This window comes from Streptopelia decaocto (genome assembly GCF_964273445.1).
Source record: "Streptopelia decaocto genome assembly, chromosome: 3".
Classification (NCBI taxonomy): domain Eukaryota; kingdom Metazoa; phylum Chordata; class Aves; order Columbiformes; family Columbidae; genus Streptopelia; species Streptopelia decaocto.
In genome coordinates this window covers 53,608,809-53,680,897 of record NC_138656.1, presented here as the reverse complement: position 1 = coordinate 53,680,897, position 72,089 = coordinate 53,608,809, and the positions used below count along the sequence as shown (strand labels likewise).

At 42.3% G+C, this 72,089-nt stretch overlaps 1 protein-coding gene across 1 annotated transcript; it reads right to left on the bottom strand.

The window, feature by feature from the left end:
* Positions 1 to 18,296: 18,296 nt before the first annotated feature.
* PPP1R14C (protein phosphatase 1 regulatory inhibitor subunit 14C) lies at positions 18,297 to 69,878 on the bottom strand. The gene is made up of 4 exons (XM_082047886.1): positions 69,318 to 69,878; positions 30,207 to 30,290; positions 28,837 to 28,869; positions 18,297 to 19,611 (listed from the first exon to the last, which is right to left on the bottom strand). The coding sequence occupies exons 1-4, from the start codon at positions 69,621 to 69,623 to the stop codon at positions 19,537 to 19,539; spliced, it is 498 nt and encodes a 165-aa protein (XP_081904012.1). The 5' UTR covers positions 69,624 to 69,878; the 3' UTR covers positions 18,297 to 19,536.
* Positions 69,879 to 72,089: the final 2,211 nt, after the last annotated feature.

The window sequence follows — 72,089 nt, the reverse complement described above, 5'->3', positions numbered from 1 at the left end:
ATGTATAAATCTACTGAACTGCAGAGACCCCCCCCCAGGAGCTCCTTTGGTGATTTTCCTCTGCTGCAAGAACCACAATTTTTCTCCTGTACTGGTCCCTGACTTTAAACCCACATAAGGATTTTCCCTCCTGTGGGATGGCCAAGAGTGATATCCTGGGAGGCAGCAAGTGAACATCACCTACTCTGTGCTAAGCTTCATGTCTTCAGCTTGGTCAGCTGGGCTCAGCTTCTCTCACACGTTACATTCAAAACCACATCTCTCAATTCCTGTCATGACATCGGTAACATTTCTGCCCTGCAGACAGGAGATACACAGATACTCTGCCTGTTTGCCTGCACCCATTCCTCACATACTGACTGCCTGCTAAATTAAAAGGAGGTTAAACAAATACACCAGTGCAGTTTCAGCAAGATGCTGTTCTCCTGGTTTCAGGACAAAGAAGAGCCTGGTGTGAAAGACTGCTGCAGAGATCTTTTCTGCTTACACCTGACAGCCTGACACCAAGCACCACACAGGTGATCAAAACCTGAAAAAAAAGACATTGTTTCTGCCAGTTGTTTTCATCTACTATACAGTCTTTGTGATGTGACCACATCTTTTTTCCACAGGACTCTTCCCTTGTTCACTGCACAGAATGGTTAGGTTTCACCTAGCAGTTATTCAATATTTTGGTTTTCCCTTTATTTTTCTGCATGAAGCATAATTTAATCCCTGCTCTGGAGAAAGAAATAGTCACTTCCTCCTGTGTTTTTCAAGGCTGTCATCCCTATCAGATCTCTGAGCATGTCAGAGACATTCAAATGTCAAATGGGGAAAAATATGTGCAAACCCTGCCAGACTATAAACATGCAGCTGACTGCTGCCACTCGAAAGAGAAGCACAAGTGAGACCCAAACCTGGTTTGCTTCTTTTATCATCTGCGGCATGAGGAAAGATGGGACATTTGCCCAAGGCTTTTCCACATGCCTCCTGACAGCAGAGTTGTTGTTATGGGCTTAGGAGTAAAGGCTGCCTTGGTGGACAATGCTTTGGGTCCTCTACCCGTGACCTAAAATCTGACCTCTTTTGCCTCTCAAAGCTAAAATAAAGACACTAAAACTTCTCAAATAAATGTCACCGGTCCTTTTTTCAGCATAGTCACAGCAGCATTTTCCACTGCATCAAGGAGATGGTGGTTGGGAGATGGTCCATCCCCCACTCACAGCAGGGCTATCAGCAAAGCTGCATCAAGTCAGTCACAGCTTCGTCTAGCTCAGGCCCAAAAAGCTCCAAGGCCCCTCTGGGTAGGTTTTCCTGTGCAGCACTACACTCCTTTTTCCTCAGGTCCAACCTAAACATCCATGGCACGCTTTGTGGGCACTGATCCTTGGTATACTGCCTGGCACTACTGAGTGGAATTTAGTCCTTTATCTTTGTGACTATTTTTCAAGTACTTGAGTACCTCGGCCTTTTCTGTGTCAACCATTGTTAGGCTGCCTCCCCCACCTGTGAGCAGATCCATATTTACCCTAAATTTCTTCTAGCAGTGAGCGTACCTGCAGGATTCCTCCTTTTTACCCTTAAAGTCTGTCTCAAGTCTTTGCTCCAGCTGAGCTTTTGTCTTCTTGATTTTGTCCTTAGGCACACAAGTGATGCTTTTATACTCCTCTTCTATTGTCTGTCCTCACTTCCATCTCCTGCATGCTCCCAGTCTCATCCCAGTTGTCTTGAAATGCTGTTTTTCAAAGACGTTCAGCCTGAGGCAGGCACCTGGTATGGAAAGTTACAGCCCAGTCATAGCTTCCTAGACTTATAAGCAACTGAAATGAGGATCTTTTAATGAGCAGGATCAGGAAATCTTAATAATTAGTAACTCTGCCCTTCACACCTATAATTATTTATTGTCACATGTTACAGCCAGCATTCACTATACTCTGGCCAGAGCCATGTAATCCTTTTAAGCAATCCTGAGGCGTATTTGTATTACCTGAATAAATATAGTATTGAATTATACTAGTAAATGAACACACACTTGCTCTTTTTAATATTATTGTATTATTTACCACTATTTCTGCAGCGCCAGCCATTTTTACTTTATTTCCACGATTTTAATCTGCTTCCCCAGCCATACCTCATTTTATGCTCTCTGGCCCATGCTGAGTTTTCTATGTGGATTTTTATTATATCTAATATCACTTGCCTGTACTCTGTTCCACTTTTTCTCACTTGACCTCAAGCTGTTCCTTGCCTCTCAGGCTCCTGCTCCCTTTATTTCCCCTCCTCTACCTCACACACCAGCTGCTCCCCTGCATTTCTCTCTCACACACAATCAGTTCCTATCATCTTCCCATACACAGCTCTTCTGGCTTGACACAAGCTCACGTCCATCATACCCATTTTATCCCAGCACAATTCAGCATCACACATTATCTTCCCTCCTGTCACGGAGACCAGGCTCAAGCACAGGATTTCCCTCAGGCACATTCACCCCCTCGCCCTCTGCACTAAGCTCACCCCTCGTCTCCACAGCCAGCAGCTGTCCTGGACACCCTGTGCTTGGCAGTCCAGCCCCACATGCAGCCATGTCCTCAGTCCACCTGCAGAGCCAGCAGCCTGGGAGAGCCATTCCTGGCCTTTGACATCAGCAGACAGATGGGAGATTCTCTAAGCACAGCTGCTCTTGCATCCAGGTTCAGACAGGTGTTGGGTTTGGTTTTGGATTTGGGTTTTTATGGTTCGTTTGGTTGGTTGTTTTTTTGTGTGTTTTGTTTTCCTTCTTCTTGACAGCAACCCGTGATTAGTGTTTTACCTGGTACAAAGGCCATCAGCCTTTCCCAGAGAACTGAGGTCAGTAAGCCATACCCCCTTCTTCCACTCCGCTGCTGTAAAGCAGAGTGAACATCTGCCCCTCACTGGTTCTGGATGCCACCAGCAACAATGGGAGGGACACCTGGCCAAGCTCCTGTGGCAGCAGCCAGGGAAAACAATAAATTCAGCAAACTCAGAAGTAAAGCCCCTGCCCCATACTTTTCTGTGTGATCCTGGCCAAGTTGTTCAGCTGCTTTGCAATCCCTGATGAGAATAGCACATTCTTGAACCTACTTAATCTCCTCCACCAACCTGAGAAACCCTGAAAATATATAAAGCACTATGAATATTGATAAGATAAACAGGACTTTGGAATAAGGAATCAAGATATCTGCCAAGGGAATGTTTTCTATTTTCTTTGACTGGGGGAAGTGCGATCACTATCCATTCACTTTGGCAACATCCACCCACACATAAGGGAAAATAGAAGGAAGCTGGCAGAGAGGGAGCTCCAGCTCAGGTCTACAAGGACATACCACAGGGAGATTTGCCCACAGCAGATGCATCTTTAGAAAGGGAAGTGTCTGGTTCCCATGGTGGCTGAGCAAAAAGGTAAATCCAGGAGCTGCAGAGCAGCTGAGTCTACAGGATCGTTGTTCTAACAGCAACAACCATTGAACTGATCAGTCAGCCCCCCGTGGAAATCCAGATCAGCCAGATGGTCTCCCATCATCATGCAGACTTCTTGGTACGAGGCAAATGGCCCTTGTGTGCTTGTCTTCTGAAGTGTCGCCTAGTTTGTTTTTAACTGTTTAAAAATTAAGTGCATCCTCAACCCTTTAGCTACTCTTGTTTGTTTGCTTTATTCTGTTAGTAAGTGCTAAATAATTAAGAACGGTCTTATAAGGTACCATCTAACAGCAGGTTCAGTTGTTGCTGTGCTGCACGTTAATAATTTAAGCCCCCTCTGGAATAAAAACAAAGCCTGGAATAGTGCATTGGTATAATCTTTGTATTACACCTCTGTGTGCAGGCACACAGGAGACTACAGCAAGGGGCTGCTGAGACTGCAGTGAGATGGCTCAATATTCAAGAACCTCCCCTTCCACTCCTACCTCTCACAACTTCTGCCTCTCCGAACCTGATAACGAGCTGCCTCCTTCCCCATTCAACGCTCTCCCTTCCTTCTTTGCTCCACGCACATGTGGAGGCTGCTTGTCACTCCAGGAACACAGCAGCAGACAGGTAGCCGTGCTGCCTCTGTGTAAGAGATGCTTTATCCCGGTGCCACAGGCTTACCGGCATTGGACATGCAGGCATCTCCCTGCACATTGAAGCAGTAAGAAACAGTCAACGCAGGGGACAAGCAGTAGATTGACCTTCCCCACTCCCTCAGAAAACTCCCTTTTTTTTACAGGGGAATTCCCATGACTGTTTTGGCTTTTATTGCAAATAACTGTCTCATTTGCTCTTCCAGCAGCTCTCCTTCCACAGGCATCCTTACAGTTGTCAATATGTATCACCAGATCCCTTGCAAGGCAGCCACATTTCCCAGGCAGCTCTGCCAGCAGTGCAAAAGTTTCACCGAGCGCCCAAGCAGCAGATCGTGGCTCCCTGCAAGCCTCCATCAGAGAGCGGGGCAGACATGCAAAAAGGAGCTTTGGGACTGTAATTATTTACCCTGTCAACTTGCCTGTGCATGTTCAGTGGTGTTTGCACACACAAGCTGACTAGGAAAGCATCAAGCCGTCGGGCCAAAAAAAAAAAAAAAAGGTCACAGAAGCCATTTGTATTCCTAAGACTAATGTCACAAAGGCAGGTGGAGGGTGCTGGGTCTCTGCAAGTACAACTCTGAGTATTTGAACCAGACAATAAAAGCTTTGTCATATTCAGGTTTCTGGCTACAAGACAGATACATGTATACATTTTTATGCACAAGAGCATAAGTCTATAATGTAAGTAAAAAAGGGAGGAAAAAAAAAGGCAAACCAAAATCCAGAAAATTAATACAGACGCTTAAGTGGAAACACCAACTTTACCTCAAGTAACCTGACATCAGGAGGCACTGCTGGGTAACAACGCTTCAAACAACACAGGCAGAACTTTAAAAATAGTAACATGGGAATTATTAGCACACCAGCTTGCTATTCCCCTTCAGCTCTGTAACCTGAGAGGGCTCTGCTTCTGTTGAGCAAAATGCAAGGCACGTACCATAGGTAGCATTAGCCTTGTAAGTACAGTGCTTCCCACACTGTTAAAAATAACCTTTCTAGTGTCTATACACTGGACTTTGGAGTTGTTTTTGTCTTCTGCTTTAAAATATCAATAGTTTTGAGGCAAGCTAAGAAAATTTACTTCACCAAGGTGAAACTTCATGGGTGAGTTACGCATTCTATCAATTGTGTTCAGTAAAAGACAGCCAAGTGGCCAATGTCATCATGATGCTTTCCTGCCTCTGCTGCATTTATCCTGACAATACCCCTGTGACACAACCAGCTCTGGACCATTACTGCAAGGGGGCTGATACCCAGAAGCAACTTTCTCAAAGCCACAGAGGAGGCTGCTAGCAGAACAGTGAGCTTAAATCCCAGTTTGCAGAGATAAGGAGATCCCTTATTGACTGATTTTTTTTCTGCATTGCAGCCAAGCTCATTTGTATTGCAACTGCCTCCCTTCCAAACAGATGAAATCCCCAGAAAAACACTCAAATACATCACAGAAATAATAGCTCAGGAAATCCCTGTAATTTCTCACAGGGTGATGCTATGCAGCCTCTTGGCTGTGAGCGCCAGCCCTCAGCTCAAGTCGAGACCTGTGAACCTTCCTCACAGCACCAAGCTGATAAAGCTGAACAGAGCCCTGGGGAGAAGGAGGGGGTTCAGAGGCAGGTCAAGATGCCAAAGCAGGCGGGGTCGGTGTGTGGGCAAGGGAGAGCAAAGACAGCCTCCAGTGCCTGGGGGCCACGGAGATGGGCATCATAGTGTGCCCCAACAGGGCAAGCACAGCAGGAGAAATGTAGGGTTTGCTCTATACTGGGTCATTTGGCTTTTCTACTGAGCTGGATCCAGCCTCGGGCCACAATAGGCTGGCAACATCTGAAAGGAGATGTGCCAAGGCAGCATTACGTAGCCAGAGTGGACAGTTTAAAAAAAGAGCAATACATGAAACTAAAGATGGACTAAACACCCAAGAAACCCCACACATGCTACTTCCTTCTCAGAGCAGCTGTAGTGTTTTAATAGCACATTTGAGTCATCCAGCTCTTTTCATGCTGCCCACTGGGCTGGAAACCTTGCTGTCAGGCACTCAAGGTTTCTTCTTCCCTCCTGGCTGGGTCAGAAAGAGGCCCCCAAGGTTTTCTTCCATCTCCCAGGCAGGCAAAACCAGGCTACAAACTCAAGAATTAATGGCTGCATACACAAAACCCTTTAAACACCACTCACGGTCCAATGTTTCTTATTTCATTTTACTCCAGTAAAGCCAGCTCACAAAGCAACTCATCTCTTGCACTTGCCAGCAAACGTCATTTGAAGCTGACCTTCACTTGGCCTGCAGCATGCCTGGACCCTGTAACAACCCAAGCTTCCTCCGAGCCTCATCCTGAACTCAGAAATGCACCATTTGGCTTGAGGATTTCAAGCTCTGTTTGCTGATCATGAACGTTGCACAATCAAGCCCTTCTCTTTATCCTGAGCTAGTTACCGGTGACTGCCTTGGCTTGGTTCATTGATTTATTCCCTTCCTCCGCCTGTTGCAGATGACCTTGGCTCTGCTCTGCATGCCGGAAAGGCCACGCTTTGCAGCAAAGAATCTCTCATGCCCTGAACCGAGGCACACAAACACACCGGAACGCCTCTCCTCGCTTCAAACAGCAGCGAGTGCTGCATACACATCAGGGACAAAGGAGGAAGCAGTGATCAGTGTTAAATTAATACATAATGTTACCTACTGCTTTTTAAAGCGAGATGTTGGGGTAACCGAAGGCGGTTTGGGAGGGTTTAATGTAACCCATTATTTTTTATAGGGCAAAAGAGCGTACTGCCTGCTATACAAATCAGATGCTAACACTATTATGTCAGAAAAAGGCAGTTTATGTAACCATAAAGCCTGGCTTTTTATTATTTTTTTTTTTTATTTACTGTTACCGCACTAAGCGGCCACAGGCGCTGCCTTAATAGGTGTACATTATTCATTCATCTTATCAATATCCAGAAGATTTTCAAGAATGGCCAGTGAGCAATTTGGGAGCCTCAAATTCATAGTATTCGAGGTGAGAAACAATATGAAGAGAGTCACGCTTTTTAAAATAGTGGTCCTTTTAACATGCCTCAGGTTGGAACAATGAGAAATCAAGGCACTTCAAATCAGCAGTTAATTATGAATGTCTCAGCCATTGGCCTTAAGAAGCTTGCAGCAGAATAAGCAGAATGTGTTGCTAGTAAAAGAAAATCCTCAGTTAGGCTGGGCTAATCTAAATAGACTGTTTAGACTATAGGAACTTTATTTGTCCATAGAGTATTCCCCTCTGGTATAAAAAGTGATGCATCACTAATGTTCTGGAAGGATAGAGGTTATTTTCTCATTAATAATTATAAATACCTTAACCCTATTTAAACCTTTGAAGTATACCCAAAAAAATGAGAAGTCCCTCAACAGGATTCCTGCTTGTTACATCCGCCACAGCACCCTCTCCCCACTCCCCAGTCATCTTATACTACACAGTTCACAACAATTATTTCATATTTTTCCAAGGTATCATAACATACTATATTATTTATGAGTCCTGCCAGTAAGGAACTGAGAAGTGATGGAGGTAAGAAATAGAGAAACACGAGCAAGACTCCTCAGCACTCAACACTAAAACACATTAATCCTCCAGAATTAAAGAGGTCAGTGTGCTGCTTCTGCCTCTGATGAGGCCTAATGAGGCCTACGCTGCCAGGAGGCAGGTCCAGCTGGTAGGGAAAGATGTTAGAAAGCCACTGAATCAGCCAAGAGACTCCCTGCAGATTCGCTTCATATTTCCAAGTCACTGCCAGCTTCCCACAGACTCCTCCTTGATGCTTTTGACATGTCATCTGCTAAAAGGACCAACTCCGCTCTTTTAGGAAACTAGAAATAAAGGAATAAGGAAGAAAAAAAAAATACTGATATACCATTAGATACTGTCCTGAGAAGCTCTGCTGTCAAAACTGTGAAGGGCACCAGGACTTGAGATGAAGACTTTTCCTTTCCTTCTTCAGAGAGAATCACTGCAATCTGCTTTGACAATGTGACCTAATATTAGATGGAGGAGAGTTCACATGCTTGTTTTCCTACAGGCAGACTGTCTAGTACACAAAGCTTTCAGCTCATTGACTGTTAAGAGCTCCATGAAGAGGAGAGGAAGCACCACTCCTTGTTCTTTGACTCCTCTGTTGACTAAGCACAGGTGACAAACCTGTCTGAGATGTGTACCAGGAGGGAGCACTACTTGTGTCTGGGCTTCCAGCTGTGGGACTTGCTGACACCACTTCGGGCAGCCTCTGTGTGAGTGTGTCAGGATCCACGTGCTCTACCCAAGTCCCAAGAGGAACAAGGTCGTGCTCCCTGGAGCCCACCTTGTTGCCTAAGCAGTGATGGACAGTACACTGTCATGAACCAGCTAGAGACAGTGCAAAAGTAGGAATTAACAGCCAGTTTCCATCATGGCAGTGGATTAATGTAAAGTGCGGTCTTGTATCCTCTTGTGGAAAACATTTCTCCAAGCAAGCAGAAGACAGACAACAAAATGGCAGATAGTAACAGACATTTAGGTTGGAACAGGATGGATGAGACAGAAACTTCAGGCTGCGACAGGCTGAGTGGGCACCAGAACAACAGATGAAGTAGAGAGCTCAGTTCTATTTAATTGATGCCAACAAATAGGGGAAAAATATTTTGCGGTACATATTTTGAATATGAGTTCACTCATTTGCTGTCCCTAGGCAAGTGACTTAAAGTCTTCTGTGCACTCCTGAAAAAATGAGTTACCAGCACTTACCTCTGCTAAGCTCCAAGCTGTCCAACAAGTGATGAACAGGTGAGATCACCTGCCCTTCTATGCAGCCCTGCTCCTTATCCAGGAACCCTTCCAATTCCCTGTGTTATCCTAAGCAGGGTGTCCCATGCACTGGAGAATAAGATACTGTTTATTTTTACTAACTCCCACCAGTAGTCACACACTTGTTTTATAAGATAATCCATGTCCAAAGCTCTGCACAGGAACCCAACAGTAGTTGTGCCTTTCCCTCAGCAGTATAATAGTCCCAGATTCTGTGGGAAAGATGTGTGGGTAACTGAACCACACACCTAATCTGTTATTTACAGAAAGAGGATGACATGGAAACATTGTCATTTTAGTTTGTTCCCCCTGGCCCTCCAACACATGGCATAGAAAGCTGTGGATCCGTTTCCCAAATACCATTACACAGCTCTGAAAACGCCTGGCAAATTTTGAGCATCAACTACCATTCATTTATCAGAGTTGTTTGCTCTCAGCAAGTGACACTTTTAACAATAAGAACTCAAAGACCTCCATCATTTTCAGGCAGTCCAGCATTTGACAGCCTTTTCCTGTCCCCAAAGGGCAAAATTTGGAAGTATAATTGGTTGGGGTGTTAGCTAGGCTTCACTGAAACACTTTCAATCTAAGCACATTTTAAAAAACAGCTTGCTTCTTTCTGTCCTCAACTATTTATACAAAAAAATTGAGCTGTTTGTTTCTAGTACACATCCAGGAGGGTCCCTATGTGCTGTAGCAAAGCACAGAAGTGATATACAAAAGCCCCCAACCACTAACCCAATTTAAAGGAAGGTTGCTTTCTTGTTCATGAAATGAGTAGCGTGCATTCAACTGGATAGAGGGTAAACTACATCAGCTCTAAACCCAACTGATGTCAGCATATTTTAATTTTATCTAGCTTGTCTATCTCATGTGTTTCTGTGCACAAGCAGACCTGGGGTCCTAAGAGCACAGGGAGGAGTTTCACTGGCAACAGGAGATGCACCAAGAAGGGCACCAGAGCACAGCAGGAACATAGTCAGCTCCAGCATCTACAAATGTTATTTTCCTGATTGTTCCTGATCTTTTTTTGTTTTTTCCACAAGTCCAGCATCCTTCCTAGGATTTCTGTTCCTGAAATTGCTAGAGATGGGAAAAGAAGTTTTAATCCTTCATCAACAGAGTTAAAAACTTACAAGTGGCCCCTGAGAAAGCATCTCAAGAAACAATCAGTCCCATATGTATTATAAAACATTCAGGACTCTGTAGCCTCAGAGTGACTACATTACTTACCTCATGATTTTTAAGCATTTGAGACTAGCAAGCTTCAGACAGGGATGAAACTTTGAAAGAAGTGCAAAGTCAGCATATTCCTGTACCATATCTGCTGTTTGATCTGGGTTCCCAACCCTGATACATATTTGACAGCTGCTCCTCAATTTCTAGTTAACAAGAGGCAGTGGTTAGATACAAAGGCTCTGAACAGTCCCTTTTTTTTTTTAAAGCCAACCTCATACATGAGCCAGATCTGAGATATGTGAACCAACTCCTAGATATTTAAGCAATTTCTTTCATGTGCTTCCTGCCTGGAAAAACAGATGTGAAATTCAGTTGGGCTGAGGAAGACAGCCAAACTTTCTTCAGCAAACTCAGAAATACAGTGGGTTAATCTGATTTATTTGCTCTCGCTTGAATCCCTGCCTAGTTGTATTTGCTGGTGCAGCAGAGGTGGCATAATTTTGACATACTTGAATCTCTATGTGAGCACTAGAGAGGAATTCTGAAGAAGAACAGTAGGTAGAGCAGATACCAACTGCAATCATAAGTAAAAAACCAAAAAATACAAGTCCTAAGTGAATTAGGAAGCAGCTAACGAGATCATAGCTGAAAGTCATACTAATTCCAGGAAGTGCTCAGATTTTCATATGTGAGAGGTAACCAGAAGGGGAAAAGTTAAACAATTATAACTTCAACTCCAGCATAAAACTTCTAATTTTTGAAGAGCTGACATACATTTTTAAACACATTGTCCTTGTGCCAAGGACAGAAAATCCAGCCTCAGTATGATTAAGTGCTGAGCTGAATGTACAGCTTCATAGACGAAGAAATAATCAATACAATATGCTAAGTGGCAGCTCTTGACCAAGGCACATCAGAGGACAAAAGAAAGAACAGGTACTTGAGGCAGACCATTAAAATTCTAAGCATTTACCATTATAAAACACACACTACTGTGGTACATTGTTGATATGGAAACAGAAACACCTCCAATACAACTATAAAGAGGCAAATCTTGCAAATGAGTTATAGCTTACATAGCCTTTTTCCAATATGGGATCACTTTGTGCTTAAGTCTAAACCAGCATCAGAAAAATTCCCCAAAGAATTATGTTAAAGCATTTCTAATGACTGTGAAAGCGATATTAAAAGGGCAGCTGGAGTTTGGGCGGCATGAATTAAATGGGTCCAGATAAATGAACATTAAACAGCCTCATTTTCTCCCCAAACCAGACATTATCAGTTGGTAATAGCATATGTATAGCTATACCTATTTGAAATGCTTTTTAGGTACATGTATCAGATTAACAGAATTATTTTTATGTCTGGGTTGGAAACAAGCTCCTGTCCCTCCCAAACAAAAACCATGCTTTGTCCTAATTTCAAGGCTGAAAAGCTGCAGCATTCCTTACTAGCAGTAGCAGCAGAGACTACACACATCACAGCCACTGCAAAATGGAACAGGGTGATGACATATCCCACCGACACTCTGCCTGACACACTGGCTTATTGGTAACCCAAACACTGGATTCAGGGCTGAGCAAGTGAGCTGGTACATGATTACACAAACATGCTTGTATCTGCACTACACCTGACAAACCAGGACTCACCTCTCCATGGGGCTACTGCCTGGACCCAGTGCAAAGCTCAGCAGAGCCCAATGGAAGGAAGTTAATCCCCGTGACAAAGTGCCAGGCTCAGGAGACGCTAATTTTATTTTCCACAGGACAAAGAATGTCTCCATTTGGTGAGTCTGTGTGTCTGCCACCAATTATTCCTTGTTTTGTTACTTGCGCTACAACCCCAAGTTTCTAAACAAAAACATTTCTGTGGTCCTGCAAATGCTGCTGGAGCATCTTCCAGATATTTGGGAGAAAAAAAAAAAAAGACACTAAAGAGCAAATTTTTTATCCCCTCCATCCTGCACTGCCCCCCACCCTAAATGTAAGAGAAGTTGTTTTATTAGCTCCAGGATCATAGAATGTTAGGGATTGGAAGGGACCTCGAAAGATCATCTAGTCCAATCCCCCTGCCGGAGAAGGAACATCTAGATGAGGCTACACAGGAACATGTCCAGGCAGGTTTTGAATGTCTCCAAAGCAGGAGACTCCACAACCCCCCTGGGCAGCCTGTTCCAGTGTTCTGTCACCCCCACTGAGAAGTTTCTTCTCAAGTTTTAGTGGAACCTCTTATGTTCCAGCTTAAACCCATTACCCCTTGTCCTACCATTGGTTGTCACCGAGAAGAGCCTGGCTCCATCCTCATGACACTCACCCTTCGTATATTTGTAAACATTAATAAGGTCACCCCTCAGTCTCCTCCAAACTAAAGAGACCCAGCTCCCTCAGCCTTTCTTCATAAGGGAGGTGCTCCACTCCCTTAATCATCTTCGTTGCCCTACGCTGGACTCTCTCCAGCAGTTCCCTGTCCTTCTTGAACTGAGGAACCCAGAACTGGACACAATATTCCAGATGGGGTCTCACCAGGGCAGAGTAGAGGGGTAGGAGAACATCTCTCGACCTACTAACCACCCCACTTCTAATACACCCCAGGATGCCATTGGCCCTCTTGGCCACAAGGGCACAGCGCTGGCTCATGGTCATCCTGTTGCCCACCAGGATCCCCAGGTCCCTCTCCCCTACACTGCTCTCTAATGGATCATTCCCCAACTTATACTGGAACCTGGGGTTGTTCCTGCCCAGATGCCAGACTCTACACTTGCCCTTGTCATATTTCATTACATTTTTCCCCGCCCAACTCTCCAGCCTGTCCAGGTCTCGCTGGATAGTAGCACAGCCTTCTGGCGTGTCAGCCACTCCTCCCAGCTTGGTGTCATCAGCAAACTTGCTGATACACTCTAGTCCCTCATCCAAGTCATTGATGAATATATTGCACAGTACTGGCACCAGCACCAACCCTTGAGGCACTGCATTAGATACAGGCCTCCAACCAGACTCTGCCCCATTGACCACGACTCTCTGGCTTCTTTCCTTCAGCCAGTTCGCAGTCCACCTCACTACCCGATTGTCCAAACCACACTTCCTCAGTTGAGAATGCTGTGGGAGACTGTGTCAAATGCTTTACTGAAGTCAAGGTAGACCACATCCACTGCCCTGCCATCATCTGTCCACCTCATTATATCTTCATAAAAGGCTATGAGGTTGGTCAAGCATGACTTCTTTGTTCTCTCCTTATAGTGTGTGACTGAGTTGCATTCACACACTGATGAAGAATTACATGGGAAAGCAAAGTAAAGAAATAGGTAAAAAGTGAATAAGCTCCAGCAGGATAAGATCATGATTCAGTAGACACTAAAATTTACATTATCCTTTCTAGTCTTCTGGATTGATTTGCCATTGGCAGCAGAGCCTCTGTGGCAGAAATGACACCAGATGACACATTCCTATTTCCACTGAGTAGTAAAAGGTCCTCAAGAGAAATAACCAAGCTGTTAAACTTGAAGGAATGCAGAAAGTTAATACAGACTGTAGACAAATGCACCATGACAATACTGGAAGCAATGGATGCTAAAACCAATTCAGTAACTACTGCTTTGCTAGGCTTAAAATTAGAACCAGAGAGAGACACAGCAGAAAACATGGAGTTCACTGAAGATTCCTAATTGCAAGTGCAAGCTACGAAACTGCCCGAGAGCCCATGTTAGCTCAGGCTGAGCCCAACTCCACTTCTGGTATGGCAGTCAAACACGACATGTAGTCCTTTACATTTCTACAGGCATTAGGCAGGGCACCGCCACCTTCTGCCCACGGTGATGTCCAGGTACACTGGAAGCAGCCCACAAGCAGCATCCAGAAGTCCTCTCTGTTGTGGCAACTCTTAGGACACACCTGAAGCCCACCTATCCAGCCTACCACAGTAAGTCAATGCTAGTGCCTTTGTCTCAGGAACCATCATGGCACACTGTAGTCTTGACATGGCTCTGTACTGGTTGCTGGACAAGTCTGAGGCATCTGTTGCAGCCTTTTAATTTGCTTTATGAAGCTACCTGCTGCTTAGTCCAGTAGCAGAGGCTGCACAAATACAAGTCAGGCCCTGACCCAAAGCAAGAGCTGTGGGGAAACCTTCCTGCAGGGTCTGCACAGCCACGAGTGCCACAAACTGGCTCCTCTTGCTGAGAGACAGCAGATACCGATAGGAGTTTCAACATACCATCTCTACTGGGATTCCCTCTTTGTTATAGATCACTATATTAAATAAAGGTTATTCAGACCTGGGGTTGCCTCAGGTCAAGCAACATGAAGGGATACACGGAGCCTGGATAAGTACAATCCTGCCATAGACCTGCATGCTCTAATTCTTTATATACTTGATAGCACTCACTGCTCCAAGACACACAAGCCCTAGTATGACTATGGGCTGCATGAGGGCACACAGACCCATCTACAAAGCCAGGAAAAGAGTCAGAGCCTTGCTGACACTGATGTAGGGTCCTCATGTGGGGGAGCTTCTTGTGTTCTTTGTGTTCTTGTGCCCTCATGCATCCCAGAGGGGGTGGTCGGGCAAGTCTGTGTCCTTGAAGTGGGTCAGATCCTATATTTGTTGGTAATTAGTTATTTGCTTCAAGTCCAACCCAGTATTATACAGGTAGTCAATTAGACTGAATCTCTACTAAGGCCTATCCCAGGATATTATTTTGTTTTTTAAATGGGGGGGGGGGGGGGGGGGGATGCAGAATCAACTAAATAAACATCAGTGCAGTGAGAGAAGACATCTAGGTTTACTACCAAAAAAACCCTGTTAACTGCTCCTCCAAAAGAAGTTTCAGTCTTAAATACATTAAAAAAATTCAAGTAGCCTGGTTTCTTTGATTTTAAATACTTAATGTTAGCTTTTGTTGGGAAATTAAAGTCTATGTAGTGTAAACTAATAGCTCAGAGAACTTGGTCATTAGTGCTACCAAAAAAAAATAAAGCAGATAAAATCCCATCAGCACTAACATGCTTCAGAAACATTGTATTTACACTGCTAGCAGAGTCCTAAAATGGTAAGAATAAATTTTACAGCACTAGGTACTTTCTATGCACATTTTCTCTTCTTCTATTTCTCTCTGGCTTTCCATAGAAACTTGAATTACACTCATACCATTTGCTTACTGCCAAGTCAAAAAAAAAAAGGAAGTAACATAGAAGTCAAGTAAAAAGTGGTAGAGTTATATATGATACATATAACCTGTACTAGTGATTTGTCCATTACATAAGCATAATACCTAAACATACAAGAGAGTTTCTTACTAGTTTCATCTGCTTTACACAATTCTAGAAAAAAAAACTGAAGCAGGCATCCAATGTTTTAAGGCCTTTAATCATCCTGACTGAAGCGAATAACTCAGCTAATGAGAACTTACCCTCAAAAGCATCCAATTTCAATTTGAGTATACTAATAGATGGTGATCTTACCTGTTCTCTCAGTACCAGGTTCAGAGGGCTTCTCACCATCAACGTGCTCTACCTTCTTCCACACTTGAAGTTTCCTTCCTTCATCTTCCAGGCATTACTCTTTATGCTTTTCTCCAAATACCTGAAAAGCCTTACATCTCTCATTTTCTTCCCATACAGAAGTATTTGCACCAAAGCAAGACTCTTTTTTCTTAATAGCTAAACATGTAGCAGAGTAATTTTCTTAGTATTTTTTTTCTAGACTTCACAGTATTTAATCTCTTTTCTGACTCCCTCCCAAAACCTCAACATCCTTTTAGAAGCATTGCATGCAGTTATTCAGTACCTGTTTAACATCTGTACATGATGCTGGCAATAGCAAACTTTATGGAGCCAAAAAGCAATTAATCCTTTTGTTATAGCACTTCACCAAGAGTTTAAGTTCAACTGTTTGTTCAGAATGAGACTTGTAACTTCTTCCAGTCTCCAAGCAATGGACAGTCCGCTGATGTGGCACACATTTTTTCCCCCTCCTAGAGGTACATGTTTACATTAAGGCCATCTTAAATTGCAAACTCATCATACAAATAGATAGCTGAGTGATTCCAATTTTACATACACTATTACACTTACCAGGGTAATGTGCTAAAGACTCTTACCAAGACTCAGTGTCAAAGAGTTTGAAGTGCACAAAAGGAGCAGACATCTTGCCCCTGCTTTTGTCAGTCATTCTCTGACAATAAGGAAAGCTTCCCTCCCACATTTTCCCCGGGTGCTCCCTACACAAATGGCAACTTTAGGAGTAAAATCCACTGCAGGAACAACGAGGCGGGGGGGAGACAAAACCAAGGCTGGCAGAAGAATGTCTCTTCATCTTTCCTCTGTGCTGCAGGAATATACTATCCTGTCACTGTAGCCTCACGAGGCACACTATGATTACAAGCATTGTCCTCCTCTTTCTGAACCAACTGGAAGATCAGCCACAGGAGACATCACACTGTCAGCTCCTGCTGCAAAACATGCAAAGGCTAATTACGCCATGAAGCAGCCTCCTGAAACACGTGCTCTTGCTGGCAACCTTTGCACACTGTAGAGGCACTTCAATACCAAAGCAAAAACCTCAGCCTCTCTATATACATATAAGAGGGAACTCCAGTTCCTTTCATTAGCCACTTTAAAAGCCCAGAGGAAGCTCTCACTGCAGCCAGGCTTGGCCCTTCACAAGAAGGCTGTCTAGCCAAGGCAGTGAAGAGCCACGGCTGTAAGATTTGATTTCAAGTTGTTTCAGTAACAGTGTGCTATTGATATGCCCCTTGAATATTGCCCAGAGCCAAGAACACCCACATAGTGTAAAGACATAAAGCACAATGAAATCTTAAGTGAATGGGTCAATTCTCCCCCTCATACCAAGGCCAAGAGTTTCTCCATTAAGTAAAAATCAGCAAGAATGAGACCCTGTAAGTCTCCAGTAAAATCAGGCCAGCTGCAAACAAAAGCCATTTAGAGTTTGTTTTTGCTCACTGACACTTGTAAGACAGTGAAACATGTAAAGCTGGAGAAGAGGAAGCCCTTCACAGAAGTGACTGTCCCATTCACAAGACAAGAAAATAGTAAGGACTGGCCCAGTCTTCATTGTTTAAGTGTTTCATCAAATCAGTTGGTTTTAGAAGGGGTACACTTATTTTCCACAGCTACTTCAATGCAAGACAAATGAGACAGAAGACACAAATGTGTGATGCACAAGGTTGGGCAAGCATTTTTTAGCCAAGTAACATGAGGGAAAAGATAGTTGTGGAATAGCATTTTGCTCTAGGAGGTGAGAGAACTGGTGCAGTTGCCAGTACTTGACATTTCTGATTTTGAACACCACTATTATAAAGAAAAAAATTATATTTGAAATTGTAAGTGAAGTCACAAAACATATCTGTGGATGCGGAAATTACTAGAGCCTTTAATGTTCAGACTTGGGGTTGTTTCTAAATATCACCTGCAAAATGTAGGTAGCTGTAACCACCTCAGAAGTTGAACAGGTGTTATCACATGCTCTCAGTTGTTTCAGCCCACATGTTTAAAGCATATGAATACATTTATGAGTCAGGAATAGTACCCATGAGCAGAAAGCATTTCAGACATCAGCTCAAAACTCTAAACATTGCTAACAAGCCTCAAATCAAGAGGTTTTTTTCCCAATTTGGGCATAATAAACTTGATGCTCAGAAAAGGCTCTCAGTGGTTTACAAACAGCCCTTCCAGAAAACAGCCTGTGGAAGTATCTGCACAGTCCATCTGCAAACCATCAGAAGTTTGCAAGTAATTAAGACTTCTTTACTAACACCACTGATTTCTGCCTCCAGAGTTGAGTGTGGGGAAAAAACAAACACACACCACAACACACACACACACCACCCCACCATACAAAAACCCCCACAACTAACAAAAGGCCCCTTGCCTCAGGAGTTAAGGAAGCTTTTCCTGTATCTCTCTTTCCTTCAAAGGGTAATGATACAGACTGGATCATTTAGATCTATTAATAGCTACATCAGATCCTCTGCAAGGAGCACGTGTTGAGGAGAGAATCTCCTTGTGGCAAGACAGGTCATTCACATAGGCCACTTCCAGAATGAAAGACATCCCACTGATAATGCTGACAACGACAGTGGGAGATCCCAACACAAAATCAGATGAAATCACAAACTCCCCCCAGTTTCCCTGGGTTCCCATGTACTTATCACTTCACATGCTTCTCTTTCTGACAAGCAAGTCCATTTACCAACTTACTCAGCAACAGCCTTGTATAAAGTGTACATGTAACAAGTCACAAGTTGTTCCATTTATTTGAGTAAATATCCGGTAAATAAAATCATCGGTAAACATTACAAAATTAAATACATTAAAAAAGCTTGCCAGTACACATAAAATTCACAAACATGTACTTCTTTTGAAAAATAAAATATGTTCGGAGCACCCTTGATATAAAATGCCTGACTAATGTCACCTACCAGCATATGGTAGCTTATTGAACATTTTAGTTAGGACATTTTCCAGGAGGGAGCAGGGATGTCTCTTCTGTTCTTGCTTTTGCAAGAAAGAGAGCCCAAGTTAAGAAGTCTTCCCACTTCTCAGGGCAGAACCATAAACAAAGATTATAATATTCTTCACCTATCTTAATAGGAGAGTAATCTGCATTTGATTCAGACCACAGCACTAAACACAAGGCAGTTCTTGTAATTCATTCTGGTAGCAATGCCTTTCCTCCACTGGGAAGCAGATTTTTAAATGGTGATAGACATTTCTCTAGATATCACTGCAGGCCCTTAATTCAGTATAGGTTAGCATTGTTCCAAGACACTATGAGGTGGAGAGGAAACAACCTGGCAAAGCATCAAAGTCAGTCAAATAAATTTAAGTCTACAAATTAAGCCCTTAAAATTCCCAATTTTCATACGCTGCAGTCTAAACAAGGAGATATGATGAAATTTTTCACTGGGCTACTTTAAAGGTATTTAGAAAAATGGCAGCACTCATTATAGTAATCTAAATTGGTACCTTCTGGTAACAAATTTGCAATAACCACCATTTAAATAATTTACTGTAACAAATTTTTCCTTCCATTCATGTGAAACAGTATTCACCACCCACTTTATAATTTATGTACAGACAAGCACAAGAAACTTGACATCCATGAGTTCAATGTACAACCAACTTCATGTTATCCAACTAGTTGCAAGAAGTTCCTAGCTCTGTAAATTTACAAGATCTTCTGGATCACCACGTAGGCTCGCTGCCCCTCATCACTAACTCTTGGATTCTTCACTTGCTTCAGTAATCCTCAAGTGAAAGTTGAGCAGCATCCAAATTGTTGATATTCTTGATAAAAAAATTGACACTTAAAAAAAGAACCCTTAAAACACACAAAAGAAACTCCTTGAGTCAAAACTGAATGAAATCAAAAAAGTTGTGGAGAAAGACAACTATTTTAATAAAGGCCTTATAGTCAAAGTCTCTTTTCCCTTGCCATGTCTTTTACAGAGTGCTACTGCTTGGAGTTATTTATATACTCTTCTTTTGAGGGGGACTGAGTTTCCTCATTCCTCTTATCCGAGTTAGCAGCTCTTTGATAAATTCCTAGGAAAAAAAGATTAGAAAATATGAGTAATTTTTATGATCCCATAATACCATGATTGAGTTAAAAAAATTAAGCAAACTATACATTTTAATTTAGGCTTTTACTGCTAAGCTGGCCTGACCTCCAGAAACCTTATATGCACACCCTTATCACACAGTGGAGGTGTGAACAATCAGCTTTTCCTCTGCATGAGTGTTCGTGCTCAGCTGCTAGCCTTCTTCCACACTTTTTCTACACAGAGCCTTCTACCAACTGTTGAATCAAGCAAATTCTATGGTTGGATACAACACAAATTGTCAAAACAAAACTTCCCAGTTGAAGCCTGCACAGAAATCAGCACTCATGCCAAAAGAGGTGTTTCTCTCACCGCTCTCCATACCAGCACTAGCATTTTGGTTGGCTGCATCCTCAGCTGGAACAGAGAGCTGATCTGGCTAACTGCTCAGCTGCTTTTCCTCTTGCCCTGCTACTTTCCAAGCTGGCTCAGCTCTGCAACCAGGCTCACTGCTCAGCCCCACACCAACACTCATGCCAATCTCAGGCAATGCAAGAACAAGGAGCCAGAGGCAATGCCACTGGCTTATGCTGGGTGAGCCTGGTTGTGGAGCATGTGACATTATTCTGAAAAAAAATATGTTCATGGACCAGGTCTTTATTCACTGTAATACTTCTCCCAGCTTCAGCAGATTTTCTCTTTTTAAATTGTGGGAGAACAAAAGCTTACAGACTTGCACCATTATCTAAAATCCTTTTGGTATATGATTTCATATAATAACTGTGGAGGCATGAAAAGCTAAATCACCCCCTTACTGTCACATTTTACCCTTAGCACTATGTTTACCTTTAGCACTATGAATACACCTACAAAAGTGTTCTTATCATGAAATCATTTAGCTATAAACATGGAAAGTAATTATGGATTTAGTCAGGCTGATGTGAAAGGACAAAAAGTGTGACTTCCTAGCTGAATGCTTCAGGCTAAAAATTCCAGCAAGCAAGGTCACCACCTAAATGACAACACAATGCCCTTCAAAAAGAGTCACACTGAAACATCTATTATCCAGGTGCTACACTGTGCACAAGGGAAGTTTCTATAAATGTGTATTTTAACTTGAGAAAGATGTTGGGTTTTTCTGGTATGACCACAACCCTGGCAAGCATCACCCCAGCAGAGCGATTTCCCTTCCTAACAGCTTATGCACACCTATCCCATACTGCATGCACTGCTGCACCATAGTTGCTGTTGCACCCACACCAGCTGTGGCATCAGCAAACAGTAGCAAAGGCAGAGCAGCTAACACGGCCATGTGGGCTACAAATGCTCACTGAGAGCCTTGTCTACCCTGGCCACCCCTCCTGAACTAACTAAAGCAGGGGTGTCAAACTCATTTTCACCAGGGACCACATCAGCCTCACTATTGCCTTCAAAGGGCCAAATGTAATTTTAGCACTGTATAAATATAGGAGTAGGTACATTTATACAGTGCTAAAATTACATTCAGCCCTTTGAAAACAACCAAAAGGCTGATGTGGCCCCTGGTAAAAATGAGGAGCACATCAATGCATATCAGTAGTGCACTTCACATCTGGATAGACAGGTAGCCTAAAGAGATGATTGGAAAAGCAAATTTGTTAAGACCAAGTCCTCCCCCTCCATCCTCTAGAAATTGTCTTTTCCCACAGAGGCACAAACCACTGCAACTATATCCATTCTGAACTTGTCAGAGTAACAAACATCCATGCAGAAGACAAAAAAAAGAAGGGAGACAGGTTTGCTCTAAAAATTCACAGCTTTCAATGCACTATGCACTGGTTCTGTGTTATCCTTCCACCATTGTAAAGATCTGCTATATAATGTAAAACTAATGTGGCATAGTGCTGTTTGAAATATATAAATACACTTTAGGACTTTTTACTATCAAGCTTAAATGAAGCCCTGCAGTGAAATCATTATAGAAATAAACTCTCTAAAGTGATCTTAAAAGCTTTTTACTTGGGATTAATGTAATTACCATTGCCTTTCAACAAGCTATACTCCCATGCCAAAACAGACAAAGACAGCTTTGGGAAGGAACAGAGCGAAGTTCAGTTCTTCCCTTTGAATGACTCTATTAGTTGTCTGTCAAAGCCACAAATACTCTACAGCACCTTCACCCACTACCAAGGCAGCAACAGGAAGCTGCAAAATGCTTCACTGATGTTGAAAGAAATACCATTATGGGAAGGAGTCTGGACAGAGAAATCTTTGGGCATCATTCTACATGTACCCACTTGGGATATCCCTATTTGAAAGGCACTTCTGCCATTTTTTTGTCCCTTTTCTCCCACAACTCAGTAGAATTGGGAGCAAGTTGCTCTTGATTATGAAATACTGACAGGGGTCAGTTGCTTATCAATACAACATTACAGTATGGGAGGGGAGTTCCTCCCCTCATATTCTGACATGGTACCAGAAGCACCTTCTTTTGCAAAACAAGGTATTTGCTTGAAGCTTTCAATATTAACATCACCTAGAAACTTCTAGGTGCTGCCAAAATAAACCAAACTTTATAGGCAACTCCCTAACTAGATCTGAAGTAACTAAGGCTATTCTTAAGGAAGGGGAAAATAACTGTGTTCACTTGAACTATATATAATAGTTGAAAATGTTTTAACCCTCAGAAACTACTTCTCTTGAAATAAGGGTCTGTAGTACCAAGCAGTAAAACCCAACAAGAGCATGTTATATGTGGCATATATTTCACATAAAGCAGCAGTGCTGTAGTGCACATTGTATGGGTGCGCAAACCAGAGCACTGGTTCAGTACATTTCTGATTTAAGTATCATTTTGCATCTGGTGCATGCATGGGGCTGGCTGTCATTAACACCATTGTGTTCCTGTGCTTGTGACTTTGTTTTGCAGCTCCTCATCAAGGCAAGGCAGTGTTCTAGAAAAGATGCACATTTTCCCACTCGGAGGCAGGAAAGGAGACTTCACAGCACTTCAATAAGCCTTCACTTTATAACCAACCAACTCAGTTTTGTGACGTACAGTAATACCCCTTTGGTTTTTTATAAACATCACCAAAAACTGCAGTTTTATTCCATGTAGACATTTGACTTGAGGCTTAATATCCACATCTATCTTAACCTCATACACAAAAATAATTGTACACAGAGCATTTTCTTGAAATCCCCTCTAGGAAATATGTGTGGAGTTTAGCAGGATGCTTTTGGAAGGTGGTCATATACCAATCTACGTTAAAAGTAGTTTTGTAACACAGGTTGGATTATCTACTACTATATACTTACACAATACTTACTTAATTCACAAAATTGGAAAACATTTAATAATTCAGCTAAAGATTCAAGAATTTATTAATTACTCCTTGGAAAGCTACAGCCAGAAATACACAAGTCACATCTACTTTTAATAGATGAAAAAATCTCATAGCAGCACTTTGGGTCTCAGTAAATGGAAAAAAGTATACAAACTCAGTTTAATTTTGTTTGGTTGTTTTTTGGGGGACTTTGTTGTTTTTATAGATTTTGTGCAAGGAGACCACCTTTACATATAGTTTTGTTACAAGTAAGTCCTGTTACTTTATAATACAAAATCATTGTTTCTAGAAGATGTCTTTCTAATTCTAAAGGCAAATTTAAATGAGAGACAGACTAAATCTATAGTTCATTTGAACTCATCTATATTCAGCCTTAGGCATTTGTCTTCTCCCTTCTCTAATGCTTTCCCTTGAATCAAAGGCATTCAGTTCAGCAAAAGCACTCATCTAACACAAGAGGAAAAAGAAAGACGACAAACAAAGGTGAAATGATAATTCAGGAAAGGAGAGGAAATCACTTCCCCTCTCTGCTTTGGAGGTGTGATTCATTGTTTTAATGAGGTCATTTGACAGACAATGAATTCTAGGCTTCCCAGTCAAGTCTTCCAATTATTTCTGGAGACTAATTAGATCCTGTCTCCCCAGATTTCTCTTCTATGAACAGAACACATGTTATAGGGCTAGTTCTCAAACCAAAACGTAGGTTTTCTAGTCCTCCTGCTTCACTAGAGCATTAAATGTATCCTAAGACAGCTTTTCTCCACAGCTTTACTTCCCTGCAGCCAAGTAAATAAATAAATAAAACCATCAAGATCTCCTTGACTGGTTGCCCAAGGCCATTTCCTGAAGAGAGTTTGATTGTTTGGATGTAAAACGTAGAATGAGCCTCCAGAGCAATCCCCACAGCTACTTGAGGAAAAATCTAAACAATAACTCAAAAATGCCACCTGAATAGTCAAGGTAAAAAAGGAATCCTACCAGAAAACACCTTCCCTTCCCCACAGGCTCAAACCTGAGGCCAACTGCATGGGAAGAAGGGAACTGATGAGGGAAGTCACAGATACTTTGTGAGAAGGGGACCAGAAGCTGCCTTTTGTCAGTGAGAACTGGGGCAGTGTCTCTGTAGCCTCCCTGAACAAGCCCATCAGTGCAGCCTGTCCAGTGAGGCCACAGCACCAGCAGTGCCCAGAGGAGGACAATATGCAGCAATTCAGCCTCTCAGCGAGCCCTATACAAGGCATTGACTAAAGACTATAAAGTTTGGCTATGGGCAAGGCACATAGTTGTTATTCTCCAGTTAGGTGGCATGTAAACAAACTTCTTTTGCTCCTCCATTGTTACAATATTGCTATGGGTATTTGCAAGTTGTTTTCATTAATACTTGCTGAAAAAAAAAACATGTCAGCTTAATTCCCTCCAACATTGCTGTATAATATAGGGCAGATCTCAGCAGGCGTATAAAGTTCTGGTTCACTGAATTCAGAGCGGTCAAACATATGAGCAAGAAACTCTGTTTTTTAGACATGCCTCTGTATTGCTTTTAAATATGCATGTTTCTTACCTTTTTTTCTAGTAAATGTCCTATTTGATTTCAAGTACTGTGGGTTAATAATTTACCACCCATCAGCTGAGCTACAGTAAAGTCTATGAAATTCTAGGCTCCCCCAGATGCAAGGCAGTACACAGCACTGAGGTTTAGGACACATCACTGGTTACTATTGCTTCAAATCCATATTCTACCTATTGCTGCCTTGCAGTTATATTAAAAACCAAATAGTAACATGAATTCAAAAGAAGTCATAACATAGTAGGAACAGAAATCTATGATACTTGAAAATTTTACAAGTTCTATTTCAGAAGGATTGAGCCTTCTATTCCTGTCCAAAACTAAACACATACATTATCTGAAGACATACCCACAATAGTTTTTAATTAAAAAAAAAAAACACCAAACACACACAATGCTTAGACCACTAACGAGCTGCATCACAAGGCTGTCATTTGGTCCAACTAGGAATTAAACTTCGAGAACATATAAAGAGATGCATCTCTACTTTTCTTAACATCGTTAAAAGCTGCTGAAATAGTCTGGCCACTGAAGTAACTGAGTAGTCAGTAACTTAAATCTCTGCCCAAACTCCCCAAAGAAAATGCACAGCAATTCAACGTTGTTTGGAAATAATATTGAAAAATGTTATTAATTAAAAGTTCCCAGCAAAATAGCTTTCTTTTAAAAGACTTCACCTCCTTTTTTTCCTGTGTTGCACTGTGAGAAGAATTATACGAATAGGATGGTCTGGACAGATTTAATCCTGCCTGCCTCAGTGGGAGAGATCTTTAGCCGACTTGCTTGAAGCTTTGTATTATTTCTATGGGGGGAGGGCTGGAAGCAAAGAAACCCCAAATCTAGTTTATCCATTTCTCTTCAAAGATTAGTTATCTGCAGACATTGTGTAGCTCAACCACATTGTTCAGAGTCAGTAAACAAAAATCACCCACTCATTGGACTTCTCTTCCATGGTAGTTTAATAGTCTCCTTGTCATTTCTCTTGTCGTCACTTTGGTAGTCACACCAGTGGAAGCTCTAATTCACACCAGCCACAAATATGTCAGATTTTTTTCTAAAGCCCATTGCTGCTAACAATAATAACAGATTTACCCAATCTCCTTCAAAGCACATGTCTTAAGAAAGCCTTATTGAATTCATGCCCACAGTCTTCCTATACTAAATTAGTCTTTTATCAAATACCAAAACCCTACCACCAAGATTACAGATTATATTTAAATTTCTTTAACATGAGACTCAAAATTCCCTGTGACATATATTAAGATTCTCCATCACAGACAGAACAGAGACAACAACTTGACAATGGTCTGAATGGGATTTTCCACAGGTGATGCTTGGCACTGAGTGAAGCACTGGCTGTTCTGGAATGTGGGTGATGCAGGAGGTACCTTTTCAACCACAAAAATTCAGATCCAAGATTTGGTAATTGCACGGATTTTGCAGATAGCATATCCTTCAAGTCTGCACATATCTAGAAATTAACAGCTCTTCTCTCATGTCAAGCCTTGTCTTATGTCAAGGCTATTTGACAGGGTCTGCTTTTGAACTAGGTATGATAGTAACACGAAAGAAAGGGAAACAGAGAAAGTGTAAACTGTCTGAAGAATGCTTGTAGCTCTGTTTAATTCTGCATGGTGGGAAGACCATCACTTGTGAAAGCACTGTCCACATTTGAGATCCCAAAGCCTATGCCTTGAGTCAGGCCGCTACTCAACCTTTCCTCAACAAGTACAACTTAACTATATTCAGCAAGGAGATCCTGGCTCAAATGGAATGATGCGAAATATAAATACAAGTCACATATTGCAGTGATTAACACCAGTAAACACATACTTTACCAATTCACAATACATGCAAAAATCCCTCAACCTTTCCTTTAACCTTTAGTCTAAGCAGAAGACACTAAGCAAAACTGCCTTAAGATATACATTTGGGGTGGTTGGTTTTTTGGGCGTGGTTTTATGTCTGGTTGGTTTGGGTTTTTTTTGTTTTTTAACAGATGGGATAAGAGCTTTGAGTTAAGCTTTCTGTCTGTACCATTTTTCTTTATGTTCTGAAAAGTAGAGACATCACATTAAATACATTTTCCCCTCTTAGGGATTACTGGTTTTTGCAAACTGTATAATTCCTGATGCTAAAATCCCTAGTGCACTTGACTGACTGTATTTGATTGGTTAAGAGAAATTCTATCAGCTCACATCCTTTCTCTACAAATCTTCTAGAAATTCTTTCACAAACCAATTACCTCTATAGTTTTGAATGGTCTGCAAATATGAAAGGATGGCAGATTTTCTAGATTAGGATCCTCATATAGCAAGTTTAAGCCAATTTAAAGCTCTTAGTCCACACATAGCAGCCTAAAAGAGCAAAAAAAACCTCCAACACTATTTTGAAGTGGCCTTAGTTAGCAGTCATGCAGTATTATTGGCCTTAGCTACAGATGAAAAGGTGCTGTTGTGAAAACAGTCCTGGGAAATGACTCCCATTTTGGCAACTACCCTCACAGAAGAGTGGATTAAGTAATTCTCTCCATTTGGCTATCTCAAAAGCTTGTCAAGGAAGATGGATGTTCTTCCAGCTAAAAAGGAGCTGCCTCCATTCCATCAGCAGAGGACTGAGGAGACAAGTAACAAGTTCAATATTAAAATCTCACCTTGATTCAAGCATGTTGAGGGTTGTTGAGTACACATGTCCAAGATGTTGTTTCTTATGAATTGCCGTGCCATGTGGGTTAATTAAGTTGGCATAAATATTTCATGCAGTTCTATGACCAACGTTTCTAGTGGAAAAACTCCCTAACATCTGTCATTTATGCTTATCAGAGCTCTGAAATTTGTCATTGCATCGAGTGTCAGACTTCAGAACTAAGGAAAACAATTCATATTACATGCTCAATGAAGGAGGAAGAAGGGTAAGGATTTGAATCTCTGCCTTCCTCATCTGCCTTCAGATAACAGAGATAAAAGATCAGCACAAGCGGCTGCTAAACCCTTTGGCAACCTGTTCCTCCCACCTACCTGCAACCCCCATTTCCTCTCACTAGCCTGGGACAAGAACCACATCAGGTTCCACATGCCACATCAGTATTCACACCAATCTTACAAACAACTAAGGTTCAACAGCACTTGCTGAGAGGTGGCTGGAGGAGGCTCACGGGTTGTTTGTAATGTAGCATTACTACAGTGAGACATCTGAAGACTTGATTTTTTGGTCTCGCATCTCCATATTGGGAGATTGGGTTATCTGCTGTGAAGAAACCAAGGTACAACACAGACCAAGCTCTACAAGGGTTGCCATGCAAGTCTTTCTGGGCAATTCCCTGCACTGTCAAAAAGTACCAGCAACTGTAAGAGCAATTCTGGAGAACTTTCCCAGTCTACCACAGCAATTAATAAAAACGGAAGAGCCCTGAAGAAGGTACCTGATGGACTGGGAAACATCTGTTTAACCATACCAGCGGTTCTCCCTGACAGTCCTTAAGCCCCAATACTTAAAGTGCCTACAGCTACAAATGTCACCAAGGATCTAAGCTATATGCAGCCTTATTTCAAACCAAACATCTGGCTTCTAATCACACAGCTGAAATGTCCCTGACTAGGGGAATCCTGTAAGCCACCCACTATATTAAATATTGCACAGCAGCTGCTGGTGGAAAAGCGCTGACTCTGTAAATTGAACTAGGAAACTGACCCACAACCTAGACTTTTATTTTTTTTTTTAAACAGCAAGTCCAAGATTTTGTTACACTACTTACTCTTCCTAGTAAGCACATGTTAGTATGAGAAGTAGGCTATATTCACCCAGGACACATTAATGGATATTCAAGTTAAATGTCAAGTACTTTTAACTAAATCCTGGTAGTTCAGGTTGTCCCACAATTCTGTTTAGGCCCATTAACAAACACAATTAGCTGAGTTGCATTATCTACATAACAGTTCCCAGAATAAACAATTTTACCAGAGATAAAATTAAATGGCTTCACATTGAAGAGCACACAGTCCATCTCTCAAGTTGAAGTTTCATACAACAGTTGTAGGTTTTTAAACATCTGATGATATTTGTGTTTAGTTCCCTTGTAACATGACAGCTCCAAGCATCAGTAAAGTCAATAAGGACATTATCGAAGACAATACTGGAATGACAACCATTTATTCTGCAGGTTCCAATCCTGTTCCTATTGTAGTCAAGTGACAGGCACAAACATTCCCAGGATATAAAGCCCCAAGCTCATAATATGCCCATATTTACTTTATTGTAAGTATAAAACAAAGTTACTTTAGCTTGAACATTACCACACTTTTCATAGGTGAATAGTATTTAAGTAAACTCTGTTTACCTCTGTTGGTTTGTAGCAATCTACAAGAGTTTCCTAGAAGTAAAATATGAAAAAGTCAGTTCCAATAACAGAGTAACAGTGAACATAAACAAGTCTACAGTATGAAACCTGGCAAGGAATTGGAAAGATAAGGAGCAAGAACCAAGAATCTCTGGATGAAGATGCTGCTAAAAACTGAGTGTTGTAGCAAGTCACCTTTTCTCCCCAGGTGGATCAGAATGATTTGCAACAGGAGAGAAATTATGGCTGCTTCCTCCAGGTTAGGGTTTACAGCATTCCTCTCTCCAAGAAAAAGAAAATAAAAACAAGGAGAGAAGAATCCAAGAACCTTTCTCCCAGTAACACACATGTGAAAGGCAGCTTTCTGTAAGGGCACCACAGCCTTTGTAATGTAGAAATCCAGACACTAGCTAGGTCTGGAGACTGCAGCTGCCAGTTAAGAAAGAAGGAAAGCTATTTATGAATGCTGAATGCACAGCCCACGTCTCTGAGGCTGGGCAATGGGTACTTGAGCAGAAAGTACCAACAGGCACTGCAATCAGATGTGGTGCATGTGAGCACCAGGTTAGTCACTTCCCAGGAGTGAGCTGAGGGCAAACCACTGCTCTGGGACAGGTTTCCTTCCATTAATACATCTGAAAAGATTATAAACAGAGACTTTCATATTGGTTTTGTATCTCAATTTAGCTATACATAGATATATATAGATATATATATATATCTAAGACAATTATATTTCTTCCCTTCATTCTTCCATTCATTAACTTTTTCCTCAAGCAGGATTCATAGAATTACAGAGTTGGTTTGAATTGTTTCATTTCAGCAGACAGCTTCTGAATTTTCCTACTAATTCCTGTTGCTGAGCATATTATCCACTCCTCAAGCTTCTAGACGGGTTACTCCAAACTAACTCAACGGCCTCCGATTTCTAGCTAGTATAGACAGAAACAACACTTCCAGCATCCTGAAGACAAGGGAGAACATACACACGTGATTTGCTGCAGCAGCAGAAATATACAAGTACATCATAACTGGTTCTCAGGCACATAATTTTTTCTATGTGGCTGTTATTTTATATAACTTGTAAAACTGAGTAGAACAAAAAAAAACATGGCTTTTGAAACTGTCTCAGTATATCTCCCTAAATTACTGGACTCTTTGAACTTTCTTTTACTCCTGTTATCACCTACCTTACAGAAATTTTTTATCCTAAAGGATTTTGATTACATTTGTAGAGTCCAGTAGATTATGTTAAACTCAGACATATTAACCTCTTTTCTAATTCTACATTTACAGTGGATTCAACACAAGATAGACCCAGATGCATTAATTCAGCCACATTCTGATTTAAAATTAGTAAATAATATTACCTGTAATTTGAGAGTTCTCTCCTCTTCATTGGCTGCATCAAGAAGGTCATCAATGTCAATTTCTACATCTGGCATCTCTTCTTCCTGAGAAGCAAAAATTCCCACTTAATCCATAGAGATAGCCTTTAACTAACCTCAAAAGCAGCCCCATGATAGACCACATAACCCCCCTGCCTGCAGCCACACAGGGAAGAAATCAGTAAGCATCAGTGGCTTAATTCCTTGCTCCTGGGCCAGCAGGCCAAGCCCCAGCCACATAGGAGGTGACAGCTCTTAAGCAACCCTTCCCTCACAGCCAGGAGTTGTGTTACTACCCCATACCCAGCAGCACAAGTCATGCTATTCTCAAGGCACTGGGCAAAAGGATGAGGAAAAAGTCAGGGAATGGGTAGGAGATAAAACTGCAATAAGCCATAAAATTGCTTTGAAAAATGTTCTTGATTGGGCTGCTTATTTTGTTACACTACAGAAGATCTCCCTTGCTTAAAGTTGGCTTACAAAGATGACATACATGCCTCATCAGAAGAGCTCAGATTTCCAGTGTCTACAGTGAAGCATGAAGTCTAAGGCATAGAGAATTTGGGGGATTTTTTTTTCCCCAAACATCCTCCACCCATACATTTCTCCTGTTGCATCACCAGCACATCAGATTTGTTGTTCCCTGAGTGAGAGCACTAGTCCACACATTTTGAAGGACCCCTGAGCTCTGAAATCCCAATGAGAATTCATCATCCACGTATCACTGTTCATTGCATTCGGTTATGCAAAAAGATAGAACACATTCTGCTGGCCATTTTTTCACATTTTCTCATCATAAAAGGCACTTCAAAACAGTAAAGCAGCACCTCACTAAACATACACCACACTCTGGTCTTAGGCTCTTCCCCACACCAAGTCCCACCCTCACAGGGGTCTCAGTGCCCCAGACACATAGCTCCTCTGTTGCCCCCTTACAACCAAGCCAAAGCATGGGCACTGCAAGCCTGTCCTCCCCCAGGACACTCATGGATCAGCTCACTGCCGCTGCCCCACCTCAGCATCTCCTGAATGAAAGCAGGGATCTGAAAGCATCCAAAAGCGAGGTGGATTTAGGAGTCAAGAGGAAACAAGACCACTATCCTCAGCAGCAGTTTTCTTGTACCTCCTGACACTCTGCAAGGTCCTTTAAAGAACTATTTTGAGAAGAGTGTGGTGGGTTCCAGCAATTTGCAAAAAAGTTTCCGAAACTCTGAAATAATTCAATAGCTCCAATAGCAGCCACCACAGCTAACACCAGAACTACTCTTCTGCTGGGTAAACAGAAAGAGTCCAAACAATAGCAAAGACAACAAAATATCTCAAGTTGTTCTAATGAACATTAAGTAACAAAGTGCCAAACAACTACCCATATCAGAAGCTCCCACTAAAATGCCAACTGCTCAACATTTATTTAGGTGTGAGGAGAAAAGGCAGAAATAGGATTATGAAGTTCCCCATTCCCCACCCCCAAAGGAAAGCACAAGGAACAGATAGCACAGCGTGCAGGCTGTTAGACCCAATGAATGCGAACACACAAAGCACATCCTTTGCCCTATTAGCAGGTTCACTCTTTTCCCAGCAGGCATTTCACTCAGAAAGGAAGGGTAGGCATTTGCTGAGATAAATCAAAAATACTAGTTACTGTAACACAATCTGGTAATAAGGGAGTTTCTAACCTAATTTAAAAACAGGGGGAAGAGGAAAGAATAAGTCTTCCACAGACTATAAAGATATTTAGTAAAAGCCATCAGAATTGGAAAGGATAAAGGCTAATCCATAACAGTGGTACACTTACTGAGTAGCTTACTATCTCAACTCTACACTAATTCGCATATCGCACTAAGAACCAGAAATTCCCCAAATAGACAGTAAGCCTCCCAAGCATTTTATCTAAGCAGCTTGTTATAAACACTGTTAAAACAGGGTGCCTGGAGTTATTGTTAATGCTGTAAACTTATCAAAATACACATCCATGGACCTCTGTAAATGCCAATTATGCATCTGTCTGTGCTCAGAAGTGCTGTCCAGCACAGTGATTATTTTGTCAGATACACATTTTGAACTCTTGCCTGTCAGAGTGGCATTCTGGCCAACTGAAACAATGTTGAAAGGAGACAGTGAGGGGGAACTCCCTAAAAGATACACAATGCTTTTTTTGTGATCACACAAAAGCTGAGCGTTCCTGAAAGGTTAGTTTTACTCTAATTGGTACCAGTCATGCAGGAGAAACCCTTGCTTTTATCCCTCTTCACTCTCTTCTTCAAATAAATTTTCTCCTGCATCATCAAGGTTCACACTGCCATCAGTCCAGAGGGCAACTGTACCAGTAATTCACCAAAGCTTTGGCATAAGAGGTAGCACAGCTCATCTAGACCAATGAAAGCCATAAAAAATAAGCTAGGAATACTTCAGAAACAAGGGACTATAGTTGTGTCTGACGTAGCAGCATTCAAGTAAGTTACATTTTCTGTAAGAAACACATATATCTTCACCTCATAGCAGATTTGAACTCCGATGCACAACACAAATGGTAGGGGTATGCCCAAAAAGGTAACTTGCTCCTGGTTTTGGCTGAATGAACAAACAAAGCATTTTTCCCCCCATCTGAACAACTGTGCCCGCACAATCTCAAGAGTTTCATGTTAGGCATGAAAAACATGTGCTTAGGTCAAGAGCCTGACAACTCCACAACAGCTGTAATGACAGAGGGAAGGAAGAAATAGTCACATCTTATGTTTGTCTGATTTTATGGGCGAGATATGGTTGATCCTACTACAATTAAGCAGCTCCATCCAGATTAGGCTGGAGCAAGCCTGAAAGGGTCTGTGCATAGCTGAAGGGTGGCATTTCAAGGGTCCTGTTAGTGCCATGAGGCTGTGCAAGAAGACCAAAGCACTACCACCTTCTGCTCCAGTGATAGGGAGACAGTATGTTGCAAACAGCAGATGATAGGGCAAAAAAAAGAAACAAGAAGTATGCTGACAGGGAACAGTCAAGAAAAACTAAAATAGGTGTGAGGATTGTGGGTGCAAACACCACCCATCAATTGAAACAGCTGAGGAGGGGAGGATGGACACTCCTTTTAAGCACCCTCTCCAGTTTGCATTAACAATGTAGCAAGGACATGAAGTGATTTCTGTTTGAGTATTCAAAAGTCCAAAGGTATCAGAGTTAGCTTTAGTGCTATTTAATGCAACTTAAATTCAATCTTGCATTGGAAGACAGCTCCAGCTGTATTTAGGTTGCATTAATTCTTTGCAGGCTACTGGCAAAAGACCTTGAGACACAGATAGGCATTAAGTAGTAAATAGTTGTAGCAGTTTAAGAAATTACAAGCTCTCCAAATGTTGGCTATTTGGCCTCTGGCAGAGGTGATCACTGCCCTGAAAGTGAATGGAACAGAAAGAGGCAAGCACCCCTTAGTGAGACCAGGGAAAAAGGTACGACAGCCTCCAAAACCACATCACCCTGCAGTTTAAGCCAAAGGGCTGGATTTTGTAGGGGCAGCTGACAAATACTTGCACACTAGTCTGCTGACCCTAAGAACTGTATGTCCAGTACAGCAAGAGGAGGTCTGACACAATTACAAGTATTTAGTAATTAAACATGTGAGGCTTTAAAACTTAAAGGGCAATAGTTGCCCTATAGATAAACTTCCTACTACAAACCCAACTCTCAAATCAGCCTGCTATCTCTCATCCTCACTGCCCATTCACTGTACATTACCTCATTCACAGTGCTTGGAAATAATGAAATAGGTTTGTTTGGGTTTTACTTTAGATTTTAAGTTTGAGAAAGGAGAAGTTTAGTGCAGCAAGTTACAACCATCATTTGTACAATGAGCCTGGAAGTACCTTGAAAGGACAAAAAGAAAGAGATGAAGGAAAGGGAAGGAAAAAAGGCTGTACAATTCAGTTGTATGATAATTTCAGACTACATAAATGATTGGTTTCTCTCAAAGTCCTAGAAGATGGCCAGCATAAGGGATCAAAACCAAATTAGAAAATAGGACCAGTTCTTCTAAAAGTATCAATTTCCTATACAAAAAATACTACTTTTTTCTAGAACAAGAGACATCTGATGGACATCTAGTACAGTGAGCCTTGAACAAGTCAGTCTGCAGATATGGATGACACTGCCTCAATGCAAAACAATGGCTTACATCTTAGGATGATAAACAAAAGTGCCACAAAGTACCAGGACTAGAAATCATTGGATGCATATGTAGCCTGGTAGGATTATTGCACTTAGAAATTACTATTTGGTAATGTTATTCTATTTATTCTATGAAACACAGGCAAAACCCATGTGTTCCTTGTTTCAAAGCTTCCAGTTGTTTTTGAGGACTTATAGGTCAGGGCAAGAGTGGATAAAAATGAGAATTAAAATAAGAGTTTAAGTGATCAAAAATTATGAACCCATAATCAGAGAAAGCTCTTTTTGATTTAAAGCTAATCCTAGTTAAGTGGGGAATCAAAATACAACAGCTGAAATAAAGCTGTTTCCAACACAAAAAAGACTGCTACTGTCTACTGATCAGTATGAGGAACAAAAAATTAGGAAAGGATGTCAAAGACAGAAAGAAGAGACTCAGAAGTGCCAGAGTCAGTGACATTTGCAGCAGAAACAAGAATCCTCAATGATACAACCTGATTACAAAATGACTGTATGTTTTCTCCCGTCTTAAAATATTAAGAGTAGTAATGCCAAAGCATCCATGATGATCCAATGTTAGGCAGGCAAGTGATCATTCTCATTTCTGTTGGTCCAGGTGAAGTGGTTCATGCAACAGTGAATATTAGTTTGCACAGCTGATAATCAGCTGATATATTTAAGAGGTTGCTCCCAGTATGATACAACCCTTATGCTGCAGTTCCATACTACTCTGTCCCCCATTAGACACTTATCATGAGCAACCACTCAGTTGCATGTGAAATCTCAAAGGAAACAGAGTGCAAGGCTGAGCACATGCCATCCGGTCTTGGCTCCAACTAAATGTTAGAAAAGACCGTGTTGCACCCAGGCTGTTCTAACCAGAGCAGGAGCTTCTTCCACCAACACCAAGCCTACCTTTCTTGATCACTCGTTCATTAAATACAAGTGCAGAGATATTAAAGGCAACATTACCAGATTTGTCCACTCATTTTGAGTTAGAAATCCTATTGTTTCTGAATAATCATAATTTATCTGTGGCATTGTGCCTATTTACAGAAACCTTCTCATCCGCTGAGCCTGCCCTCATGTGGATCAAGCTAAATACCCGGAAAGGGAGGGACATGAAGTGTCCACCTGTCAGAATGGCTTACACAAATTGCCCAGTATCTCATGGGAACATCAAATACACCTGTATCTGCATAACATGGTAGGAATGGCTAGATAAAAGTCAAAAGACACTGTGGTTTATCTGTAAGGTCTAGATCTCGTCTACCCTCACCACTAGAGCTAGCAGGGGACTGTGCCCACAGCCTTGCAAACACACTGCTAGAAGGAGACTTTACAAGCACAGCAAGGGCCCCTGAAGTTGCTAGTAGAGCATGGAAAAGCCTTCTGAGACCTAGATTCAGTTCTCAGGCCTGGAGAACAGCAGTCTACCATTTGTCTTCAAGGACCCATTTCCCTCTGCTCCTGTTCTTAAAAATTTAGTCCTTAGCTTTTACTCCCGTGGCTTGGTTCCTGACAAATCCTACCTCCTCTGTTCCTAGTTTTTGGGGTATTGCTTCTACCTCCTTCCTATGTACCCTTTCTCCTCAGCTGAAGGCCAGAGGAAGGGCCACCGCAAGCAAAGAAAGGAGCAACTCTCGCTCCCAGGCACTGTGACCAGGGCTTGCTGCCAAGATGAACTACAAGAGCCCAACCCCTCATAGTTCCTTACAGAGGAAGCTTGTTCACATAAGACAATCTTTCAACTTCTCACCAAACTTTAATGAGTTTGGGCACATGACAAGCACAAGTGAAAAAGGGAGATGCTTGATTAAACTGAGAACAGTCATAAACTGGCCACAGGCATCTCCAACACAAAGCAAGCCTGCTGCCTCCTAGATTTCCAAGATCAGACATACTAGAGTTTCAACTAAGCTACTGGAAATCCTCATACAACATGGAAAAACTTTTTTCCTCCTGATTATAGTCTCAACGTAAGAAATAACTGAACTCTTACCTAAAAATCTGTCCAAGATATAACAGCTGAGGCAGGTACCTACTACAAACTTCTTCAGCTCAGATTATTTCCATTTGGACAAGTTTAACATTTTAAAAGTGTTTTCTACTTGATAAGCCAAGGGTAATGCCAAGAACAATGCTTATAGTGCTCTGCATGGAGGAATACACACCTTGCTGTGAAGCAAAGAGGGAGCTTACCTAGAAATCATCAGTGCCTGGCAATAAAGAGTATGTAACAAAGCTGCAAGGAAAAGACATTAAGCTGATGAGAAAGATGAACAGACAGACACACAATGATAGTGTCTATACAGGCAGGTACAGCTGAACCTCAGCTTGCTCAGCCAGTGTGCACAAAATGCATGGTCCAGAAACCATGGCTGCATTAGTGCAGCTTTCAGACCAAGAGAATAAACCATTGGCAGAGCATTTACATTTAGGTGCCATGGTTTATTAACACAGCAATCAGATTTTCAGACCAAAGCTTACCCACATCCACCTGGCTCAGAGAAGAAAGAGCTAGCTAAAGCCTATCTGCATCTGCCAGTTCATCCCATGTTAGTTAGTAGATAGGTGGGCAAATAGCCTGAAGCTTGTATTAGGAAAAGCACATCTTACTCCAAGGATATCCCAAAAGAGGAGACCTGTTGGAGATTCATGTCTGAATCCCAGGAACAGGGATCATGCTCAGGCTCTCAGGTCTAGAGTGTAACCTAACACATCCCAGATATGTATCAGTATGCAACTTTGGTGTGTGTTGCCCCCAAGCAGAGACATTATGAAGAAAAAGCACAGCACTATGTGTTAAAAAAGATACCACCATGCTCCTTGGACAACTGGAAGAGCATGCCCATCCCATCATCTAGCCAGCCTTCACTGAAACAGCATAGTTATGAATTCTTCCTTCATACCCTTATCACAATATGAGCAAACATCCCCTTCTAACACATCCATTTCAAAATACAGAGATAGATTTCCAGAAATAACATTATTTAAGTTAGTAAAGTCTGGAAGAACAACACTGTGTGGAGGATATGACAGTGAGTAGAACTCTCTGCATTTTCTAGGCTAGCACCTTCTGTATAAGACATGCCTTCAATAAATCACTATGTCCACACACACCACTTTAAGCAGCTGATCACCACGTGATTTTTGAAAACAGGAGTCTTGTGAGCTGAAGCTTCAAAGAACAGGAAACTGGCTCTTAATCAGCAATGAGCAAGGGAAAAGAAAAAAAAAAAAAAGACCGAAGCTCCTTCTTTAGCTTTAGATCAACAGCTCATTCATTATTTCTGGTGAAGAACTACATAGCATTCACAGTATTGTAAACCACAAATATTTGGAAGAAGCACACAGGGCTGCAAAACTGTACTGTCACAAGGTCACAGTAACCTGTTGATCTAACACGCTCATCTAGATGAACAAACTAGAGTATGCTCACCAATACACAGCAATACAGAGTTCAAGGGAAAATAAGAATGGGATGAGAAGGGCTTTTACTCACATTTCATATAAGCCATTTGCAAGCAAAATTTTGCTGAAAAATATAGTTCCTTTTTATTGGCTTGGTAAGATGTCCTAAAGTTAACCCTAGACTAGTCCATGGTACATCTGAAGTAAACAGTTTCCTTGGTCAAAACACACAAACCAGACAAAGGAGAGGGATTCTCTGAGGATGCCTCCTTAATGGCCATGACCAAGTTTTGATCATTCAGGATCCCTTTTTCCTTTCTGAAGACTATGAAAAGGGGTCACAGCTGAAGTATAAGGGCAGCCTCTAAGTACCTCAGCTTCCTCCATACCCACAACTATCCCCATTATCATCTCCTGTTATACAGGTAGTAAACCAGTTTGCGCAGTATGTCCCTTACACTCAAGAGGCGGACACAAAGTTGGGATTTAACGTACCTTCACAATGACAAGTTCATAGATTTTTAGAATTTAAAGGGATGTAATCAAACAACAGGGACATGCTCCCTCTGAGAGTTACACAATGTAACTTCCAAACCAGTACTCCTGCAAGCTGCCTGGAAATCACAAATCATGAAGGTCACAGGTTTGTGGGGTTGGTTTTGGGTGGTGGGAGGGAGGAAGGAATTCAGGACAGAATGATGTCAACCAGGACAATCTCTGTATAAGGATATCACCCTAGGCAAACTGGGACACTAATCCTGTATTTTAGTGTTACTTAATAGCCATGAACAGCTCAAACTTTCTTACTTAGAAACAAGAAAAAACCTGGTGCAAAACAAATTTAAAACAACGTCTGGGAATCACTTAAGTATAAGGGCATCTTAATGTCCATGCATGCACCAGGAGTTATGTACAACTGTAGCTTCAAAATTCAAATGGAAATTAAAAATATATTAACAGGGCAATGACTATACAGCACACACAAAACTTTTAAAATTCTAGCTATGAACATCATTAAAGCAATTAACAACAACTGGTATTTTCAATAAGCAGCAGAGGAGCACCCAATCAAGCCAAGTTCTTTCATCTCATTACCCAAACTGGCTCTTCCTCCACTGTCACTGTAAACCGTTGCTGTTTGTTTTGTGCTGGCACCACCGCTGACCAGCTTCTCCTCCTGGCTCTCAAGCGACTGCAGAGCAGATGAAGTGGACAGCTGCTATTCCAATTACAAGTTCCATTCAAAGAATCAGACCCTCTAAAGCAGTAAAACACAGCCCAAATTTTTATTATAGAATAGTGCGCAAGTGCACCAAAACAGCAACAGCACAATCCTGGCACTTTGCTGATACAAAAAGTAGTGACTCTGCTGTGCCCTTACTTCACTTGAGGTGCCTTTGTCAGCACAGAGGGATCAGGGTTATGGGCAGAAGTAAGAATATCATCTCTCAACACAATTCCTATGAAAGCTCCTACTATGAGCAAACCTTTGTGAAAGAGAATAGGGAAAGGACCTCCACATCCAGAGTTAAGCTCCCACTTGGCTCCCCTAAATATCTCCACCCTCCCCCAGAACACCAGCCTGCCTGCATCGACACTTGACACAGAGGCAGCTGCTGCCTTTGCAGATGCTGTTGCGGTTTTGTCTTTCCTTCAGTTAGAAGGCTAGAGGGCAGAAAGATGATAGCAACACACCAGGATTTCCTCTGGACAAAATTCTTACAGCTACAGACTGCCCAAATGCTAAATTTAAGTCAGCTGCTTAGGCCCTACACCAGAACATGGTTAGCACGTATAACATTTTACCCTGTGAAAGGGGTGGAGGAAAGGTAAGATAGCCAACTGTGTCAAAAGTCAGCTGGAAGAGGGGAAAGGGAAGATTAAGTTAAAGCACAGTGAGGCAGGTACAAGTACTGCCAAACTATTCACTGAAGTTACTCAGGGAAAGGAAGGCAAGGCCAATTTCAAATGACAACTCAATACAGAGAGGCTATGCAACTAAGGGTGTTTGGAATTGGCACAATAGAAGAATCTTGACCACCCTCCTGCTACTGTGTTCTGACACACTGGGGACAGATGCTGCAAAACATCTAAAATACCTTAGTGCCACACAGTTACACCAAAACAAGGCTTAGAATAAAACATGGTACCACTTAGCACACAAAAGACCAAATAGCTGAAAAAATGGATTTTCAAATGGAGGTCCAGGGCTCTCTTTAATCAGTAAAGGCTAATCAGCCATTAAAATCTACTGTATGCTTCTGCATCAATGTGACCAATACTGTCAGAGACTCCTCAGTGTTTATATAGACCATAAAAGAATGCCATGGTGACCTCTGTCAAATGTTCTAAAACCAGCTCTGCAGAGGAAACCCTGGTCCTCTTTCCACAGTTCTCTGTTATGCTTACTAGCAGGGCCACAAAGCTGCTGTTGAAAGAATAATGTGTTAGGAGAACTAAATTGGAGTTTTATTGCACTTCAAGCTCTGCCAGTTCAGCTAAGGCTGGGCTTGCCTAGGAGACACACGGCCTACTGTTGGTCACTAACACACCCATCATGTTTTCTTGGCTGGAAGGAAGACTTTCCATGCTCTTTTCAGAAGGCCATGCCTTTTGACTTAGACACCCTTAGAGCCAGCATGGGCTGGCTGCCACATTTCCCTGGCTGCATTCTCCCATCAGCAGCAGGGAGGTAACTGTATATACAGATGCAGCCTGCAATTCCATAAACAGCACCGGACGCTTGTGCAGGCACCTCAGCCAAAAAAGATAAATAACAGATCCTTTTACTTTTTGTCTCCACACTTTTGTTCAAGAATTTTCCTTCTCAGCTTTTTTTTAAAAATTATGAGAGATAGGGAAGTAATTTGCAAAGGATCAACAGGAGTAATTTTTCCCTCTAATTACCTGCTAAATGGCCTTTTGTAAAAGAAAAAAAAAATGGATACACACACTACTTACATTTTTTTTGTTGTTTTCTTTGGGTTTTTTTTTTAAGCAATTTTGATTTCTTAGTATCCTATGTTTTAACAATAAGTTTAAAAAGAGCCTATTATGCAGGTGACTGAAAATACTTATCCTGGGCCCTGGACTTGCTATTTTTGGTTGGCATTTATTTGTTGCTTGAATGGATGACTGCAACACTAGTCAGGGGTCACGCTCTTGCAGTGCCAGCTCTGGTCTGTCCATACACAGTAGTTCTTGTATGAGCAGCTGTTGAGGAAGCACTTGCTCAGATCTCCTGCCACAAGGCATCCAACAGTGAGAAACCAAAATAGGCTCTGACTTGGAACAGAACAACTACTAGGAATCCCACGCTGGCCAAAAAACACTGCTTGGCAAGCCTTGCTTGGTTCATGGCCCCATCATTCATTTAAATACTTCCATTGGTTCATTTTGGAAATAGAGAGTCAGATACAACTTGTTATTTACTCTTATTTTACTGTATGGGTATTTGATAACTTCAGAAAAATTGTGCCAGACCTTAAAAGTTTTAGCTATGACACTGATGCAGCTGCCTAGTACAACAGAAACATGGCCACTACTCTTAAATAGGCAAAATACCTCTTTGTGCCTTCCTCTCCTGGCTGGGAAATCCTTGCCTAGCCTACAAGGAAAAGTCAACATTATGCCAATGCAGACACCGCTGCTAAGTTAGAAAATGGCTTCTTTCCCCAACATTTATCTACTGACAAAACAACAGAAGCCAGTAAGAAACACACAAGGAAAACTCCATTTCTCTACAACTTGACAATTAATAAATGTTTTTAATAAGTGTTTCAGCTGAAAATTCCATATCAATGGAAGACAGAGTAAATGAGTAAGCACTGGAAGGCAAAAGTTGAATATAAAAGTTCAGGCTGTGTTCTCTGCCATTGGTATGGGTATATTAATTCCTTTCAAAATGGGGATTTTCAATGGAAGCATTCAGTTCTGTCTTGCATTGAAGTGTTATCTTCCTAGCTGGTTTGTTAACCAGGATTTCTGCCTTGCAGCATCACCCCTCCTTCACTCTTGCAAAAGCACCATGTCACTATGCTCACAGGCTTCATTTTAGAATACCTCCATTTAAAAGGTCTAAGAAGTCTGGCAAAAATGTCTTCCCATTCATTTAGTGTCAGGCATGCACATTCACTCTTTCAGTAAAGTCTCTGAAAAACAGGTTGTACAGAAGCACTATATTTCCACAGTAAGAGCACATCCTTCCAAGCAGAGCACTGAATGCAAGAGAAGAGTTCATTGCAAAGAAGTCAAAAACATCACTAAAAGAAAAGCTTCCAGCAAACCCTTCAGAGTCCCAACTCCTCCCACATTCTTCCACTCATTTCACTATGAAGCCACCTATGTCCCTATGGGCTACCTACCCCAGGAGAAGTGAACCTTTCTTTGCTCACTGCTAAAGAATTGCACTCTAAACAGCCAGCCAACTTTATAAAGGGCATTGCCACCTTGACAACATGAACTGTGTGAGGATCATTTGACAAAGTCTGCAGATGATCTGAAATAACTGTTTTAAGAGCAGATACCAGCCTAACTGCCTTCCAGTGTAGCCTGCAGCATCAGGACCTCCCACTTCAGCTCCCAGGACCCTTAAACAGTGCATTTTTTCCAATAGAATTCTCAGTTTGTGGTGGTCAGCTTAAAATTTGTTCTTCTCCTACTTGAACTTCAAGATTTATCTTTCTTAAGCAGATGTCATAAATATGTTAAAATCTTTTCCTCCATTTCATAGAGACAAACATGCAAAGTCAGGACTTGTCAGCAATAACTAATCATCTGCATTGTTGGAAATGGTCACAGGCTGAAGAAAAATGTATTTCTCTTCCCAGTGACATTTCAAAAGAATTAGGAGTTATGGATGACATGGATATATATACACACTTTTTTTTTAAAGGAATAAGAGCTTTGTGGTTCCATAACCATAGAGTCATTTAAGGTATACTGACAGAGAAAAGTGTAACATAAGGCAAGACATTTGTTGTTTTGGCTTGGTATAAAAGTAAAAAACCAAAATCATTCTGAAACATCTCATTTACTCACAGCTTTACTTTTTAAATGCTGAAGAGCCCATCTTCCAGGACATGCTATCTTGCCAGCAGCAAACAAATAGCAGACCTTTTCACACTGTATAATCAAAACTTGTGGTGGGCTACATGATCATGACAGTGTTAGCAAGCCCAAAACAGAATGGGGCCGAAACACTGAGGTGTCCCTCTGCTCTTTGGATATACGAACAGTCAATATTTTCCAGCTCAACTGTAAAAATTCCAGATGCTCATGCAACAGCTGCTAGCCCTCACAAATCACTGTAGCTGAAAGATGACACAGGCAAACAGAGCAAGTCCAGGACTGATAAGGGACCTTAGATGAACTGACAGACTGGCAATATCAAGAACAGAGAAACCGCAATTGGGCTGAACTGATGGCAAAGAACCCCAACAGGCTGCTGAAGTACGAACATTAAGCTTTTCTCCCCCCTCTTTTCTTAACAGCACAACTCCCATACACACGCTAAATAAAACAAAATGCTTAAACTTGTTTCCTATGACTGAAATACAGCTCTAGGAAAGCACTATTTTTGAAAAGCTACATCAAGCCTAGCCCTTCATTACTGGGTTGGAGCCCTGGCAGAAGGGCTGTAACACTGATGTTTTCAAGTTAACAAAAGAGTGATAGACTAGTCTTAAGTATGTTAATTAACACCGTAGGGAGGGGAAAAAAAAAAAAAAAAAGTGTGAAGGGAAAGAAAGTTAAGAGGAGTGTAATTTTCTCAAGTATCCCTTAAATGCCGGAAGGAGCCACCTCCAGTTATCAGGGATACCAAAGAAGAGAACCATCATGCATACTCTAAACCCCATTTCTTAAAAGAGTTTCCTCGTTCTGTTGGGCAACGCATACCAGCATTACCTGGGATCCAAAGAACTTTACTGAAAATCAGAGATTCTCTGTGACTCCTGGAAGCCCAGAACACAATCAGAGCAATGCTTCTGGTCGACATTCAGGCTTCAGAGGCTAAAGGAAAAGCATTAGCATGGGCTTTGTCTGCAGCTGACTATACAACTTTTCAGACACAACCCAAATGAGTACAGTACTCTTTCATTTTTTTTCTGAAGCTATTTAACTACTCTGCAAAGCATTTCCAGCAGCTTAGGTATATTAAAAACACAGCCAAACAGTAGCTTCATTCAGTTTGATGTTACACTGAATTGCAATACTATTTCATGTTACACCAACAGCATACTATATACACAGTGTACACATATATATACACACTAACCCTTCAGAGGCCCATTAATAGACTACAGATATGCACCTACATACACATGTGTATGAACAGTTACCTGTTGTTACAGAAAGTTACCAGAAGAAAGAGAATCTGTATGCAGATTTCTGCAATGAAAGTATAGGTAAGCAAGGTCTTGAAGAAGCACAGCTTGCCGTAGCACAGCAGAGCATATTAACAAGCCATCTGTTCATTCTAACACGCTCAACAGGATTCAGCTTCTAGCTGCAGAGATGCTACCTACAGCATGTCCCTTGATCAAGCAGACAGTTCTTGGATATTGGCAAAGTCTTGCCACATTCTTTTCAGAGAACATGTTATAATGTATCTGCCACCAGCACAGCCTGCATTTAAAAACTGCTTTCCCAGGAGGCTGTGCCTTTGAGCAGAATTAGTCACACCAACAAGCAGCCCAGAGTCAGGTTCCTCCAGCTAGAGATATGCAGACATAACCAACGCTATTTGCTTAAAGCTTTCAACTTCTGCTCTCACCTCCAAGAAAGATGCATTGTATTTCCAGGGACACAAAGACTGAAGAACATGAAATCTGTTCTCAGAATAGATACTCGCTCTTAGAGACAAGAAAAACCATTCTCTCTAGACCTTTGCAACCAAGACAACTAGTCTTTCAGTCTCCTCTCCCCCCATTCACCTTGTTATGTTTCTCCCTCCAAGCAGAGAGCTTATGAAACAGCTGTTGCTTTTGCCAGCTTTGTGAGAGGCAAAGAGCAGGAGTCAGAAGTAGCAGCAGGGGAACAAGACTGTAATACACTCTGGGTCCCATCTGTTGAGAATGGGCAACAGAAGACAGAGGGCAAGGAGACAAACAGGGACTTCAACATGGAGTCAAACAGCTCCTTTCTCACCACCTATCTTATGTTCTTTGGCTCAATATCCAGCAACTGCAGCAAAGGACAGGACACAACTCTTCAAGTTAAAAGTACAACATCATTCAATTTAATATTCCAATAGCCTTCACAAGCAAGTCAATTAATACACTGTGCAGCCAGTATTTTGGCTTAGTTGTTACTCTGCCATGTGGCAAACCAGACAAAGCAGATGGTCAATAAGCTCTGTTAAACTGTCAGGGCCAGCGATTATGAAGAGACACAAAACAGCTCTGCCAGTTCCAAAATTTTTTTAAGCTAAGTCTCAGCAACCTCAGTTCAGTTCCTCCTCCTAGATAAGCTGGCATCAAAAGAATCAAGACTAAACTACTAACTTTCCCAAGGCTCCAGTCCTGAAGTTTAAAGCCTGCCAGGCCCCTGTCCTAAAAGATGCTCAAGTTCATTAAAAGGTGAAAAAACATGTGAATATCCAGTATCATCTGCACCACACTAAGAAACCACTGACTCGTGAAACCAGCTATTTTGCATGTTAAACTAAGAAGGATAGCACTTAAGTCAGGAGAGTTGGGACTGAACTTGAATATTGACTCCTTGGCCCTCAAATTCCAAACACAGAAACCAACACAGCATAAGACTTGCCTAAAAGGACAAATCAGTTAACAAGTCAAATTTCCAAATACTTTCTGCTCTTCACCAAAAAAAAAAAAAAAAAAGGTTGTCACATTTAAACTCTGAAACAATCCCAGACACTTTACCTCACATGTACCTCCAGTGAGTACTTTGATCCTCACAACAAAGACAGATGGCCTGAACAACCAAACAAGCAGAGTTGAAGTCTGGTTCAGCAAACAGCATAAGCTTTGCCAGGTTAGAGGAGAATGGTGCACAGCTGCACCTTATTTTGTTCTGCTAAAATCCACCTCTTCCCACTACACCAGCCTCTCCACCTGACCAAAAAGTCTTGTTCTGAGGCATCTCCAGAGATGTGTGTTCACATTTGGACAAAAACATCCCTCTGCCCGCCCACCACCTCTCATGACAGCAGGCTTGCCACCAAGGCCCTTCAGGTGATGCATTTTAACTTTTGCATTTCACCCAAGGAAAAGCACATCGTGCCGTTTTACAGCAGAGCACTGTTATGACAGCCCCAATGCCAGCTGCAAACTCAGCCAGCAAAACATGAATAAGGAGACTGGTGTTTCTATAGCGCCCAAGCAAGGTATGTTGCATTTTACCTGAAGAACATGGGAAGTTTTGCTTTCCCAAATAAAAGCAGCTGTCCCTCTACACCAGGAAACTAAGCACTTTTATTACTCTATAGTACAGCAGATAAATATCTTAAACTGAACCAACCAAATAATGAATGTGCTTGCTTAGCATAAGATATAATGAAAGTGAAGTTTTAACATATTTTAAGGCAAACTTTGACCACTCAAAGGCTCATGCATCTACATTCACAGACTTCAGACACAGGGCATCATATAAACATGCTGGCATTGTTATAGTCTTTCTCTCAGGGTCACAAGGAACCCAGGTAATATCTATGCATACTGCTCCATGGCTAAGCACAAGATGTGCCTCCTGTTTTAGCACTACATCTAGCTAAAGTAGCTGAAGTCCGCTTAGTATTTTAAAGTTTTGAGCCCAGTTCTCCCTAAACCCGCATAAGGAAAGGCTAGAAGCTTAAACCCATCTTCCAGGCCTCAGAACACATAGATAGTGTTGCAAAGATATAATAGTTAGAAGTTGGTTTGATTATGCTATTTCTTATTGCATTTTAACCTTTGTATTTACAGTAAATGAAAGGCTCCCTTAACAGACAAACTGTGAACTTTACTAGAGAGTCTTGACAGGGTGCCCAATGAGCTGATGCCCCTGTCTGGTGTCAGCCAATGCAATACATACAGAGCAAGGAGCCAGACCGTCTTGAGCAAGCACCAGGTGAGGCTCTAACAGCTAGAGCTTTCTCCTTCTGGACAACATTGGCTAGTCTATAGCCTCTAGCAGACTTTCTAAGAACCATTCAAAGAATTTACCTGGATTCACACTTCAGCTACTCATTCCTGTGAATGTCACTTTCTTTCCATTATCATGCATCCTGGAAGCACTAGGAGGTTAGCCTTCTCCATCCTTCATCTTCCTCCCTTTTGAACGCACACATTGATCACATGACAACCAAAACTCATGCACTTGGTATATAAACAGTTATACTTAACTCAAGAGCAGCCATCCTCCAGAATGAAATCTTTATCTGTTCAAAATCATTTGTGTTGGGCAATATTTTAAAGCAAAGCAACAAAAATTACTTTTACCAATGCCCAGGACTCACAAGTTGGGCTTTCTCTCACCTGACCTTCTACATCTGCCATTCATCTACAGTAAACAACAGGAGACTATAAAGGTAACATCTAGCAATTATAAGTCTGTTGCACAGCAGATGAATGTTACTAATGGTATCTCTCATACCTGCATGGAAGACCTATATCCTCCTGGTACAGCAGCAGCTGAAGTTAATTGCTGCTATTTCTGATCCTGAAGGCAACACACAGCACTGTCCTAGCCCAGAAGAACTGGGAGCCAATGCCTTTCAGATCTGGATGAAGTTAAGCAGTGTACCTTGGTAAAGGTTGAGTCAGGACACAAGACTAAGGACAGACTGCCTTAAAGTCTGGCTGATTGTGTTATATTGCTTCACCAAAAGAGACACATTACAAATCACAATTAATGTAATTTAGTTTTTCCATCTGTTACACTGTATTTTAAGACTAAACTTTTTACTACCAGATCAAAAGAAACATCAAAAGTTCTAAAGATGGGCACTACCAGCTGGCTACTTTGAGCACCCAACAAATGTTAATTACAGTGCCAAAAAAACTGAGCCTGCTTCAGCTTAAACATTAACTTGGACAGATTTTAATTAATTTACTCAATATAGTGCAATAGTCTTTTCTGCACAAAAATATTTTCTACATCCAAATACCAAGAAGAAGTAGTAATACAATCTAAGCACCCTTTCTGTTCTAGTTTTAAACAGAATTTAGCCTTTTCTCATTAGCCCACCAGTTAAAGAGCTGACTATTTTACATTCTCCTCACATTATTCCACCTTTGAAATCAAAGATAGGATTGGAAATACAGGAGAAAATTAAAAGCAGTTAAACATTACAACTTGAAATAAAATGGTATATGTAAAGGACGGCAGTGTTCTCACTGACATGCTGTATTTAGCATATACATTCAAATCCAGAGTCTTTGGGTGGCAGTGAAGTACATATAAGAAACATAACACCATTACACCATAGGGCACAGATAAGGAACTAATTCCGAGTCCACATGGAGCTCCTTCTCAGACGACCCAGGTCTACAGAACACTTGCACATAAACTAAGCTCCTGCAGGAGCCTATTTCCATTCTAGGGATGAAACAGTAGCCCTGAGTCACACACTTGCTGCAAAGAGAAACCGCAGTGAGTCTGACCTCAGTCATTGTACAGAACCAATGCCATGAAAAGAAATCCAGAAGCACATCTTTAAAGTACCAGTTGTGTGCTAGTCTATGTTTAATACAGAATAGCCAGTTCAAAGGAACTTTGAATTCAAAGTATAATACTGTGCTAAACAATCAATCAAGATCTTTTTTAAATGGCTGCTTTTCTTACATATATCCAAAGTCTAATATTGAGTCCCTTCTAGAGATCAGCCTGGACACAAACATGTTCATGAGGAAGACTTCTACAATCCTTGCTCCTCCAGATTCTCACAGTCCTGTTTCTATTTCCACCTACAGATTCTCAAATGGAAGATATTCCAGGGACACCAGAGACGATAATCAAGTCTTCAAACATGAAGCTGCATGAACATGCATGCAGAAGCAGGTGGAAGGAAGAGAATAAGATCAAAGGTGGACACACCCTCTCCCTCCCTGGGAAAAAAGATAAGAGAGGAAGCTCCATGCTGCTCCTGTCTTATATTTCTGTTGTTTCTCACTTTAAAAGATTTCCAGCAAGATAGTTTTCAGGACACACACTACATCCAAGGCATTTTGAAACAGCTGACTTGCATTAGACTTCTTATAGATGAAACAAGAGTGTTCACCTGGCTCCCAGGGTAATATACAGGACCACTGGATTCTAGGGGGGTATTTTGAGGTGGATTGTTTTGTTCTTTAGTTTGTTATTTTACACTACAGCACACAAAAGAACAATGACTCCCTTTGCCAACGCAATGGCACATCAAAGGACATTCAGGGAATGACTAATAGCTCAAAAATAAGTTTCACATCAAAGTCTGACTTGTTACTAACAGGTAATTTTAAGGTAACATCTGCTTTAAGGTGAACACTGTCTCAAATAAGCAACAACAGAAAAAGGCACTAGGATCTGCTATGAGTAGCAGACTTATGGCTGGTCTGTCAAAGACCAACATAGGAACTACTCAAAAGAGGGCTATGTACCACTTCTGTGGTTGGATCCCTCAAGCCTGTTCTTACATGGAGCAGAAACAATGACACAGGTTAGGGAGCACCAGATTTAAGGAAGCACAGGTTTCCTGTGGTTTATGTCTTGATCCTCAGGTGCCCAAATAAAGCTCTTCCCTTATTAAGAACATATAGAAACCTATAACAGCTCACCTGTGTGGATTTGCTACCATCTAATAAAGGATGATCTTCCCTTAAGGTACTTATGGGGTCTCCAAGTTTTGTGAAAACAGGCAACTAAATTCTACAGCTATGATATTATTATCCTTCTGGCCCATTTTAAGCTAGTGTTATAAGACTTAACGTGGAAGAAGACAAACACACACAAATATTTTCTTGCCAAGCACTTTTAGCTTGCCATTTTAGCTTAATAATGGAAACGAATATACTCAGTACCTTCAAAAATACAACCAACCCTCTTCTAGGGACAGTCCAAACTGGTATAGGCCAGAGAAGCAGCTTTCAGGATTTGTATTTGAATGGGTTCAGCAAGATGTTCTGAGCTTGGAAAAAGTGTTTATGCCCACAAAAATAAAAAGCTGAGCAGGAGCAGCTAAGCACCAGGTAGCACCAGTTCAGAAGACCTTCTGCAGTAGAAAATGACCCTCTTAGAATTGGTAGTGGTAAAATCAGTGCTCAGATAGCCCCAAAGCCTCTTCCTTTCCCAGATTAAAAGCCTGAGCTTCAGAAGACTCCACATGCAGCATCATGATTGCATGCAAGTGCTCTTCATCCAACTTATGTTACCAGACCTCTTTAAAACTCTCAAGTTCTCTCAGGCATTCTAAAACATGTTAGCATACCACATTAGCCACAAGCTGCAAGGGATGCACATTTAATATTTTCTCTTATCAACAAACAAGGAAACAAAACAAGGAAAGAATTGGCATAATCAAAGTGACAGGTGGATTTTGAAAATCACTTCAGGCTACAGCTAGTAGTAGAATACCCAGTTTCAAAATAAAAGTTTGGATGAATAGTCTGACACCCTCAAATACTATGGAACAACTAGTGTTTTTCCAAGAGCTGGTCAGGGAGAGTGAGTATGCCAAAATATAAGAGCAGCATGAAAATTCTCATGCAGTAATTGGCCTGAATCCAACCTCTGAGACAGACTTTTTCCTTCAACTAAGGGGAGGTGGGCTGCACACATATGCCACCTCTAAAAGGCAAGCTTTGCTCCAAGCAAACCCAAACCAGAACATCCTCAGCCTAGCTCAGAAGGGGCACTGGCTGGCACAGAGTCACACCAGTCAGCATAAGGTGGTATCATCAGCTCCTTCTTTGTGCTATCTTTCTTAACCATTCAAATGGCCAGCAAAAGCAGAGTTTAAAGCTCACCTCACCACTTTCAGTATGCCTCCAGAATAAGCACATGGTTAGATATTACAAATACCTCCAGGAACAGCAGTACCTGTACTTTCCACCCCTGCACGCTCCTGTTTACTGAACTTCACTGTCAGAGCAACAGCTTAAGCAACATCTGACTCCCTCCTGTGACAAAGGGCTTGGACAGCTTGGGCCATTTAAGAGGTCTCTACCTGCTGGTTCAAAGACAAAGAACTGGGGGAAGGGAGAACTGGTTTCTGAAAATAAACAAGGGGAAAGACATTGAGATGTTTCTGAAGTAGCTACATCTGAACACTGTTTGAGGACCCCACTTCCTTGTTGTTGTGCAAAGCTCCCAAATAGCTACTTCAAACCCTCCTCAAATTCTTCCAAACCCAGATATTTCAGAAGAAAGATGGAGCAAACCCTTCAAACCCACCTTCACAGCTTGTAGAAGATACATGTAAAGGACACTGTACCCATATTCCTTCCACAGGAAGGCAGCTTAGATAAAACACAAAGGGTCTGTGTTTCTGCATACTGTGCTTGGCACAATGTAGTCAGGACTCTAATAAATCCTACATTCATAATAAGCAGTGCTACCTTGCATAAGAAAAGTTTGTAAGATAAAATCTACTGAATACAGAACGGGTGCAACAGCCACTGCCTGGTCATTTCAGCACAGCAGAACATGGGCATTCAAGGAGCGCTTTATGACCAGGAAAGAGTCTAACCCAAGGTTTTTAACTGGCCTATGGACTAGAGAGGTAAAAGAAGGTTGCACAATCCATCTCTGCTCACTAAAATTGAACATTTCCAATACTCCTTTGTTGAAAATCCACATTACCTACAGCCACAGGCAGGAGATGAGCTATGCCAAGAGTACTCTTATGTGTATTCCACTTTAAAAATGCCAAGGGTCCTTCATATAACGCCTTTGGCCTTTATGACTGAATAAAGGCAAGCCAAGTCAGAAGACCCTTTATAACACACACACAAAAAAACCCACAACATTCAAACCCAAAATACACAAACTTGCAACAGCATTTTCCAATCCAAAGGGATTAAACCATTATGTACTTCATTAGAAAAATTAGGACATCATTTTCACCTTGTTTTTACACAGACCAGAACTCATTGCCTGCTATGGTTTCAGATGTAGCTCTGGATGACTACTTAGCAAAGACGGCAGGGAAAGCAGGGTAATTTTTAAGTTCCCACATGTTGTTGTTCTTAACAAATAGACAAAAAGTACACACAACTTCTTTTTGTAATTTGAAGAGGAACCAAGATATATGTACTCGAATAGGGAATATTCATGTGAAATCCTGATATACTTCAGATGGAGCCAAAGGTGACATAACAGCTGGTTGAACTTCCAATCTACAAGGAATATTCCAAATATAGATAGGAACACGCAAGAGTAAATTGAAGTTACAGTTTAAAATTACTCATCCCTTGGTAAATGACACTTGGTAGCTTACGTTACATATACAACCTGGCAATCTGGCTGAGGTGGTAAGAGTTGTTTTGAGCACTGGGCCAGTTTTACATCAAAGCAGTTTCAAATTGCCTTCACAGCCAAAGCAATGGTATATGTCTTGACTTTATTTCTAAGAAACTACTCTGGCGTTCTTTTAACACTGTTTTATAGCAAGTCAACTCTAGCCTTTACTTCTGCATTACCCCTAACAAGCTCCTACCCACACAAGTAGTCCAGTATGCACTTGATGCTCCACTCCCAGCCACCCTGGCATATTTGGAGGTACAGGCAAAAACCCCACTGCTGCTCATGCCTGGGCTGGTACTCTTCCACCTTTTGATGATTATAGCCCTTTGGTTACAGCCCTAAAGCAATTTCAGTCATTGGATGCTTTCCCACAGTATCTTCCTCCCTTCCCCTCAAAACATGCCCCAAGGACAGACAAGTTCCCACAATTCACTGGGAAATAACGAGCAGCTCAGTTTACTGCAGCCAAAAAAATATGGGGATAAGACACCAGCAGTCCTGGCAACAGGCATATAGGACCTAAGCACCTTGGTACACAGTGATCCATGCTGCTTACAAGTGCACAGGACCTGGGTGCCCAGGTTAGTCCACCTGCTCTGCATCTGGCTGTGTTTTACATGGAAGGCTGTCTGGCACACAGAAGAAACACTGAACTCATTTGTACACTACAAGACTGCTACCCAGGGTTTGCAGAAGTTCACAGTTCACAAAGAAGTGTGTATTCAGAAAGAGCAAAGAGCTGCACATCCAGGAAAAAAGGAATTACAGACAATTAATAAAGGGACTCCTGCAAATAAACTATATGAACGAGTCCAACAACCTTAAAGTAAGCTCTTACCATAAACTATGTGTGTGACGTTGGGCAAGCCATAATGTGATCATTACCATCTCTGACGTGGAGGAAATACTTAGCTAGCCCTTAGTTCTGAAGCTTTGTTCATTAACCTTTGAGCACTTGAGACTGACTGTGCTTCAGAATTAAAGCAATGTAAATATTTACCTGGGAAATGGGAAGAATAAAATTCTGTGAGTGAGACTTGAATTAAAACTAACCTCAGTTTTAAAAATCTGCCTTCCAGTTGCTTGAGTGTCCTCCATCGCACAGGTTTTTTCCTTTTTAATTGCATATGATTTTTCTTCATATGTGTGTTTAATACTGGAAGTTAAATGGATCATTAGGATTGGAAACGTCCAACTCTTTGGAGATGGTAAGTTTCTGTTTTCAAGGCTGCCATTAGCCTGCTGATAGCTTTCTTTAAGGCATCATTAACACAGCAGCAGCTGAGACTGGCTTACATTGCTGCAAAGTATTATCCAACAAGTTTAATCCTTTTTCCCCTTATCTACAGGAATCTCTGCAGAAATCTTTGCAGGTCAAGCAGTACTCTGAATGTTATGAAGATATAACTGGAAAAGTCATCAGGTCCTGTATTTCCTTTTATTGTGTGTTATCTGCCACCTCACTACCATGACAGAGTGATAGAAGGCAGTTACATTGCTGACTTCTGGAGGAATACTGGATCAGAAATAGTGCTCAAGCTCTCACCATCTTTCCTCCTCTTAACACCTCCATTCAGCCCCAGTCCTTCACAGGACTGCAGCCAGGGCCCTAGCCGCCCCCTCTCCAGGTGCTCCCACCTGCCCCTCCTCAGAGCATTCATGGGCTCTGGGATTTGCTCACTCTTTTCCCTTCCCCTACTCTGCCTTGTATTGCTATTTCATCCTCAGCACCGAGAGCATGTAGCAAGCTGAACGTTTCAGCTTCTCAAGTGGTTGTGATATGAGGAAATTAAGGTAAGAAACATCATTCCAAAAAGTGACATTTAAATGTGTTTCAAGGCTGAACAAAAGCTCTTCAAAAAAAGGAGGTTTTGCATAAAAACTGAATGGTGCAACACACCTCGCCATCAGGGCCCACACAGCCACTCTGGTTATGATAACACAGCTGGGTCTGCACCAGCAACTTCAAATGCTCAGCCCCTCACACATACTTTATAATATACCTTACACTGCCACACTACAGCCCATTTTCCAGATCTAGAGCTCTCCCCACAAGGCCAAATTTCCCACATTTGCCACCAACAGTTGCAAGAAACACCCAGAACTAAAGGCTTTTATAAGAATGTAACTAAAGCAAGCCCTGCTCACAGGCCATTCCCAGCAGTGCCCTGGGGACACCAGCAGCCCTGACTGTCCCTGCCCAGTCCCCCAGGGCTCCCTCCACAGCGCAGGACCACATGCCAGCCCCTGGGGCCATCAGCCTCTGCCCCAGCAAGACCACAGCAGGGCTGGTCTCAGCTCCCCATAGCCCTACCCTATCCAGCTCTGAGTCCTGTCAAGGCAGGCCTGCCCGTGGGCCCATGTCCCAGCCTGGCTTCAGCCCCTCCCCAGGGAGGTGCCCAATGCCCAGGCTGGGGCTGTCCCAGTGCCCCCAGCTGCCTTGCTCCTGGAGCATCTCATACACTAAGTCAGAGTAATGCCAAATGGGCATGTTTTTGCATATATTAATTCCCCTCCTATAAACACATGCTGCTTGCTATTGTTTCTCCCCTTCTCCTTACACTATGACAAGTGAAGACTCCTCATCTACAGCAGCAGAGCTGCAAGCCAACTGCTCCACACACAGCTCCTCTGAGGGCCAGACTGCTAATTCATGGATGGCTTCCCTTCTTTTTGTCTTCTCTGCAAATTTTGTCATTTGGGGAAGAAATTCCAAGGCTGGGTTTTAATGCAATTTTCATCATGTTGATTTGCAAACTGACCCCTTGAAAAGAAGGAAAAAAAAAAAAATCAGAAACACAGATGACTGGTAAAAGAAACAATCATACAGGATAGAGTCAACAGGAGAACAAGCTAGTGTGGGAGGACATACATATTCTAACTTCACTGCTTTTATGCTTAACACTGCAGTTGTGAAAAATCAGAAGGGAAGAAACCTGCTTTTTCAAGGCATAGCCAGCCTGCCTGCTGCCGTGTTTCAGAAACACATCCCTAGTGCTTCTGTTCAGCACTGTGGAAATAATTGCATGTATAGTTCAGGTTTTCCCTTGTTGTAAAGATTTTTTTTTTTTTTTTTTAAAGTCCAAAGGATGAGAAAGTAGTGGTAGTCTAGATAACCAGCAGATGCTATGATGTGACAGGGTGAATAGGTCACTTTCAGACTAATGTTGAAAGACCATCATTTTCTAACACTGTTTGTACCATAGCTGTAGTACTAAAATTAAATAAGTGTTAAACCAGACTCAGCAAGTAGAAAATTGTTTCTATTAAAAATCTGACTCATAACACGCCTCTAGGAGGCACAGGGTGCTGAAAAATCAGCTCAAAATAGTCTATATTTCATTTTTGCTATAGCTTGTACCTCAGACATTTGGACCTGGTGGTTTGTTTTCCAAGAGAAACTCCTTATAGCCTTCAACAATTTATCTTACTGAATACCTGTCAGCCCAGACACATCTGCAGAAAAGCCATTTACAAGACTACTTCACCCATTAGTGACAGGCTTGGAGTGAAGTGGCAACTGCCCAAGTATACCTGAAGACATTTGCCCAGATCCAATGCACAAGCTACAAAAAACATTGGACAATTTCTTTACAAGCATTAGTGTATATCATATGCCTTCAGAGTTAAATGTACAGACATAATTGTAGAAATATCAGCAGTTGACAGTGATCATAATACCTTCTCTAATCCACTTCCAATGTACTCTCCATTACTGACATTGCTTTAAACTTTATTCAAACAAGTTTTCCTAAAACATACAATTCCAGCACCCACTTGTCCCAAAAGCAACCTCTAAAGCAAGAGAAGCAAATCTATAACAAACTGCTGTCAATCTCGTTGCCCCTACAAGGTCTGACTCCTTAAGTTCTCCACTACTGTGGGTATTTCCACAAGCCTTTGACAGGGAAGAAAAAGACCGAAGGAGATAAGCTGGATCAGGGACTTGGGGGCACAGGAAGAAAGTAGGCTGCAGAATATTTACATACATTTAATCAGTTGTCACCTTCTACTGCCCACGCTCCTGTTGATAGAAGCACTCCAGCAGAGTTTAGGCAAGGAGACATATATCCACATACCTGTATCAGAAGTACAAGCTAGTGAAAGAAACAACATGAAAGAGAGACATGACAGGCCACCTCCCATACACATTGTACATGCATTCCACCATCTCTACCTTACTTTTGCCTCTCCAGGTCCACCCAACTTTCCATTTTCTCCTTTGATTCTACAGTCTCTTCCTACATGGCCATGATAACCCACCCAACGCTTCCCATCGATTCAGAGGCAGTGGATATCCTTCTACTGCCTATTACACAGATGGACAGAAGTAAGTTCTAGAGGAGAGAGGAGAATTTCATAGAATCCTAGAATAGTTTGGCTTGGAAGGGACCTTCAAAGGTCATCCAGTCCAAGCCCAAATTTGTTGTCCACTAGTCAAATACATGGTGTGTGGAACAGCACAGAAACTGCTGGCACAGAACTTTATCTCCCCTTGCTGGCAGCAGAGAATTAGGTGGAAGAAGGATCAGGAAATCCTTATCTCCTCAGACCCCTATCAATAACTGCAGACTTTGCACTTTCAGGACAAGGGTTCCCAAAAGAGTTCCTAACTACTCCATCCTCTCAAGTACTTAAATTTCAGAGTAGTTCTCAAGGCAGGAGATGTGTCCCTGCAGTATGCATCCTAAGAGGGTAAATTGCCGTAGAGCCACAGGCAGTAAGAGCAGGGATGTAACCAACAGGTGGAAGTGTGGGCAAGACACAAAGTGGAGCACCAAGTTGTCTGGGATTCATACCATTGCTACTAAATTATGGAAAACAAGCACCACAAGGAATAGAAGACCAAATGCCATGAATTTTGAGAACTCTACACCTCATGGTGCCCATAACTTCAATAATAAAAGTCAATCCCCTGTTAAGATGACTGCAGCTCTCTATCATCTTTATCACAACACAGAATAAAAATCAATTGGTAAGAAGGTGTGATGACAAGGAAAAGATTTTAGGACACCAGAACACCTGTTTCCAAAAAGAATTGCCAATAATAATACAGTATCTCAGACATTTCATTCAGTCATAAGGTTAAAAAAAAAAAAAACCCACACACACCACATACCTCTTTTCATTATGCAGAGAAAGTAAAGAATCTTGCACTCTGCAACTGCAGAGTCATTAGTAAGCATAAAAAAAGGAACTGACATCCAGTCACAGTAAGGTTTAGACTTCATTTAGTCGTCTTCAGTACTAACACTGGTATTTTACTGTTTTCATAACTGAACTGTCAAAACAACTTCAGCTTATCCAAAAACATCCATAACATGCTGGTTAAGGAATTACCTAATTTGTGCATCTCTACAGAAGTCTAAAGGAATCACCAGACTGTGAAATTGCCAAACGAAGAAGAGGCATTGGTCACAAACTACACTAAGCAGAGGAAGAGAGAAGCATTCAGCACTTCCTAACCATACTCATGACATGGATTCAAGACATTTGTTAAAAATCAAGTGCTATCTTCAAAGCAAATGCCTTGTGTTCTTAATATAAAAATAGGACAGGCTAAGTCTATGCTTGGTTGTCACTTCTGTTAAACAAAACATTCCAAAGCAGATAGGAAGGACATATCATGTTTTTTGTCATCATCCACTTTCACACAGGGCAGAAATAGTTTGGCATTAGCAAATACATGTTGTGTGCTAAATCATGGTTACACAGTCCTCCTTGGGATGTACAGTAACTCAGGCCATGCAGAGCCTTCCAAATGGTGGTACTTTGAGGATTATGCCAGTGGAACAACTTTCCACCTAGCAATTACAGGACATGCCTACCTCTGCGTAGTTCACAGTAGCAGATCATTCTCCACCTCCAAATAACAGAAGCCCAGTTGACTGCATCCCTGCAAGTTGTGCATAATTCCACATCTGGGAAGAACGCAATAGTGTGATCACAGCTGAGCCCATACTGTGTTGTTGCATCACATGGAGGGCAACGGTGAACCAGAGAAGCTGAAGAGAGGACTACATGTCCAAGAAGAGGTGTGCTTGTGAGAGCAGGCTGCACTACACAGAAGCAAAGTTTGAGCACGCTCTGAGCTTCACAGCTAGAGAAGACAGGAAGAACATGCAGGGCATTTTCTACAGTTACAAGTTACCGCACCTCATCTTTGCATTTCCGTGCTAATGCAGCTTTATTTGGAAAGCACACGCCATGCATGGAACTGACTGTCTAGCCAGCGTAAGGATCCATTTCCCTTTCAGAAAGGAATAAAACTCAGGAGTCTTAAGCTAGAGATGTATAAGTGCTGGTCTAGCACTTCAGAAAGGTCTTGAGATTCAGTTTTCTCCTTCACACTATAGTGATGCCACACTCTCCTAGCATGAGCTTTGATGACTAGGACCACTCCATGCTAGGTCAAATTTGACAGATTGATTGTTTTAAGAGTGGATGTGAAAATGAACCAAGGAATACACTCTGATAAAACATTTTGACCAAACAGGATCAACACTAGGTCCTCTGCACTCTGGGAATTTAGGCTAAACAGCAGTCCAATTAAGTAGGTTTGCCTCTTGGGGCACTTCGAGGATTAATTACTCCATCAGATCTCTTGTGGGGGGGAGGACCAAAAAAACACACACACACAAACCACCCCCACACAAGGAAAGAATATGTGAGATAATGAGGCCTCTAAATGGCTCTCCTTAACTCAGCTTCAGCAGCCCTGTAAAAATAGTCTCCAGTATTGATTTTCTTTACACCAAGAGGCTGTGTGTAAATTGACTTCTGCAATAAAAGTCATACAGTACAAGTACATCAAGCATCTGACACACTTATGGGTCTTCTCACTGCATTTTTGTCTTACCAGCCAATTAAAGTGTTATTGGTTGGAATAAGAGACAGTTTTCAATTGCCAATATTTCTTTATTCAGAAGTATTGGGTCCTGTCAGATTTGACATAGGAGACAAGAAGTCTGCCTCCTGTAGTAGGGGGGAATGTTTTATTCAGTAGTACCAAAACAAGTGCTCTTACATCCTGTAGAATCTAGGAGCAACTTAATCTTGTTGAAGTAATTTAGTTGGCAAGAGATCTGGAGCACTTTCCATAGTTTGTAGCAAGTCGAGTGGTGCCTGGGCATAGCAGTGCACTCTACACAGTGATGACTGCTAGAGTTGTCCCTCCCCCAAAACACTAATTTTGAGCAGCAGGCAGGGGATCGGCAGTGGATGCATTTTGGCCCTGGTCCACCAGTATCAAAAAACATCAGCAGGAGTTCTAACATGCTATGAAGTAGACACTCCTCTTCCCCAGGGCCAGAGACACCATTTTGCTCCCCAGGCATGTCCCCAGACTGCCAAAGATAGGGGAGTGCCTGAGGGATCTTTAAAATGAGTTTTCTTAACAGCTTCAGATCTAGGAAGTGGGATAATCTGCTGTGGCTATCCTGCTCAGGATGATAAACACTGGGAGATGTGAGCTAAAGACTGTATGGGACCCCCTGCTCAATTCCAGTGCTGCTTCTCACTATCAGTTCTCCAAAACGTACTTTGGCACATGGTCCTGCCTTCTTCCACTTGCTACAGCCAAGGCACCGCAAACTACTAACCCAGCGTAAAACCTAGCAATTTTAACATCAAATGTAGTCATTACATATTTTAAGGTGAAATCTGATATAAACGTGAAAAAAAGAACAAATAGTGTTCAGAGGTCTACTGAAAGAAAAGAAAGTGATGAGACTGCTGACATGTTTTCTTCTACAAAACAAGTCCTGGAAGCTTCCACTGCAGGCAGCCTGAGACAAGGCAGCCATCAGATTATCAAGTGAAGGATTGACCTTGCTTCCTCGTATAAACGCATTCTTTGTTATCAGAATTACTTCAAGACATTAAAGCAAGTCTTCTGTGTAAGCGTTTGGTCTTGATAAACAAATAGCAGCTGGATACCTATAAGCAAGTTGATTAAATCTTTAGCTAAGTAGAGTAATAAACAAGTAGTACACTGACAGCTGATGAGCTGAGATGACTCTGGTTACCAGGGGGCTAGTTCCCACCAGCACTCCTCCCCACATTAGTTTCTACAGAGTGCATTCCATTTTCAGTATTATGAGGAGGAATGCAACCATAAACCAAATTTGGGGATTTCTGTTAATTTTCTTAGAAAGAGGACTAAGCAGTTTTGCCCCAGTGCACCTGAAACAAGCATACATAGTTTGACAGTGAGCTTAAAATGGCATGATTACTACCAGCATAACAAAAACAAAAAGACCCAATAGTTTATTCCAGAACATCTGGACTTGTTTGACCAAAAAAAAAAAAATGCTATATGTGCTTCAGGTATTATCTTTTAAAACATAAAGCAAACAATTGTAAAAGCTCAAAGCATTTTTTTTGTGTGTGTTTAAAGTAAATGTGTCAGAATATCATATATCAGTCACCTAAAGTAGAACAGATCATTTGTACCACACTAGAGTTAATTTAGATATCTACTTCAAAAAAGTTATCATTCAAGTGCTAAAATAAGTTAAGATCTTGAGCAGCTAACATCACATATTTTTCCAAGTACTGCTAAATTATTTCCATTAAATAGTAGTGGGCAATTTCTCCCAGCATCTGCAGACACCTCCTCAAAAGACAGATTTTGTTGTAAGGTTGTAAGTGACCTGCTGCAGAATCAGTCTTGATTCTTCTGCCCCCTACTCATCACTTGAGCCCCATGATTCCCAGAGTAAGGACAGTCAGTAAAGTGTATTTACAATCTATTTAAACGTCACCCCAGAGTGAGAGTCTGGGCAAGCTCATCCCAAACAAGCACTGGTCTTTTGTCAATGTCTTTCTGTATTTTACGAAGGGGGTCAGAAAGAGCCTAGTGTCTAAAAGGTTTAAAAGGTATATTTAAATCCATGAAATAATGTGGAAAGAAACATTATATAACTGAGTTACTCCATTAAAAAGCGATATCAAACGCAAAGAGCTTATCTGCAAATGAGAAAGCAGACCCTGTGACCTAGGAGATCCTGCCCAATTCTGTGTTCTGGAAAGTAATCCTATTAAGACAGTCTGATAAGAGGGATTTTCATTAGGCATTGATTGTGCCATCATTTGGATTTATGAAGTCCAACACACAGGATTGAAGTATGTGATCCCCTTGTTGGCAGCACACTCAGAGGGGTGAACTCTTCTCGGTCACCATTGGAAGTGTCACCGCTAGACCAGCACCACTGCACAAGCTAGCCATTTACATACTAACTAGGCCACTTTAAAAATCAATGTACTAGTACTCTTGTACTAGCTTGGCTCCACATGCAGAACAGTATTACATTGAATTAATTATTAGAACGCTAGGAGCTTATTTAAAGACCTATAATACATGTTTATGGTTTTTCTCTAGGTCTAGATCCACTAAATTTGCACTACTGATAAATATCACATGGATTGAAAAGATACAAGATGCCTTCTGGGGCTGTGATCTGTGTGTTCCCTGAAAATAATTTAAGATACCATGTAGAACTGGTTCCTAGAGTAGATATTATACTGCTTGAGGAGGGTAGGGAGGGGAGGTGGGGGAGGTAACAGTTCTGCTATTCAAATGTGGACCTCAGAATTAAATACTTATCACTTCAAAGAAGATTTCATTTGTTTTAGTGTGTACCTGTGCCCAAACAATTCCCAGTTCCAAGAAGATCTTTAACAGGCTAAATTTATTCTACCTTTGAAATATAGTCGTACTGGTACTGTATGGACTGCATGCCATTAAGATTTTATCCTCCCCTTCTCCAATGTTAATAACTTGTTGAAATTTTTATTTCCATAATTCCATGTGTCACACAGGGGAACACCAAAAGCAAGTGCCAGTGTTTTACAACAGGCAGCCAAAAGTTGGAGTGACACAGATGGATGACCGTGTCTAACCTACTCAAATTGTGCTGTCAAGTACAAGTTTCTGGAGTTAGATGGAAGGAAGGGAAATAAAAAGGGAAGGGGGAAATGAGAACTTAGCTTTCTTATACTGCAGACAAAACAAGGCCACTAGAAGAATGGATTGATGTTGTTGCTGCTGCTTTATCAGCTGTGGTGACTAGAGACAAAGTGAACATAATTCAGACTGAATCAGGTTCGAGACAGGATAATGTATTTTTTTCATTGCCATCATCTCCTGTAGTCCAAGAACTGCTTCACACATATTATGGACAGTAGTATGCACTACAAAATTGCTTAGGTTTTTTTTGTTGTTGTATCTGGAGCCAGGAACAGTGCCTTTTAAGTGGGTGGGCATAAGCTAATCTAAAGAGAGAGCTATGAGAATGCAAACAGGAGCTGGGCCAGCCTTTGTAAGGCACCCATCAGAGAATTAGTTTAGTCTCATGACAACACTGAACTATCACACTGCTTGTGAAACAAAGTCTTACTTCAAGTAGAACATCTTTTTATTTAGATACAACACCTATTTAGAAACATCCCACATCCCTTTTAAAAAGAGGCGGATGTGCCATGAAATACATCATTTCCTCATTTAAACAGGGTTATCTTTGTTACAGGCATTTGCTTCCATAGCACAGTTTAGATCAGCTACAAGAAAAATGGGAGAGATCCACTCTGTCAGAATACAGAAGTACAAGGGACCAACAGAGCAGCATCTTCAAAGCACAACACCACCAGCTCTTGGCTCTCTGAGGATAGATCATCCATGTCATTGTTTAATTTCACTACAAGTACAGACACATGCAAGCCAGACTCAAGTCCAAAAGCAACGCAGATGACTTTGCATGATGAACATGAGTGGGAGAAAGGGGTAGATTGATGATTGATTATCCTTTCCTCTTCAAGCTGTATGCTCCCTGCATAACTTACTATTATTTTTTTAATTCACTTTTTTTCCATCGTATGCATGTTCTCTCTTACACCCACTCCCCACCCTTGTTACCGTGGGTAATCAAGCACTGACTCTATGTAAAGCAATTTGCCTAAAGGCAGAAGAGGCTTTGTAGCCACAACGGTTGGAAACTACTTTTTATAAGAAGTACAATTATAAAAATTTAAGTGATGTAAGCAATCAATTATTTCTTTGCCTTGTTATAAAACAACCACACCTACCAGTTCAGCAAAGAGACCAGTTGAATCTTGAACAGAGAAGGGAAGGACAAAAGATTTGCTATGAAATAGCTGATGGAAGATAAAAATTTATGTAGTGAATCTTCTAAACTAGAAGTCAAGAATATTGCAGCTACTTAAGACAAAACAATGAACTGTGACCAGTGCAGAACTGACATCCAGACTATACAAAGCCCAAGCAGTAGAAAAATAATTTTCTTGAACTCCTTTGAGATGTAGTGCAAATTTTGCATGTAAGGGGGAGGAAAGTGGCTGAATAGTGGTACATTTCCTACTAGATTAGGGTCTTCAGAACCTAAGATCAGAGTTTAAGCAGGGCATTTAGAGACAAAAGGCTCTGGTCTCACCTACATCAGGTGCTTGGCACCCTCACAGGTACTTAAGTCAATTCCTTCTCTGAAAGCAGCAGCATTACAAGGGTTGTTTTAAAGCAACATGCATTTTATAGGCCATTTTGTGCTTCCTAATTTTCACACTTGGGTTCAAATGCATTTCTGTAGTTGCTACACGATATAAGAAGCCTTTGCTACGCCAGTGTTGCCTCTGTCCTTTGTAGGTCTCTGATTACAGCAGCCCTTCAATTAGCACAAGTCCGTTGAGCAGCATCCCTGCCCTCAAGTGAGTGCTCCAATGTTTGTGCCACACCACATACAGATCTGACATCAGTAATAGTTGTCCAAAAAAAACAAACAACTCAAATACATTTCTAAGCAATCTGATGGACCTTTAAGTACTTCACTCACTCCAATGCATCTAGACTGACATACTCGACTTCCTACAGAAATCCTTTATTACACTTCCTACTAACTTGCATTCCTTTAAGGAGTGACATTCTCATTCTCAGACTCCTTGTAGTCTTTCCACTTTTGATTCATTTAGAAAGGAGTGCACACAATTACTATTTGTGAGATCTTAGTCCAAGTTAGAGAAAGTCTATTGAAAAAGTCAGAGTCAGCAGAAGTTGGTTTCTGTAGTATTTTATTCAGTGGATTTCCTCAAACACCTTTTGAGAAAGGAATAATGAATTTCAAACATTACCTCACCGTAGCCTGAGGAATAAGTAGTACCTGATCATACCATCAGGTCCACATCACACACAGCCTTAGCACCATGCTGACCAGGCTGTTTTGGAAAGGACAGAATGTTTGGGGTGTGGGGGAAAAGTGTTTGGTCCTGAAGTCCATGTACCATTTTATTCAGCGTTCTTCCAAACCCAGAGGAAAACAGATGACTGGTCACTGTGGCAACTATCTCACACACAGGATCTGCAGGGTGTGCAGAGCCACTGACCCATGAGAGAGTGGGCTGGAGAAGGTGGTCCATACTGTGCAGAAAGTCATTGCCCCATATAGAAAGAGTCCTGAACAGTAGGGAGAAAAACAGCTGAGTCCATCAAATCACAAGACATGCCTCTTGGGATGCAAATGCACAGAGGAACCAACATCCTGTACAGCATCGTTATTCAGCATATGCAGCACTGCTCTTAGTAGACCACTAACACGCATCTGTCTGCAACTGGATTCAGTATTGAAAATACATTTTGGAAATACAGTCAAGGTAGCTAATTTGTCCAGATGTCAAGGTTAAATGACTAGAGCCCTTCTTTCCAAAATCCATCCTTTTCAGAATATTTGACAAGACAGACAGCTCACTTTTCCCCCACAACCTTCACTCCACCTTTTACACCTTGTCACTAGCTTTACCACTGGAGCCAAAACATTTGTGCAGCAGGAGAAGGAAGGGCTCACTCTCTCTCTCTAGCCTAGACAAGGGCCTGCCTTTTGTCTTCTCCTGTCTAGCATCAACCAGGTCAAATTCAAGTGTGTACAGACTGACAGACTCCCTGATGCTATATTAGGGACAAGCTCTCACTGTTAGAAAATCCCAGCAGCTTCAGGAAGGAGGCCAAAGAGGGTGTTTTCCAACACTGCGCTCACAGAGCACCCAGGGAAAGGGAGCTCAGTCCATGCAGGACCAAGTTAAATTGCTCCCTTCCATCCCATACCCCACCAATACCATTTGTTTTATAGCCACAGACTGGTCCTGCCAACATGAAAGCCATTCTCCATTTCGGAGCTTCATGTCACTCTTGTCATTGCAGTACCCATAGCAGGATGTAGAAGAGAATCATACACATGACAATTCTCAGTCTAGCACGGCTTTGTACTCTTAAAGAAAATGCTTGAGGGGCTTTTAGGGGTGGCTCTTCCTGCTATATTTTCTTGTACACTGAATTTTTAAATGGAATTCCAGGATATTTTGCCCTGGAAAAGGGGCTAAGCTTCGACATAATTCCCTGTTACTTCCAGACCAAAAACATATCCTCCAACAAGCACCATTTTGCATAAATGAGCAGATACAGTCTAGTAAAATAGTTGATTATGCAACTAAGCTCAGCAATATCTTATATTAGAAGGTAAGTCTTATATTCAGTTTTTAGAGTGCAAAAGCTAAGGGCTTATTGGATTTGTAAATGCATGTCTCTACATTAAAAAATACTCAGCAAACCAATCCATAGCACATGCAAAATCTTTCTTCATTGTCTACTAATGCTGTGCAAAATCTGTGTGCCCTCAATACACTCATTCCATCAGCATTGTGCTTTCTATAGCAAATGCTATAATTGCAGGTAGATAGGACCCTTGAGCACAGTAATTTACCTACAACATCGAATGGTTTCTGGGGACAAATCCAGTGGCCTTTTTTTCCTTCATATATAAAGTCGTACACATTTGGAAGGCACAAACAGCATAGATCATACATCTGGAAAACTAGACTGCCACCACTTTCATGCTGAACTACTAGTTGCAAACCATTAGGGAATGAATAGTGATGATGTAAGTTGTTTTATGTAACCCTATTTAGCAATTCTTAACTAATAATGGATTTAGCCCAAAACATGAAGCATCTATGAAGAAACCATTTTTAGAAACAAGATACCTAATAAAGGTCAACATCAAACTAAGTTCAAGTCTTGCAATTAAGGCACTGCATTTTCAATATACTAATCTGTGACTGCATCCTCAGTTTCACCATTCATAGAAACCAAAACAAACAGGTTATAAAATGTCTTTTTTAATGAAGCAGTTCCAGGAGCGAGCAGTCAGACTGACACTCCTCTGAAGCACTTGACCTCAGTACATTAGCCTAACAGGTTTTGGAGGCAAACAAATCCTTCTTAAGAATCTCTGGTCCAACTAATGTTTTCTACTTTGGTAACCCTTTACCATTCAGGCTGGTTTTCATCTCTGAAATCTGCATCACATTGAAGTAGCCCCTCTGAAGCTGATCTTTGTATCACGGATCTGTGGTCAGCATTAAAAATAGTCTCAAAGAGCTTTTTCTAAACAACTTCCCCCTTCAACTCCATTATCCTGCTCAGCATCCCATTTTAAAACTAAAACTGTACTGCCAAAGACAAGATCCACTAGAAAAAGAGCAGACAGGTTTGTTTGTGTTCATTTCCCAACTTCATCTCCTAACCTTTGTCACCAAGCCAAGACAAGCTTACAGCTGACTTTACTTGCAAGTACTTGAGAGACTATGAATGCAGGTTCAGCTTTGAATAAAGGGAGTTTTTCTGCAAATTTCCACTTACTGATAAATCTCAGCATAATTTAATAGAAAACATTTGAACGGAAAACAGTGGGCAGGTACTACACTTATGCAGGTCTTCTTGCAGACTTTCAGTACACCACATTCCAAGCGCCCTCTACTTATTTCTGCTCTTCCCAGGAACAGAGTGCACAACTCCTTAGAAACAGAGCTCCTAAGCAGAATAGCAATGAAACACTGACACCACTTAGCTCTTCCAGCAATTCTGTGGCTATTTCTGACACTTCAAAATATTTCAGGTTGTTCAGAGCTTAAGTGTCATCACATGAAGTTATGGTAGATCTTCCATGGAAGTTAAAGTGAACGATTCCCAACCCCCCCAACCTGCCTTCAGACAGGCTTATTAACTGTCTGCATAGGTGATTAAGTCTCAGGCCAAGAGCTCCATCTCTAAGCCTAAAAGTAATTCAAGCAAAGCATCTTGCATTGAATTGTTATTGTCTTTAATCGCTATACTCATCATGCACCTTAAACTTTATTCTGATAGCATATTAATTGCTTAACCTTTTCACTACTGTCATCTCTGCTGACACTAGACAGAGTTCATGCATAACAGCAAAGAAAGGAAGACCTAGACATTTTGCCCTCAATCTCCAAAGCTAAAGCTTCTATTCCAGTCAGAGTCAGCAACCACAATAAGAAAAAGAACAAAATATTTTTTTCCTCCAGCAAGCCACTTATTTGAATACCGTGAAGAACAGCAGGAATTTCTCTGGACCTGGGTTTTGCCCCATCTATCACATCCTTACATACAGAACAACTACATCTGTATGTCAAAAGCATGTGGTCCAAACAGGCTTGGTGTTTCTGAACAAGGAGAATCAAACCAGCAGCAACAGATCCAGTAAGCCAGCTACTAACTACGTTATAACTCATGCTGACACAAAATCATCATTTCATGCAAACAATTTGAAGTATCTCTGACCTTGGAGTAATCCTTGCAGCCCACAAATCATGAGGCTGGAGAGGCAAGTCACACCAAGAAGAGTAACAACTGTATTTTTAACCAGAGTTTCCACTTGTATCTTTCCTTCCCTTAGTTCATGGATGTGAATTGTTAAGTTTAACTTGTCACATGCACATTTTTAATGAGGGCAAGTCCTTTTGACAAATTTGCTGATAAACTGGTTTTGAGATGAAAGGAGGTTTCTTTCAACACTTGTATTAAGTACATGCCAGATATTCAGCCCTGGTTTTGTAGGCCCTCACATCCACACCTCAGGCACTGTCAAGCTTTTGCCTTCCTGGCTCCAGAATACCTGGGAGCCCCGGGGTGAGATGTTGGCTCCAGAGATGCTAACTGCAAAATTCACATGTGGCTTCAACAAATCTCACTTCAGAAGCCTCTAATAAAAGTGAACTAGACAACTGATGGAAGAAGTATGTGTGAATCTCAGTTTAGACCTAACATTTTGATCTTTTGTAACAGTAAATACTCGAGGTGGCAGGGAGGTAGGAACCCCTGGAGACTAGCAGGTCTACATTTCTAATGAAGCTTTGACAAAACAAAGTACTGGTACTTCCTTTATTTACAACATTATCATCTCTATATGGAAGATAAGTCACTATACCTCTGAATAATCTTGAAAAATCCTCCAGTTCACCTGTCCTCTACAGAAGAAAATTCATTCTGGCAACACTTTTTGCCTAGAGTAACTGAAAAACAGGTTTGATATCTACAAATCAGATACAACCTCCCCAGTATTTTCAATCCTCGTCCTAATGATCTTCTAACTGCTCATTGAAATTTCCTGGCGAGTGTCTGCCGCGCTCCTGGAGGCCGGAGTAATACAAAAACACGGTCTAGCGGCGACCGTACTCGCTCCAGAGTCCTTTCTCCACAACAGCCGCCTCCGCACAGCCCCCTCCTCCTCCTCGCCCCCGCACACCGCCCGCCGCCGCACCGCACGGGCAGCTCGAGTCTAATGGGGACCGACAGCCCCCAGCCCGGAGAAGGCGCCTCCGCGCCCCAGGGGGCCGCAGGGACAGCGGCTCCCGGCCAAGCACCGTCCCGGGGCTCACAGCCGCGGTACCCCGGCGCCGCCCGGCATACCCGGACCTGCCGCAGTCGCCGGGGCCCCCCGGGAGAAGAGAGGCCGCTATGTGCCCGTCCGTGCGGTAGCCGCCACCGTCCCCAAAGGGCGGTCCCCTCCCATTCACCTCGGAGGAGATGGGGCTCGGGACACCTTCCTCCCCTCCCCGCGGGACAGGGGCGGCGGTGGGCCGGGAATGTCATTTGGAGGTGGCGGTGACAGCTCTCCCTTGCCCGCTGCCGAAACGCGACTCGGGGAGGGAGAAGGACACAGGGGGCGAGGAGACTGCAGCGGCCGCGCCGGGGACCCCGCCACCCCGGACCCGCACCTCGCAGCCGTAGAGCTGCCCCAGCTGCTCCACGATCCACTCCTCCAGCACCAGCCGCTTCCGCAGCTCCTTCCGATCGTATTTCACCGTCACTTTCCCCTGCTGGTGGCGACGCTGCTGGACCTGCACCACCGCCGCCGACACCGAGTCCTCCCGGGAGGAGCCGCCGGAGGAGCCTCCGCTCCCGCCGCCGCCGCGGGGGCTCTGGAAGAAAACGCGGTTCCCGCCGCCGCCGCCGCCGCCCGCTGCTGCTGCTGCTGCTGCTGCCGCCGCCGCCGCCTCACTGCCCCCGGTCGCCACCGACATGCTCCGCTCCGCCGCGGCTCCCGCCGAGCCGAAAGGCGCCCGCCCGCCGCTACCGCCGGGCCGCAGCAGCCGCTGCTTGCACGTCTGCCTCACTCCCCCGCACCTGCCGTTTAAAGCCGCTCATGGCACAGCGGCGCAGCCGGCCCCGCCACCGGGAGGGCCGGGCCCAAACCGGCGGGGGCGGAGGCAGCCGAGGGGCGGCTCGGTACGGCTCGGCACGCCCCAGCACGCCCCGCCCCTCCCGCCGCCGCCCCGGCCCCGCAGCGGCGCGGAGCCGAGCAGGGAGCAGCCCGAGGGGGCCGCGGTGCTGGCGGCGGAGCCTCCGGCCCGGCCCGGTGCCAGCAGGGCGCGGAAGGCCGCCCCTCGCTGTCAGCGGAGCCAGAGCGGCATGTGCCCGCGGCAGGGCGCTCCCCGGAGGCTCCCCGGGGACTTCGGCTGCCGAGTGGTTTATGGCTTTTTTTTTTTTTAAGGAAATGCAGTATTGCCCCGTCATGCACACGATGTGTATAAATGCTGTATATCTGCAGCATTAAAATGCTGAATGCGATCGTTTTCTTCTTCTCCGGGGCAGGGAAGAATGATTTCAGGGTAGTGGACCGAAACAGAAAGCAAATATTTCGAGAGATCAGCAGTTAGTGTAACAATTAGCCATTTGGAGATGGCTGCCTTTCTAAAAGGCACCGGTTAGCATTGGTGTTCTCAGCAGCTTGGTGTCTCGGGAGGGCCAGAGTGAAATCACCAATGGTCCATCATGCACCGCAATCTGCCTGCCGATGGCTGCAAGTAAGCAGCCAACGTAAGGCAGGTGCTGATCAGGGGCCCCAGACCTTCTCCACTAGCAAAGACGTTTGCCTGTGACAAGGGACAGAAACCAACCTCCTGCACATGCAGACCTGGGACTGGAAGTTCCCAGTGTCCCAAAGCCTGGGTACCGCTGTGGGGACTGTCCCCTGCGTATACTGACCTGGAGCAGGTTGTCTTAGATAAGCAAGGGGCAGAGAGGAAGGAGACATGGATTGCTGGCTGTGATTACCTGGGCATATCTGCTTCAGTCAAACCCTTGCTGCTGTTCAGCATGCCCCTGTGGTTGTCGTAGCATTTCAGCCTCTTCTCTCTGCATTTGACACACCACTGACCAAGAGGCTAGCATGAGGCATTTGAGCTTCATCAAGCTATTTAGGTAAAACTCAGCTCGCGCTGCTGAAGGGATCATAGTCTAATATGATCAAGAGATAAAATGTTATTATTGGTCTTAAATGCTATGATAGCTTTTAGATTTTCATCTAAAAAGCGACAGTTCTTCAAAGCAAAGCGTATGGAGTTGAGCTCCTGAGTGCATAGGGACCACTTGATTTTCAGAGACACTGAGCAGCTGCAACTAGGCATCACTGCAGATCACTCTTGAAGTGCCTGGACTGCAGGCAGAGCTTGAGAGAAACACATCCCACAAGACTGCTGGGCAGTCCTCTCTGCCATTACCCAAGAACATCTTGACTTCCAGCTGCAGCTGGGTAGTGTTGCCTGCCTGGCTTTTATAAATCTGGGCTTGGGTAAATACAGTAGGAAAACACCATCATCAACAACTTGTTCTTAGAGAAACCAAAACGATGCAGAGGAGTTTTTGAAAGAGGGCAGCAGCTGTCTTTTAAACTTTTGTATTTGGAGTGGCCTATAATTTGGGTCTTCAGCTCTGCATATCATGTTGGAATTCTGGTGCTGACGTTCTCAGCCACAAAATTTGAAACTTTCCCATTTAGAGCAGAAACATTTTAATCTTTATAGACTGTTTTTGGTTGCTGAGAAAAAAAAAATGCGAAAGAAGGTAAATATTGCACAAGAGGCTTCTTAAAGCCATACTAAGCATCATACTTGCTGTCCCAGAGGATATAAAGCAGCAATTCCCAAACTGTCACCGTAATAGGATATTTTCTGGAGCCAAAAGAACACTGAGGTGTTCCACACAGGACCTAAGCAGGCTGGAAATACTGACATTTTTGTTCCCTGCTGTAGCAAATAGCAGGTGTACAGAGAGCTAAAACATTGTCATTGTCTCTGAGTGTGAGAAACCAGAAAGTCTCAGCTGAAGGATTTTCTCAATGCTATTATTAATAGGATATTATAATCACTGCAGACATTTAAAACCTGGCACCCGCTATTCAAACAGCACTTCCGCAACACTCTTAAAGTAGAAAATGAGGTTCTGGTGATTAAAAAGCATGTCCTCAGAGGTTATCATTTCAAAGTTACAATTCTAACATAATGCATAGTGGTTGGTAAATGTGGGTGGATGAGAGACTGGTAGAACTGCCAGCATTGTCATACGGCACTTTTATGTGCCATTGGTTTCTCATTCAGTTTTTAGAGCAAATGCATTCCTCAGGAAGCCAGGGCAAAAACTGCTGCCAAGAATCTTTCCTGCAACGATGTTGCTTCATTTGAAAGAAAGATGTAGTTGTTTAAGAGTCA

Excerpts from the sequence above, each read along its gene's own strand:
- PPP1R14C (XM_082047886.1), bottom strand. The coding sequence starts at position 69,623 with ATGTCGGTGGCGACCGGGGGCAGTGAGGCGGCGGCGGCGGCAGCAGCA. Across the intron at positions 30,291-69,317 it reads GGCAGCTCTACGGCTGCGAG|GAAGAAGAGATGCCAGATGT; the intron begins GTGCGGGTCCGG and ends TTTGCTTCTCAG. Across the intron at positions 28,870-30,206 it reads AGAGAACTCTCAAATTACAG|GAAACTCTTGTAGATTGCTA; the intron begins GTAATATTATTT and ends TTTTACTTCTAG.